This window comes from Hyla sarda, chromosome 1, assembly GCF_029499605.1.
Source record: "Hyla sarda isolate aHylSar1 chromosome 1, aHylSar1.hap1, whole genome shotgun sequence".
NCBI lineage: Eukaryota > Metazoa > Chordata > Amphibia > Anura > Hylidae > Hyla > Hyla sarda.
Genome location: NC_079189.1, coordinates 4,694,572 through 4,766,660, shown reverse-complemented (window position 1 = coordinate 4,766,660; position 72,089 = coordinate 4,694,572). Strand labels below are relative to the sequence as shown.

Below are 72,089 nucleotides of genomic sequence, written 5' to 3'. Positions count from 1 at the left end.
AGACAACTGGGTCAGCTGGAGGGGATAGTCCTGCCAGGCCTTTATGAGAAAAGGAGGGGCCCTAAATCTTACAGGGACCACATCATATATCACATACACATCCTCACTTATTATATACCGTATTTATCGGGGTATACCACGCACCGGCCTATAACACGCACCCTCATTTTACCAAGCATATTTGGGTAAAAAAAGTTTTTTACCCAAATATCCATGGTAAAATGAGGGTGCGTGTGTGCGCGTGTATACCCCGATACACCCCCAGGAAAGGCAGGGGGAGAGAGGCCGTCGCTGCCCGATTCTCTCCCACTGCCTTTCCTGGGGTCTAGAGCCCTGCTGCCGGCCCTTCTCTCCCCCTGGCTATCTGCGCCGCTGCCCGTTTTCTCCCCCTGACTATCGCTGCCGGCGCCCCATTGCCAGCGCCGATAGCCAGGGGGAGAGAAGCAGTGCCGACAGCCAGGGGGAGAGAAGGGGCAGCAGCACCCATTGCCGGCGCCACTGCCCCGTTGCCTCCCCCCATCCCCGGTTGCATAATTACCTGTTGCCAGGGTCGGGTCCGTTTGCTTCAGGCCTCCAGCGTGCGTCCCCTGCGTCGATGCTATGCACTGCACGGCGCGGCGCACTGACGTCATGCGCCGTGCAGTGCAGCGCATAGCAACGACGCAGGGGACGCGCGCCGGAGGCCTGAAGCAGCGCGGACCCGAACTCGGCAACAGGTAATTATGCAACCGGGGATGGGGGGAGGCAACGGGGCAGTGGCGCCGGCAATGGGTGCCGCTGCCCCTTCTCTCCCCCTGGCTGTCGGCGCCGCTGCCCCATTGCCGGCGCCACTTCTCTCCCCCTGGCTATCGGCGCCGGCAATGGGGCGCCGGCACCGATAGTCAGGGGGAGAGAACGGGCAGCGGCGCCGATAGCCAGGGGGAGAGAAGGGCCGGCAGCAGGGCTCTAGACCCAAGGAAAGGCAGGGGGAGAGAAGCCGGAAGCGCTGGCTGTCTCTGCACCTGCAAAGACGCTGCAGTTCATTGATTTAAAGCGCCCGCTTTAAATCATAGAACTGCAGCGGCTTATCGGCGTATAACACGCACATAGACTTTAGACCAAAAAGTGCGTGTTATACGCCGATTAATACGGTATATCATACAGGGACCACATCATATGTCACATACACATCCTCACTTATTATATATATTATACAGGAGCCACATCATATATCACATACACATCCTCACTTATTATATATATCATACAGGGACCACATCATATGTCACATACACATCCTCACTTATTATATATATCATACAGGGGTCACATCATATATCACATACACATCCTCACTTATTGTATTTATCATACAGGGACCACATCATATATCACATACACATCCTCACTTATTATATATATCATACAGGGATCACATCATATATCACATACACATCCTCACTTATTATATATATCATACAGGGATCACATCATATGTCACATACACATCCTCACTTATTATATATATCATACAGGGGTCACATCATATGTCACATACACATCCTCACTTATTATATATATCATACAAGGGCCACATCATATATCACATACACATCCTCACTTATTATATATCATACAGGGACCACATCATATATCACATACACATCCTCACTTATTATATATATCATACAGGGACCACATCATATGTCACATACACATCCTCACTTATTATATATATCATACAGGGGTCACATCATATATCACATACACATCCTCACTTATTGTATTTATCATACAGGGACCACATCATATATCACATACACATCCTCACTTATTATATATATATCATACAGGGGTCACATCATATGTCACATACACATCCTCACTTATTATATATATCATACAGGGACCACATCATATATCACATACACATCCTCACTTATTATATATATCATACAGGGACCACATCATATGTCACATACACATCCTCACTTATTATATATATATCATACAGGGACCACATCATATATCACATACACATCCTCACTTATTATATATATCATACAGGGACCACATCATATATCACATCCTCACTTATTATATATATCATACAGGGGTCACATCATATATCACATACACATCCTCACTTATTATATATATCATACAAGGGCCACATCATATATCACATACACATCCTCACTTATTATATATCATACAGGGGCCACATCATATGTCACACACACATCCTCACTTATTATATATATCATACAGGGGTCACATCATATATCACATACACATCCTCACTTATTATATATCATACAGGGGCCACATCATATATCACATACACATCCTCACTTATTATATATATCATACAGGGGTCACATCATATATCACATACACATCCTCACTTATTATATATATCATACAAGGGCCACATCATATATCACATACACATCCTCACTTATTATATATCATACAGGGACCACATCATATGTCACATACACATCCTCACTTATTATATATCATACAGGGATCACATCATATGTCACATACACATCCTCACTTATTATATATCATACAGGGATCACATCATATATCACATACACATCCTCACTTATTATATATATATCATACAGGGATCACATCATATATCACATACACATCCTCACTTATTATATATATCATACAGGGGTCACATCATATATCACATACACATCCTCACTTATTATATATATATCATACAGGGGTCACATCATATGTCACATACACATCCTCACTTATTATATATATCATACAGGGACCACATCATATATCACATACACATCCTCACTTATTATATATATCATACAGGGACCACATCATATGTCACATACACATCCTCACTTATTATATTTATCATACAGGAGCCACATCATATATCACATACACATCCTCACTTATTATATATATCATACAGGGATCACATCATATATCACATACACATCCTCACTTATTATATATATATCATACAGGGATCACATCATATATCACATACACATCCTCACTTATTATATATATCATACAGGGGTCACATCATATATCACATACACATCCTCACTTATTATATATATCATACAGGGACCACATCATATATCACATACACATCCTCACTTATTATATATATCATACAGGAGCCACATCATATATCACATCCTCACTTATTATATATATCATACAGGGACCACATCATATGTCACATACACATCCTCACTTATTATATATATCATACAGGAGCCACAACATATATCACATACACATCCTCACTTATTATATATATCATACAGGGACCACATCATATATCACATACACATCCTCACTTACTATATATATCATACAGGGACCACATAATATATCACATACACATCCTCACTTATTATATATATCATACAGGGACCACATCATATATCACATACACATCCTCACTTATTATATATATCATACAGGGGTCACATCATATGTCACACACACATCCTCACTTATTATATATATCATACAGGGGTCACATCATATATCACATACACATCCTCACTTATTATATATCATACAGGGGCCACATCATATATCACATACACATCCTCACTTATTATATATATCATACAGGGGTCACATCATATATCACATACACATCCTCACTTATTATATATATCATACAGGGGTCACATCATATGTCACATACACATCCTCACTTATTATATATATATCATACAGGGGTCACATCATATATCACATACACATCCTCACTTATATATATATCATACAGGGACCACATCATATGTCACATACACATCCTCACTTATATATCATACAGGGATCACATCATATATCACATACACATCCTCACTTATTATATATATCATACAGGGGCCACATCATATGTCACATACACATCCTCACTTATATATATATCATACAGGGGTCACATCATATATCACATACACATCCTCACTTATTATATATATCATACAGGGATCACATCATATATCACATACACATCCTCACTTATTATATATATCATACAGGGGTCACATGATATATCACATACACATCCTCACTTATTATATATATCATACAGGGGTCACATCATATGTCATATACACATCCTCACTTATATATATATACACACAGGGATCACATCATATATCACATACACATCCTCACTTATTATATATATCATACAGGGGCCACATCATATGTCACATACACATCCTCACTTATTATATATATCATACAGGGACCACATCATATATCACATACACATCCTCACTTATTATATATATCATACAGGAACCACATCATATATCACATACACATCCTCACTTATATATATCATACAGGGGTCACATCATATATCACATACATATCCTCACTTATTATATATATCATACAGGGGCCACATCATATATCACATACACATCCTCACTTATTATATATACCATACAGGGGCCACATCATATGTCATATACACATCCTCACTTATATATATATACACACAGGGATCACATCATATGTCACATACACATCCTCACTTATTATATATCATACAGGGGCCACATCATATATCACATATACATCCTCACTTATTATATATATATATATATACACACAGGGATCACATCATATGTCACATACACATCCTCACTTATTATATATCATACAGGGGCCACATCATATGTCACACACACATCCTCACTTATTATATATATCATACAGGGGTCACATCATATATCACATACACATCCTCACTTATTATATATCATACAGGGGCCACATCATATATCACATACACATCCTCACTTATTATATATATCATACAGGGGTCACATCATATATCACATACACATCCTCACTTATTATATATATCATACAGGGGTCACATCATATGTCACATACACATCCTCACTTATTATATATATCATACAGGGGTCACATCATATATCACATACACATCCTCACTTATATATATATCATACAGGGACCACATCATATGTCACATACACATCCTCACTTATATATCATACAGGGATCACATCATATATCACATACACATCCTCACTTATTATATATATCATACAGGGGCCACATCATATGTCACATACACATCCTCACTTATATATATATCATACAGGGGTCACATCATATATCACATACACATCCTCACTTATTATATATATCATACAGGGATCACATCATATATCACATACACATCCTCACTTATTATATATATCATACAGGGGTCACATGATATATCACATACACATCCTCACTTATTATATATATCATACAGGGGTCACATCATATGTCATATACACATCCTCACTTATATATATATACACACAGGGATCACATCATATATCACATACACATCCTCACTTATTATATATATCATACAGGGGCCACATCATATGTCACATACACATCCTCACTTATTATATATATCATACAGGGACCACATCATATATCACATACACATCCTCACTTATTATATATATCATACAGGAACCACATCATATATCACATACACATCCTCACTTATATATATCATACAGGGGTCACATCATATATCACATACATATCCTCACTTATTATATATATCATACAGGGGCCACATCATATATCACATACACATCCTCACTTATTATATATACCATACAGGGGCCACATCATATGTCATATACACATCCTCACTTATATATATATACACACAGGGATCACATCATATATCACATACACATCCTCACTTATTATATATATCATACAGGGGCCACATCATATGTCACATACACATCCTCACTTATTATATATATCATACAGGGACCACATCATATATCACATACACATCCTCACTTATTATATATATCATACAGGAACCACATCATATATCACATACACATCCTCACTTATATATATCATACAGGGGTCACATCATATATCACATACATATCCTCACTTATTATATATATCATACAGGGGCCACATCATATATCACATACACATCCTCACTTATTATATATACCATACAGGGGCCACATCATATGTCATATACACATCCTCACTTATTATATATACCATACAGGGATCACATCATATGTCACATACACATCCTCACTTATTATATATCATACAGGGGCCACATCATATATCACATATACATCCTCACTTATTATATATATATATATATACACACAGGGATCACATCATATGTCACATACACATCCTCACTTATTATATATCATACAGGGATCACATCATATATCACATACACATCCTCACTTATTATATATATCATACAGGGGTCACATCATATATCACATACACATCCTCACATATATATCATACAGGGACCACATCATATATCACATACACATCCTCACTTATTATATATATCATACAGGAACCACATCATATATCACATACACATCCTCACTTATTATATATATCATACAGGGGCCACATCATATGTCACATACACATCCTCACTTATATATTTATCATACAGGGGTCACATCATATGTCACATACACATCCTCACTTATTATATATATCATACAGGGGCCACATCATATGTCATATACACATCCTCACTTATTATATATATATCATACAGGGGCCACATCATATATCACATATACATCCTCACTTATATATATATATATCATACAGGGACCACATCATATATCACATACACATCCTCACTTATTATATATATCATACAGGGGCCACATCATATGTCACATACACATCCTTACTTATTATATATATCATACAGGGGCCACATCATATGTCACATACACATCCTCACTTATTATATATATCATACAGGGATCACATCATATGTCACATACACATCCTCACTTATTATATATCATACAGGGGCCACATCATATGTCACATACACATCCTCACTTATTATATATATCATACAGGGACCACATCATATATCACATACACATCCTCACTTATTATATATATCATACAGGGATCACATCATATATCACATACACATCCTCACTTATTATATATATCATACAGGGGTCACATCATATATCACATACACATCCTCACTTATTATATATATCATACAGGGGCCACTTCATATATCACATACACATCCTCACCTATTATATATATCATACAGGGATCACATCATATGTCACATACACATCCTCACATATATATCATACAGGGACCACATCATATATCACATACACATCCTCACTTATTATATATATCATACAGGAACCACATCATATATCACATACACATCCTCACTTATTATATAACATACAGGGGTCACATCATATATCACATACACATCCTCACTTATATATATCATACAGGGATCACATCATATATCACATACACATCCTCACTTATTATATATATCATACAGGGACCTCATCATATATCACATACACATCCTCACTTATTATATATATCATACAGGGGTCACATCATATATCACATACACATCCTCACTTATTATATATATCATACAGGGGTCACATCATATATCACATACACATCCTCACTTATTATATATATATCATACAGGGATCACATCATATATCACATACACATCCTCACTTATTATATATATCATACAGGAACCACATCATATATCACATACACATCCTCACTTATTATATAACATACAGGGGTCACATCATATATCACATACACATCCTCACTTATTATATATATCATACAGGGATCACATCATATATCACATACACATCCTCACTTATTATATATATCATACAGGGGTCACATCATATATCACATACACATCCTCACTTATTATATATATATATTATACAGGGGCCACATCATATATCACATACACATCCTCACTTATTATATATCATACAGGGATCACATCATATATCACATACACATCCTCACTTATTATATATATCATACAGGAACCACATCATATATCACATACACATCCTCACTTATTATATATCATACAGGGACCACATCATATATCACATACACATCCTCACTTATTATATATCATACAGGGATCACATCATATATCAAATTCACCTCCTCACTTATTATATATCATACAGGGGCCACATCATATGTCACATTTACCTCCTCATTTATTATATATATCAAACAGGGGTCACATCATATGTCACATACACATCCTCACTTATTATATATATATCATACAGGGATCACATCATATATCACATACACATCCTCACTTATTATATATATCATACAGGAACCACATCATATATCACATACACATCCTCACTTATCATATATATCATACAGGGGTCACATCATATATCACATACACATCCTCACTTATTATATATATCATACAGGGATCACATCATATATCACATACACATACTCACTTATTATATATATCATACAGGGGCCACATCATATATCACATACACATCCTCACTTATTATATATCATACAGGGATCACACAATATATCACATACACATCCTCACTTATTATATATATCATACAGGGACCACATCATATATCAAATACACATCCTCACTTATATATATCATACAGGGGTCACATCATATATCACATACACATCCTCACTTATTATATATTTATCATACAGGGGTCACATCATATGTCATATACACATCCTCACTTATTATATATCATACAGGGGCCACATCATATATCACATACACATCCTCACTTATTATATATATATCATACAGGGGCCACATCATATATCACATATACATCCTCACTTATTATATATATATATATATATATATATACACAGGGATCACATCATATGTCACATACACATCCTCACTTATTATATATCATACAGGGGCCACATCATATGTCACATACACATCCTCACTTATTATATATATATCATACAGGGGCCACATCATATGTCACATACACATCCTCACTTATTATATATATATCATACAGGGATCACATCATATATCACATACACATCCTCACTTATTATATATATCATACAGGGGTCACATCATATATCACATACACATCCTCACTTATTATATATATCATACAGGGATCACATCATATATCACATACACATCCTCACTTATTATATATATATCATACAGGGGCCACATCAGATATCACATACACATCCTCACATATATTTCATACAGGGACCACATCATATATCACATACACATCCTCACTTATATATATCATACAGGAGCCACATCATATATCACATACACATCCTCACTTATTATATATATCATACAGGGACCACATCATATATCACATACACATCCTCACTTATTATATATATCATACAGGGACCACATCATATATCACATACACATCCTCACTTATTATATATATCATACAGGGGTCACATCATATATCACATACACATCCTCACTTATTATATATCATACAGGGGCCACATCATATATCACATACACATCCTCACTTATATATATATCATACAGGGATCACATCATATATCACATACACATCCTCACTTATTATATATATCATACAGGGGCCACATCATATATCACATACACATCCTCACTTATTATATATATCATACAGGGATCACATTATATATCACATACACATCCTCACTTATTATATATATCATACAGGGATCACATTATATATCACATACACATCCTCACTTATTATATATATCATACAGGGATCACATTATATATCACATACACATCCTCACTTATTATATATATCATACAGGGGTCACATCATATATCACATACACATCCTCACTTATTATATATATCATACAGGGGTCACATCATATATCACATACACATCCTCACTTATTATATATATCATACAGGGGCCACATCATATATCACATACACATCCTCACTTATTATATATATCATACAGGGATCACATCATATATCACATACACATCCTCACTTATTATATATCATACAGGGATCACATCATATATCACATACACATCCTCACTTATTATATATATCATACAGGGACCACATCATATATCACATACACATCCTCACTTATTATATATATCATACAGGGATCACATCATATATCACATACACATCCTCACTTATTATATATATCATACAGGGACCACATCATATATCACATACACATCCTCACTTATATATATCATACAGGGGTCACATCATATGTCACATACACATCCTCACTTATTATATATATATATATCATACAGGGGTCACATCATATATCACATACACATCCTCACTTATTATGTATATCATACAGGGACCACATCATATATCACATACACATCCTCACTTATTATATATATATATCATACAGGGGTCACATCATATATCACATACACATCCTCACTTATTATATATCATACAGGGATCACATCATATATCACATACACATCCTCACTTATTATATATATCATACAGGGACCACATCATATCACATACACATCCTCACTTATTATATATATCATACAGGGGTCACATCATATATCACATACACATCCTCACATATATATCATACAGGGACCACATCATATATCACATACACATCCTCACTTATTATGTATATCATACAGGGACCACATCATATATCACATACACATCCTCACTTATTATATATATATATCATACAGGGGTCACATCATATATCACATACACATCCTCACTTATTATATATCATACAGGGATCACATCATATATCACATACACATCCTCACTTATTATATATATCATACAGGGACCACATCATATCACATACACATCCTCACATATATATCATACAGGGACCACATCATATATCACATACACATCCTCACTTATTATATATATATCATACAGGGACCTCATCATATGTCATATACACATCCTCACTTATTATATATCATACAGGGACCACATCATATATCACATACACATCCTCACTTATTATATATATCATACAGGAGCCACATCATATATCACATACACATCCTCACTTATTATATATATATCATACAGGAGCCACATCATATATCACATACACATCCTCACTTATTATATATATCATACAGGGGCCACATCATATATCACATACACATCCTCACTTATTATATATATCATACAGGGGTCACATCATATGTCACATACACATCCTCACTTATTATATATCATACAGGGGCCACATCATATATCACATACACATCCTCACTTATTATATATATCATACAGGGACCACATCATATATCACATACACATCCTCACTTATTATATATATCATACAGGGATCACATCATATATCACATACACATCCTCACTTATTATATATATCATACAGGGATCACATCATATATCACATACACATCCTCACTTATTATATATATATCATACAGGAGCCACATCATATATCACATACACATCCTCACTTATTATATATATCATACAGGGGCCATATCATATATCACATACACATCCTCACTTATTATATATATCATACAGGGATCACATCATATATCACATACACATCCTCACTTATTATATATATCATACAGGGGTCACATCATATATCACATACACATCCTCACTTATTATATATCATACAGGGATCACATCATATGTCATATACACATCCTCACTTATTATATATATCATACAGGGGTCACATCACATATCACATACACATCCTCACTTATTATATATCATACAGGGATCACATCATATATCACATACACATCCTCACTTATTATATATATCATACAGGGGCCACATCATATATCACATACACATCCTCACTTATTATATATATCATACAGGGGTCACATCATATATCACATACACATCCTCACTTATATATATCATACAGGGGTCACATCATATATCACATACACATCCTCACTTATTATATATATCATACAGGGGTCACATCATATATCACATACACATCCTCACTTATTATATATATCATACAGGGGTCACATTATATATCACATACACATCCTCACTTATTATATATATCATACAGGGATCACATCATATATCACATACACATCCTCACTTATTATATATATCATACAGGGGCCACATCATATATCACATACACATCCTCACTTATTATATATATCATACAGGGGCCACATCATATATCACATACACATCCTCACTTATTATATATATCATACAGGGACCACATCATATATCACATACACATCCTCACTTATTATATATATCATACAGGGGTCACATCATATATCACATACACATCCTCACTTATATATATCATACAGGGGTCACATCATATATCACATACACATCCTCACTTATTATATATATCATACAGGGACCACATCATATATCACATACACATCCTCACTTATTATATATATCATACAGGGGTCACATCATATATCACATACACATCCTCACTTATTATATATATATCATACAGGGACCACATCATATATCACATACACATCCTCACTTATTATATATATCATACAGGGGTCACATCATATATCACATACACATCCTCACTTATATATATCATACAGGGGTCACATCATATATCACATACACATCCTCACTTATTATATATATCATACAGGGGTCACATCATATATCACATACACATCCTCACTTATTATATATATCATACAGGGGTCACATTATATATCACATACACATCCTCACTTATTATATATATCATACAGGGATCACATCATATATCACATACACATCCTCACTTATTATATATATCATACAGGGGCCACATCATATATCACATACACATCCTCACTTATTATATATATCATACAGGGGCCACATCATATATCACATACACATCCTCACTTATTATATATATCATACAGGGACCACATCATATATCACATACACATCCTCACTTATTATATATATCATACAGGGGTCACATCATATATCACATACACATCCTCACTTATATATATCATACAGGGGTCACATCATATATCACATACACATCCTCACTTATTATATATATCATACAGGGACCACATCATATATCACATACACATCCTCACTTATTATATATATCATACAGGGGTCACATCATATATCACATACACATCCTCACTTATTATATATATCATACAGGGACCACATCATATATCACATACACATCCTCACTTATTATATATATCATACAGGGGTCACATCATATATCACATACACATCCTCACTTATTATATATATCATACAGGGGCCACATCACATGTAATCTCCTTACTACCGGGGTGACACACTGTAACAAATCCCTCCTGTAATCACCTTACTTTTGACTGCCCGACCAGGACCTGCTCTGTATCTCCTTGATGCTGGAGGTGTAGGACCTGTGATGATGTCACAATCATGTGACCAGTACATGTGGGGGCGGAGCTCAGCAGTAAGGGAGAAATTGCCTTGAAGGACCTGTGAGGATGGTCATGTGACAGGAGTGGGCGGAGCGTAGCAGTGAATCTCAGAGATTAGATTATATAAGGTTTGTTGTGGTTAATATATATATAAGGAATATACAAAGCAGCTCGTCACATGACCTTCACAGGTAACATTCCCGAAAATCAGATTTAGCTCCAATTATGGAGTCTCAGAAACTGATCCCAAAGAGGAGGATCCGCCAGACTGGATCGGTAACCAGTATCGACTGCACTAACCTTCTTATTATTTTGTTTTATCTCAACATCTTTATCATTAAAGGGTTCTCTGCTGCTTGGAGCAGGAATCGGGAGCTCATGACGTCATAGCCCCGCCCCCTCATGACATCACACCCCGCCTTCTCAATGCAAGTCTATGGGGTGGGTCACGCCCCCTCCCAATGACTCACATTGAGGGGCGGGGTGTGATGTCATGAGGGGGTGGGGCTATGATGTCACGAGCTCCCGGTGCTGGCTCCAGCAGTGTGATGTGTACAGTGGTCCCTCAAGTTACAATATTATTTGGTTCCAGGACGGCCATTTTATGTTGAAACCATTGTATGTTGAGACCATAACTCTATGGAAACCTGGTAATTGGTTCTGAAGCCCCAAAATGTCATCCAAAAATAGGAAAAAGTGAGAATTAAAGAAAAATAAGTAGTAACTAATATAGATAAAGCAAATCATTATATAGGAGCAGCTAACTGTGGCACAGGTAATGAGTACAGAACATGTAATACCTCCCTGTACTGTAGGGGGCGCTACCAGACACCAGTCAGTGCATACACTTCAGTAATACAGGTAACGAGTACAGAACATGTAATACCTCCCTGTACTGTAGGGGGCACTACCAGACACCAGTCAGTGCATACACTTCAGTAATACAGGTAATGAGTCCAGAACATGTAATACCTCCCTGTACTGTAGAGGGCGCTACCAGATACCAGTCAGTGCATACACTTCAGTAATACAGGTAATGAGTACAGAATATGTAATACCTCCCTGTACTGTAGGGGGTGCTACCAGACACCAGTCAGTGCATACACTTCAGTAATACAGGTAATGAGTCCAGAACATGTAATACCTCCCTGTACTGTAGGGGGCGCTACCAGACACCAGTCAGTGCATGCACTTCAGTAATACAGGTAATGAGTACAGAACATGTAATACCTCCCTGTACTGTAGGGGGCGCTACCAGACACCAGTCAGTGCATGCACTTCAGTAATACAGGTAATGAGTACAGAACATGTAATACCTCCCTGTACTGTAGGGGGCGCTACCAGACACCAGTCAGTGCATGCACTTCAGTAATACAGGTAAAGAGTACAGAACATGTAATACCTCCCTGTACTGTAGGGGGCGCTACCAGACACCAGTCAGTGCATACACTTCAGTAATACAGGTAATGAGTACAGAACATGTAATACCTCCCTGTACTGTAGGGGGGCGCTACCAGACACCAGTCAGTGCATGCACTTCAGTAATACAGGTAAAGAGTACAGAACATGTAATACCTCCCTGTACTGTAGGGGGTGCTACCAGACACCAGTCAGTGCATACACTTCAGTAATACAGATAAAGAGAACAGAACATGTAATACCTCCCTGTACTGTAGGGGGCGCTACCAGACACCAGTCAGTGCATACACTTCAGTAATACAGGTAAAGAGTACAGAACATGTAATACCTCCCTGTACTGTAGGGGGCGCTACCAGACACCAGTCAGTGCATACACTTCAGTAATACAGGTAAATAGTACAGAACATGTAATACCTCCCTGTACTGTAGGGGGCGCTACCAGACACCAGTCAGTGCATACACTTCAGTAATACAGGTAATGGAGTACTGAACATGTAATACCTCCCTGTACTGTAGGGGGCGCTACCAGACACCAGTCAGTGCATACACTTCAGTAATACAGGTAAAGAGTACAGAACATGTAATACCTCCCTGTACTGTAGGGGGCGCTACCAGACACCAGTCAGTGCACACACTTCAGTAATACAGGGGTTTTACCAGTGAATGCCCATTCTGATTGGTCGGTTCTTCTGGCCATTGACAGGTGTCACAGATCTGGACTGTCTGTACATTGTATGTTGAGTCTGGTTTCATGTTTCAATGGTCCAGAAAAGACCATTGTATATTGAATCTATTGTACATAGAGGCCATAGTAAGTTGAGGGATCACTGTATATGTTGCAGGAATGTGCTTTGCCCTCTTCTAGGTCCTACAACCATCTGGTCAGGCAGTGGTCCCACAGCCCCTCCTACTGGTCTGGTGGGGGTGACAGCAGGTCTGCAGGGGTGGTTATCCTTGTTAGGAGGGGTAATTGTTTCGATTTACTCCGTCCGGGAGCTCGTCTCTGGCAGACTTCTTGTTGCAGACGGCTCCTGGGTGGAGGAGCCCATAAGGCTCATCAATGTGTACGCCCCCCGACGGGGCTGGTTGTCTGGGAGTCTTCCGGACCCTGTGGGCCCAGCTCGCAACCACTAGGGCTGTGGTGATGACCAGGGATTTCAACTGCACCATTGAAGTGGATGGGCGCAGTTCCATCACATCTGCCAGACTGGACACTTCCAACAAGCAGCTAATCGAGATGGTGACAGAGGCCTCCTTGCAGGATGGTGTTGGGTCTATCGGGAACGGCTCCATAAACTATCCATGGAGCTTCCCCGATGGCTCACTCCATTCTCAGACTTCGTCTTCAGTTCAAGAGCAGTCAGGCAGATCAAGTACTCTGTGGTTCCCTGCTTCTTCTCTTACCACAGGGCCATTCAATTTTAGAGGGTTGTGGGCTAGAGCCTTGCATTGGGATTGGGATCCCGCAGGACACAAGCCAAAACGTGTGGGCAGTCAGGTGCTATGCCTGTGGGTCCTGCAAATCCAGCACCACCACGGCAGCCTCAGTGACTCCCAGTTAGCCTGTTAGCAGTGGGGCTGCTGCTCCTCCCAGTCCCCCCCCCCCCCCCGCTGCGCCACCATTTTGTGTAGCCCACGCTCAGCCTACCCTGGAGGATCCATCATCTTATGCCGCTGCCACCAATGTTAGTCATGAGTCACACACACAGTGCGCTGTGCTGCGGCCCCCGCCGGGTATGTAGGTGCACTGGCTGCATCACAGTGATCCTCCCAGCCAGGGCCTCTGTCTGCAGTCTGCTCTGCAATGCTATACACCTGGGGGTAAGTGTTCTGCAGAGCATTGCACCCTAGTGTCATCTACAGACACTGGGGTGCAATGCTTTTGTGATGCCCCAGTACAGAATATAGTCCCGTACAGTACTTAGGCCCTGTCAGGTTGAGTCCCTCTGTGTACTGGGGGCCCTCCTGCAGCGTCTTCCCCATAGTGTTATATATGTTATGTATAAAGGACCTTTGAGGACGTTTGAGTTAGTCACATGATACTGTTGTCACATGTTCTATTCACTTTTCTATTACCCAGAGAGCACCAGCTAACCAGGTGACCTGTAGCTTGACCTATGGGCATCTGGCTCAGCCCCCCTTTATAAGAGGGGAAGTCATTACAATCTCTCTCTTCCACCACATTCTCTGCTGAGGTCAAGTTCAGTCCAGACATCTCAGAACCAGTGTCCAGCACATCTGGAGGCCTCAAGCCTAAATTACAGACACAAGTCAGTAAGACAAGTCATCTCTGTCTGCTGTCACTATCTTAACTCGTTCAGGACGAAGGGCGTACCTGTACGCCCCTCGCCCGGTCCCGGTGTTTAAAACAGGGTCACACCATGACCCCGCATCACACCGGATCGGTCCCGGCTGCTAACGATAGCCGGGACCCTGGGCTAATAGCGTGCAGCACTGATGGTTGTGCTGCGCGCTATTAACCCTTTAGACGTGGCGATCAAAGTTGACCACACGTCTAAAAATTTAAGTAAACGCTTCCCGGCAGCTCAGTCGGGCTGATCGGGACATCGCGATAAAATCGCGATGTCCCGATCAGCTAGGACGCAAGCGGAGGTCCCCTTACCTGCCTCCATCGCGTCCGATCGGCGTTTGATTGTTCCAAGCCTGAGCTATAGGCTTGAGCAATCGAGCCCCTATCTCGCTCATCCATGCAAAGCTATGGCTTTGCAGTGATCAGGGTAAGAGATCAGTGTGTGCAGTGTTATAACCCCCTATGGGATAACAATGATCAATATAAGAGATCAGCGGGAGTGAAGCAAACACCCTGCAGGAGCGGGAGGGATTGGTCAAAAAATCATCGGGATCGGGCGGGAGCGGGATTGAAAAAAACAGTTCAGCGCAGGTCTCTATTTTGAGCCATGGTTTCCCATCTGGCCCTGGCTCCTGGAAGTTGAATTGTGCCCTGTTGCCACAGAGGGAGGTCCTGGAGGAACTTAGAGACGCTTACATTGTGTGGCGAAATGATAAATGTTTCATCAACTGCACTAGTGACTGGTGGGAATATGTTAAAGTCTAATTTTGCTGTCTCTTTCAGGTAAAAAGCAGACAACAGGCATGTGAGAAGAAGTGGGGCTTCAGGAGGCTGCAGTGAGAGTTGTGATCACTGCAAGACCTGCTCCGATGCAGCTGGGATGACGGGGAGGAGCTGGAGGAGACCAAAAAGAGCTTGAAAAGGTAATTAGAGGTGGAATCCAAAAGAATTGTCTTTCGTTCCAAGGTGGAGAATCTGGAAAAGGGGGAGAAATGTACAGAACTCAGATATGAGACTGGACACATGAAAGGGCAAGGATGAGGTGATGGGGGTTGACGCAGACTTCTACTTCAATCTCTACGTCCCAAAGACATCCGACCCTGAAGCCACCAAGAGGTTCCTGTCAGGAATCACTAACATTGATCCTACAGGTGCCGCGGCCATGAATGATCCCTTGACGGTGGATAAGTTGCTCTGTATCGCTAAATACTTTAAGCTCGGCAAGACCCCGGGCAGTGATGGTCTCCCGGCCAAGTTCTATGTAGCCCTGGGGCACCTAATCTGTGTGGACCTTTTGGAGCTCTATGAAGAGATGGTGGTGGAGGGCAGAGTGCCCCCGTTGTTGTATAAGCGTTATGCGGGAGAGATGTGACTTGAAAAATTGTCGTCCCATCTCTTCCTTGAACATGGAATACAAGATCCTCGCCAAGGTGCTAGCAAACAGGCAGTAGTCTGTCATCGGGCAGATCGTCCACCCAGACCAGACCTGCGGAATTCTGGTAGCAGGATCACCGATAGCCTTGCCCTTGTGAGAGACACGGTCCATTACATCCAGGACCATCGTACCTGTGCCGCCCTGGTCAGTCTGGATCAGAAGGCATTTGACCGTGTCTCTCACAAATTCATCTTCAGGGCTTTGCGCAAGCTGGGTCTGGGAAGATGTTTTGCTCGTATGTTAATGTGATGTATCTTGACATTTGCAGCATGGTGCTGGTGAACGGCTGGAAGACTGACCCCTTTCCTATCCTTTCTGGGGTCAGACAAGACTGCCCTCTTTCACCTCTTCTTTTTGCTTGTGTTATAGAGCTCTTCACTCAGTCTAAAAGGCAGAATGGAGAGATCAGAGGGATCACTACACCGGGACCAGATCGCTACAAGGTCAGGTGCTCACTCTACATGGACGACGTGGCTGTCGGTGCTGATCGGCGTTCGGTGACTGCACTCATCCAGACATGCGAGGACTTCAGCAGAGCTTCGGTGGTAAAGGTCAACTGTGGGAAGTCGAAAGCTATGCTCTTCGGGGAATGGCACCTGGCTCCTTCTGCCCCCTTTCCCTTCACAGTAAAACCAGACTTCATCCAAATCCTCCGAGTCTGGTTCAGGAAGGCGCGGCCCTCAAGTCCTGGCAAGACCAACTGGCTAAAGTGAACTCAAAGTTTGAACTTTGGAGTACCAGACAGCTCTCTGTTGAGGGCAAAACACTTGTCCTGCGGAGTAAAGTTTTGCCTGTGCAATGCACAGGCCTGGCTCCCCCATACCGACTTTTGCACTGCCATCACCCAGACTGTGTTTAGCTTTATCTGAGGCAAAATGGACAGAGTTAACCCGATAACGACCATGGACGTCTATACTCGTCCAATGGCCGTTACCGAGGTATGACACGGGCTCCCGACTCGAGCCCGCGTCATACCGGCCAGCCCCCAGCTGATTCCTGTAGCTGGGGGCCGGCGTTAATAGCCGACATGCGGCGATCGCCGCGGCCGGCTATTAACCCTTTAGATCGCCGCTGTCAAAGTTGACAGCGGCGTCTAAAGGTGCCTGTATCCAGTCCCTGGTGGTCCAGTGGGGGTGGATCGCTCCCCCGCAGCGCGATCGCGGGGGAGCGATCCACTACTGAGGCAGCCTGAGGGCTTACCTCTCCTCCTGTGTCGGCTCCGGCTCTCTGAATGATAAAGCCTGGCAGGGCCAGGCTTTATCAATCGAGCGCAGAGCACACAGATGAATGGGATTGTATGCAATCCCATTCATCTGTATGAGGAATCAAATGATTCCTCCTAAAAGTCCCCTAAGGGGACTAAAAGTGTAAAAAAAAAAAAGTTTAAAAAAATTTTAAAACCACACACATTAACCCCTTCTTTATTAAAAGTTTAAATCACCCCCCTTTTCCCAAATTCCATATTAAAAATATGTAACCATAATAAAAATAAACATATGTAGTATCGTCGCATGCGTAAATGTCTGAACTATAAAAATATATCATTAATTAAACCCCACGGTCAATGGCGTACACGCAAAAAAATTCCAAAGTCCAAAATAGCGTATTTTTGGTCACTTTTCATACCATAAAAAAAGGAATAAAAAGCGATCAAGAAGTCCAATCAAAATAAAAATGGTACCGATTAAAATTTCAGATCACGGCGCAAAAAATGAGCCCTCAAACCGCCCTGTACGTGGAAAAATAAAAAAGTTATAGGGGTCAGAAAAGGACAATTTTAAATGTATAAATTTTCCTGCATGTAGTTATGATTTTTTCCAGAAGTGCGACAAAATCACCTATATAAGTCGGGGATCATTATAACCGTATGGACCTACAGAATAAAGATAAAGTGTAATTTTTACCGAAAAATGTACTGCCTAGAAATAGAAGCCCCCAAAATTTACAAAATGGTGTTTTTTCTTCAATTTTGTCGCACAATGATTTTTTTTTCTGTTTCGCCATAAATGTTTGTGTAAAATGACTCATGTCATTCCAAAGTAGAATTGGTGGCGCAAAAAATAAGCCCTCATATGGATTTTTAGGTGCAAAATTGAAAGGGTTATGATTTTTAAAAGGTGATGAGGAAAAAACGAAAGTGTAAAAACAGAAAAATGCTTGGTCCTTAACCTCTTAAGGACCCAGGACATACGGGGACGTCCCCGCACCCTGGGCCTTAAGGACCCAGGACGTCCCCGTACGTCCTGGCGTTTTCAGGTCTCTGCCGCTCGCCGGGCAGAGATCGGAACTGGATGCCTGCTGAAATCCTTCAGCAGGCATCCAGGGCAAACGCCGAGGGGGGCCATGTAGGCCCCCCATGTCGGCGATCGCCGCAAATCGCAAGGGAAATCGCCCTTGCGATCTGCGGCGATACCGGGCTGATCGGGTCTCTGGGACCCGACCGCCCGGTAATTTCGCATGATCCCGGCTGTCACAGACAGCCAGGACCATGCTAACGTATAGGAGCGAGGTGGCAAGCCGGCCACCTCCTCCGATCCCCTGCGATCCGTCGGTTAACTAACCGACCAATCGCAGGAGGGGGGGGCGGTTACTTCCTCCCGTCCTGCCCGGCCCCTGAAAGTCCGGAGAGGACGGGAGGAAGACCGGAGGACGCGGCGGGGGACGGGGGAGTGCTGGGGCCCGGCCCCGGTACTTACCTCGTCCCTGAAGACCCGGATCCCGGCGGTGAAGATGGCGGCGGCGGCGACAGGTGAGTAGATCTTCAGCCGCGGTCGGGCCCTTTACAGCAATGCACGTCGCCGTAAAGCGACATGCATTGCTGTAATAGGACCCTGTAAACTACAACTCCCAGCATGCCCAGACAGCCCTTGGCGTCTGGGCATGCTGGGAGTTGCAGTTTTGCAACATCTGGAGGTCCACAGTTTTTGGACCACTGTGCCCTTCCAGATGTTGCAAAACTACACATCCTCAGCATGCCCTTACTGTCCAGGCATGCTGGGAGTTGTAGTTCTGTAACATCTGGCCCTTCAGATGTTGCAGAACTACAACTCCCAGCATGCCTGGACAGTTTTGGCATACTGGGAGTTGTAGTTTTGCAACATCTGGAAGGGCATAGATTGGGAACCACTGTATTAGTGGTCTGCAAACTAGTCCTCCAGATGTTGCAAAACTACAACTCCAAGCATGCTGGGAGTTGTAGTTCGGCAACATCTGGCTCTAAAGATGTTGCCGAACTACTACTCCCAGCATGCCTGAAAATGTTTGGGAGTTGTGGTTTTGCAACAGCTGGAGGCACAGTGGTTGGGAAACATTGTTTCCTAACTCAGTGTTTCCCAACCCGTGTGCCTCCAGCTGTTGCAAAACCACAACTCCCAAACATTCTCAGGCATGCTGGGAGTAGTAGTTTTGCAACAGCTGGAGGTCCCCCCCTGTGAATGTACAGGGTACACTCACATGGGCAGGCGGCTTACAGTGAGTATCGGGCTGCAAGTTTGCAATGCAGCAAATTTTGCGCGGCAGCTCAAACTCGCTGTAACCCCCCCGCCCATGTGACTGTACCCTAAAAACACTACACTACACTACCACAAAATAAAATAAAAAGTAAAAAACACTACATATACACATTCCCCTACACAGCCCCCCTCCCTCCCCAATAAAAATGAAAAACGCCTGGTACGCCACTCTTTCCAAAATGGAGCCTCCAGCTGTTGCAAAACAACAACTCCCAGTATTGCCGGACAGCCGTTGACTGTCCAGGCATGCTGGGAGTTTTGCAACAGCTGGAGGCACCCTGTTTTGGAATCACTGGCGTAGAATACCCCTATGCAAATCCCTAATTCAGGCCTCAAATGCGCATGGCGCTCTCACTTTGGAGCCCTGTCGTATTTCAAGGCAACAGTTTAGGGTCACATATGGGGTATCGCCGTACTCGGGAGAAATTGACTAACAAATCTTGGGGGGCTTTTTCTCCTTTCACCCCTTATGAAAAGGTGAAGTTGGGGTCTACACCAGCATGTTAGTGTAAAAAAAATAAACTTTTTACACCAACATGCTGGTGTTGCCCTATACTTTTCATTTTGACAAGAGGTAAAGGGGAAAAAAGCCCCCCAAAATTTGTAACGCAATTTCTCCCGAGTACGGAGATACCCCATATGTGGGCACAAACTGCTCTGGGGGCGCACAACAAGGCCCAGAAGGGAGAGTGCGCCTTGTACATTTGAGGTGATTTGACAGGGGTGGCTGATTGTTACAGCGGTTTTGACAAACGCAAAAAAAAAAAAAACCCACATGTGACCCCATTTCGGAAACTACACCCCTCACGGAATGTAATAAGGGGTGCAGTGAGAATTTACACCCCACAGGTGTCTGACAGATCTTTGGAACAGTGGGCTGTGCAAATTAAAAATGTTGTACAGCCCACTGTTCCAAAGATATGACAGACACCAGTGGGGGGTAAATGCTCACTTTACGCCTTCTTACGTTCCTCAAGGGGTCTAGTTTCCAAAATGGTATGCCATGTGGGGGTTATTTTGCTGTCCTGGCACCATAGGGGCTTCCTAAATGCGACATGCCCCCCGAGCAAAATTTGCTCTCAAAAAGCCAAATATGACTCCTTCTCTTCTGAGCATTGTAGTTCGCCCGTAGTGCATTTCAGGTCAACTTTTGGGGTACCTCCATACTCAGAAGAGATGTGGTTACAAATTTTGGGGGGTATTTTCTGCTATTAACCCTTGCAAAAATGTGAAATTTGGGGGGGAAACACACCTTTTAGTGATTTTTTTTATTTTTTTTTTACGTATGCAAAAGTCGTGAAACCCCTGTGGGGTATTAAGGCTCACTTTATTTCTTGTTACGTTCCCCGAGGGGTCTAGTTTCCAAAATGGTATGCCATGTGTTTTTTTTTTTGCTGTCCTGGCACCATAGGGGCTTCCTAAATGCGACATGCCCCCGAGCAAAATTTGCTCTCAAAAAGCCAAATATGACTCCTTCTCTTCTGAGCATTGTAGTTCACCCATAGTACACCTCAGGTCAACTTATGGGGTACCTTCATACTCAAAAGAGATGGGGTTACAATGTTTGGGGGGTATTTTCTGCTATTAACCCTTGCAAAAATGTGAAATTTGGGGGGAAACACACATTTTAGTGAAATTTTATTTTAATTTTTTTACATATGCAAAAGTCGTGAAACACCTGTGGGGTATTAAGGCTCACTTTATTCCTTGTTACGTACCTCAAGGGGTCTAGTTTCCAAAATGGTATGCCATGTGGGGGATTTTTGCTGTTCTGGCACCATAGGGGCTTCCTAAATGCAACATGCCCCCCAAAAACCATTTCAAAAAAACGTACTCTCCAAAATCCCCTTGTCGCTCCTTCCCTTCTGAGCCCTCTACTGCGCCCGCCGAACACTTTACATAGACATATGAGGTATGTGCTTACTCGAGAGAAATTGGGCTACAAATATAAGTATACATTTTCTCCTTTTTCCCCTTGTAAAAATTCAAAAATTGGGTCTACAAGAACATGCGAGTGTAAAAAATGGAGATTGTGAATTTTCTCCTTCACTTTGCTGTTATTCCTGTGAAACACCTAAAGGGTTAAAACGCGGACTGAATGTCATTTTCAATACTTTGGGGGGTGCAGTTTTTATAATGGGGTCATTTGTGGGGTATTTCTAAAATGAAGACCCTTCAAATCCACTTCAAACCTGAACTGGTCCATGAAAAATTGTGAGTTTGGAAATTTTGTGAAAAATTGGAAAATTGCTGCTGAACTTTGAAGCCCTCTGGTGTCTTCCAAAAGTAAAAACTCGTCAATTTTATGATGCAAATATAAAGGAGGCATATTGTATATGTGAATAAAAAAAAAAAATATTCGGAATATCCATTTTCCTTACAAGCAGAGAGCTTCAAAGTTAGAAAAATGCAAAATTTTCAAATTTTTCATAAAATTTGGGGATTTTTCACCAAGAAAGGATGCAAGTTACCACAAAATTTTACCACTATGTTAAAGTAGAATATGTCACGAAAAAACAATCTCGGAATCAGAATGATAACTAAAAGCATTCCAGAGTTATTAATGTTTAAAGTGACAGTGGTCAGATGTGCAAAAAAAGGCCGGGTCCTGAGGTGTAAAATGGCTGGGTCCTTAAGGGGTTAAGGGGTTAAGCAGATTGTGATGTAAAAGAAGCTCAGCAATGGGGGGAAGGGGTCCCCAATATCCCCTCTCTGCTGTGGGCTTCTTTTGCATATGTCAGCGTGCAGAGGACTCTAGTCGAAAAGGAAGGCTCCGCGGGCAGGTCAATGTCTTGCCTGTTTCTCCTGCCCCTTTGGAAGAGGCTTGGCTGGGAAAAGTTGGACAACTCCATCCCTTACAACTGGTACACTTCTTGTTTCTATGAGGATGAGTATGAGGGATCATCAACTGGAGGGACTCAAGCCCGACCTGGGGAAGCCTAAGACTATTTACAAGCTCATCAGAGCTAAGGACCTGCTGGAGCTCATTCCAGGCCTCCCTGGAATGGAATAGTCTTAGAGACTATTCCATAAGGCCACTAGAGACTATTCCCTAAGGCCTCTGCACAGACTGTTTGGGACAATGTGGCTTACCAATGGACACAAGGACTTGTCATGGATGGCCATTTAGGGAGGACTGTCTGTGAGGTACTTCATGCATGCCTGTGGCCTTAGCAGAACCAGGTACTACCCCAGGTGCCCCTGGGGAAAACATATGTGCACATCTTTTGGCAGTGCCCTTTTGCACACAGTCTATTGAATGCCCTGGAACTAAAACTTAGAGACTCGGTACCTGAGAATAACTTATCGTACCATTCGGTGCTTTATGGACTGTTTCCTGGGGTCCACGACGTGGAGGCCATCCAGAAGGCCTGGGGCCTTATGAACTGTTTTAAGGACACATATGGCTGGCCAGGAACCGACTCATCTTCAACAGGGAGGACATGTCCGGGACTGCAGCAGGCTTAGAGACTATTCCATCTTGGACAGTCTGGACATAGATGAAGAAGAGGACTATCGCCCCTCTACTTCCCCACCTCCCCATACATTTGCTGAGTAGTTTGGCCCTGTGATCTGCCCCTCCCTACCCCCGTAGACCCCACACCCCTCCCTGATCACAGATTGTAATGCATTGTTTTTTTACATAACAAGAAAATTTGGACAAGCTAGAAGCTACCATCATGGGCATTAAACATCTAAACTAATCCGTGACATACAAGATTATAAAATGGACAATGTATATATTTGGCCTCAAACAGATACAAAATCCAACACGCCTCATTCTATTCTGAGAAAATACAAATATCACCGTTATGGCAAAAATGTAACATTTTGGTTCCACTGAGATGGATTCCTCAGATTCTGCTCCAGAATTTATTGATGTACCCCGTCCGCACAACTCCACTCCTTCTTCTTCACATGTTCCAGCTGCACTTGTGAAATCTAAATTGTCAAAAAACGACGTGTCGGCAGAAAGCATCGCACCGCCAGGCAGACGGAGGAATCCTTATCGAAACCGCAAGAAGAATTAACGATTCCCATGTATAATTTATCGGCCAAGGTCCTGTCCACTCATCATATTTCTCTATTGTCTAAAGGATTGTCCTTTTCTCCCACTCGAACTTTTGATTTATTTTCTACTTTATTGGATGTCAATAGATTTGTGAGAGGTATTACAATCCGTAAACATTTTGCCCAGGTCGATAATCCATCTAATATATGTGGGGAGGATTATTTAGTGGATGTTTCAAATGATAATATATTGGAGGATGGTAATGCTACTTTGTTTAATACACAGATTGGGGGCAAAAAAGTGTTAAATTGTTCTTGAATTGTGCACTATATCTCAATTACATCATATGTATGAACCCTCTGATTCTACAGGCAGTGTCATTCCCACTTTCAGTATTAAAAATCCTTACTTCTTTCCGGTCATGTCTCGCACCCAGACACTGGACTTCTTCCAGGAGTCATTGGAGCGAGACCTGACCGAATTATTTCATTCGGTTAAAGGAATTCATTCTAATCTTACACATCAGGAACACATGGCCCTTAAAGACATTTCGAATATGTCTGACTTGATTGTACGTCAAGCAGATAAAGGTGGGGCTGTAGTGTTGCTCGATGCCGGCCTATATAAAAAACGTATTATCTGATACTGATACATATAAACCGCTATCCAGCAACCTTTGTTCCATATTTAAAGAACAGCTAAAACATCTTGTTGATATGGGGGAATATAATGGCTTCCTTTCTAAATCACAGGCCGATTATATTAAAATTGAACATCCTATTACAGCCATTTTTCATTCACTCCCTAAAATACACAAGAATTGTTTTCCCCCACCAGTTAGACCCATAGTTGCAGGTATAGGTTCTCTAAATGAGAACCTATCGGCTTGGTTGGATAATCTTCTCCAGCCACTCATCCCTACCATACCTGGCTTTATTCGAGACACTAGTTTATTAGACAATAATAATAACTTACAAATTCGGTCAGGTTCTAGAGAAGTGCTCGCTGTTTTCCAGTCCAGATTCCTATGAAACGGACAAGTGTTATACGTTTCAAAATTAAAAAGTTCCAACAGGTTATCAAAAAACGAAAGCAGATAATCCAGCGCAACAATCAAAGCGGCAATACTGGAGAATCTACGTTCCTAGCGTGCTCTACGAGGCCTAACTGAGCTTCTGGACGATTTCATGGATGCCCCGGGGTCCACACTTGGCAGCGGCTGTTAGTTCAAGTTTAAAAAGAATTGGAATGACTAATGACACGGCAACGGGTCGGTGGCGCACAGTGATTGGTTCATGGCGATTCCTCTGGCACCAAAATATATTCCATCAGTGTCCAACATCTGCATCCTCGAACTGTCCAGCCTCGGGGGGCACAGCCTCCACGTCCATGCCGTCTTCATAATCTGCAGCAGAGCCTTCGGTGCGGACCCCAGCCATGGTGTGCTGATTGGAGACAGAACTGGCCAGCATGCCTTCTAAACGCTCCGGAGTGGCCTGACCTTTAGAGGTGAGATGGGACAAGCCTTCCTCATATGTATAAAACGTGGAGATGTCTGCTAGGCCTTGTTCATGTGCCTCCACATCATACTCCTCTCCTTCAAAATCATCATCTAAATCCGCATCTTCTGGATCGGGGTGCAGAGCCTGGCAGTCACACATGGCGGAGAACATCTCACTCAAATCTGATTTATTCTCAGGAACAAACCGGATCTCTGTGATTGGCTCCTCATCGTCGTCGTCATCATAATCATCATCTTCCTCCTCCTCCTCTTGTTCATTGTCCTCTCCCTCATCTTTCATCTTAGCTTCCTTTGTATCATTGTTGGCCAGCATGGTGTTCACCATCATGTAGAGATGCTCCTCCGGGTTGGCGGTGGTGTCTCTGGAGATGGTGTGTAGACTGATGGTGGGATACTCCAAGGAGAAGCCCAGGCCGGAGCTGTTTAGCCATGACAGCCGACTCTTGGCGATGTACAGGGTGCCGGCCCCCAGTTTCTGGACGCTCATCACCGCCTCAGTTCCGGGCTGCAGTCGCCTCACCCCTCAGCGGGCGGCGGGAAACTGCTCAGCACTCCCAACATGAGTGACCGAGCGCCACCGGGGCCGAAACACGTGACCAGACCCTCAGACTCCTGCTACCCAGCAGCGCCCGCGCTGAGAGACAACTGCGACACTAAGCAACTTTTGTGCAGTAGTTTTTTCTACACACTATAGTGCACAATACTCCCAAATGTGTAATATCTTAAAAAAATATATACCTCTTATTACATCTGATCCTCAATTTCAATCTGCAATGCATACGGGTTTTCGGTGCATAGCCAAACGAGCTCCCACCCTTGGCCAAACTATTTCACCTTCCCTTTTTTCGTCCCATAATCCATCTTCATCTACATGGTTAAAAACAGTGGGCACTTACAGATGTGGACATACCCGATGTACATGTTGCAGCATTTTGTTTCCCACTTCAGTGATCACGTCGTACACGACAGGAGCCACTTATAATATTGAACAATACATCAATTGTAACACTAAATATGTGTTTTATCTCCTGTCGTGTACGACGTGCAAATTGCAGTACGTGGGATGCACCACCAATAGTCTCAAAACTCGTAATACAAAACATTTATCTGACATCCCCCATTTCAATTCCAGGAATGTAACTGCGGTATCTTTGCATTGTGCCCAATACCATGGTGTTGACTATTCTTCTATTAGCTTGTCCGCAATTGAAAAAGTCTTTTTGCCCAAACGTGGTGGAAATCACAAACAGAAATGACTCAACCGCGAAGTGCTCTGGATTATAAAACTTGCACCCAGGACGCAGGCCCGGCGCTTCCATAACGCAGACCAAACGGTAGCTTAAGGGCGCACAGACTAAGCCGTGTTGCGCCCTGCCACCCACTGGGCTGTGTTGTTTTTGCCGTGTGTCGCTCGCTCATAGAGCGGCGCCCACGGCAGCAGAACAGTTACTCTCCTGGGCATCATGAACCGGCTTCACTGCTACTTCACTTGCTCCTAGTGCAACCTCACACCTCCCCCCGGGACCGCAGATAAATCAAAGCTGCCCTGTGCAGCCGGTGCAGGGGCCCCTCACAAAACACATATGAGCAACGGTGCTGCACCGGCGCTGCTCACTCTTCTTAAGTGCCCACTGCGCTATTATGCGCCGCGGGAACTTTAGACCAATTGAATTTCCCTTCTGGCAGAAGCGTCAGCGTCATGTGCTCAACGCTTCCGCCAGTGAGGATCCTGCGCCCGAGCAGCAATGCCGCCGCACAGGTGAGGGTGGGGAGCGGGGATTTTTAATGCAAACGGGAGGGGGTTGAATAGAAGGGGTAATTAATAGAAGTGCGGGTGTTGATGGAAGCAAGGGCAGGAGGGATGAATATAAGAAGGAGCGGGGGGGGGGGTTTAATGGAAGCAGGGGGGATGGATAACGGAAGCAGAGCAGGGGGGATGGATGATGGAAGAAGGAGCAAGAGGGGGTTAATGGAGACAGGGGGTGGATAATGAAAGCAGGAGGGCATAATGGAAGACGGAGTGGGGGGGTTAATGGAAGCAGTGGGGGATGGATAATGGAAGCGGGGGGATAGATAATGGAAGCAGGGGGATGGATAATGGAAGCGGGGGAATGGATAATGGAAGCGGGGGGAAGGATAATGGAAGCAGGGGAATGGATAATGGAAGCGGGGGGATAATGGAAGCGGGGGATGGATAATGGAAGCAGGGGGATGGATAATGGAAGCGGGGGAATGGATAATGGAAGCGGGGGGATGGATAATGGAAGCAGGGGGATGGATAATGGAAGCGGGGGGATGGATAATGGAAGCGGGGGGAAGGATAATGGAAGCAGGGGGGTAATGGAAGCGGGGGATGGATAATGGAAGCAGGGGGGTAATGGAAGCGGGGGGGATGGATAATGGAAGCGGGGGGATGGATAATGGAAGCGGGGGGAAGGATAATGGAAGCAGGGGGGTAATGGAAGCGGGGGATGGATAATGGAAGCAGGGGGGGTAATGGAAGGGGGGGGATGGATAATGGAAGCGGGGGAATGGATAATGGAAGCGGGGGGATGGATAATGGAAGCGGGGGGATGGATAATGGAAGCGGGGGGGATGGATAATGGAAGCGGGGGAATGGATAATGGAAGCGGGGGGATGGATAATGGAAGCGGGGGGGATGGATAATGGAAGCAGGGGATGGATAATGGAAGCAGGGGGGGTAATGGAAGTGTGGGGGATGGATAATGGAAGCGGGGGGATGGATAAGTCGACTACCACACTCCACCATCGGCCACCAGAACTCCCACACGCAAGTACAGATAATGTAGTAGCTGTGACCTGCAGTCCTATGTAACACCACAGATAACACAGTGATAACTCTCTGAGTACAGATAATGTATAGATGTCACCTGCAGTCCTATGTAACACCACAGATTTGTACCATGTCCAGGTTTTCCGCATGGTGTTATACAGTTTGGGGACTTGATCCGAAAGATAAACTCCTCCCATATACTGAATGTATTTCACAATACAATTGGGCTTGAGGACCTTGAAATACTTCGCACAGGGGCAGGGATGACTGAGTAAAAATATCCTACAGGGCATTATTTATTTTTATTTGGGGGGGGGGGGGCATGTATAAGTGAATCAAACTTTCTTAGAAATATGTATATGTTGTGTGGTGCGGTGCTTTTAACTTTTTCCCTCACCCGTCCTAACTAAGAATATAAATAAATAGAGCTGAATAAAAGTGTTGACTAAAAAGACTTATAAATTAAAATAAAAAGCCCTTCGGCCATGTGCTGGAATGGCTGCCATTAGGTAACAGCCAATCACCGCACTGCAGGTACTAGATAGTAATCACCAATCATTATCATCCATAGAAATCATCCAATCATACTGTAGTGTAGAGCTACAAGTCACTACTAAATGATACACAATAGCATTACATATTACTTCTCATTACCGTTATTTACCTACAAAGGTCACATGACCCCAGGTGCTGATCACCAAGAGATGATGTTGGCTTTAGCTTCTGCTTAGGTTTCATTATAAAGTTTATTCGAGGGTTAATTCTCACAACAGAAGTTAGAAACATCACATTTTACTGTTACCTGAGATCTCAGATTTCCATTCTACATATTATTATATTTTTAAGATATCGCATTTGTCTCCTGTGTGACTTTTCTCATGTCCAGAAAGTTGTGATTTCTGTGTAAAACATTTTCCACATTCTGAACATGAATATGGCCTCTCTCCCGTGTGAATTCTCTCATGTGCAACAAGATTTGATTTACTTTTAAAACATTTCCCACATTCAGAGCATGAATATGGCCTTACTCCTGTGTGACTTGTCTTATGTCTAACAACATCTGATTTAGTTGTGAAACATTTCCCACATTCTGAACATGAATATGGCTTCTCTCCTGTGTGTGTCCTCCCATGTTTAACAAGATGTGATTTCAGTAGAAAACATTTACCACATTCTGAACATGAATATGGCTTCTCTCCTGTGTGTCTTCTCGCATGTAAAACCAGATCTGATCTACGTGTAAAGCATTTCCCACATTCTAAACATGAATATGGCTTCTCTCCTGTGTGAGTTCTTTCATGTAAAACAAGATCTGACCTACGTGTATAGCATTTTCCACATTCTGAACATGAATATGGCTTCTCTCCTTTGTGAATTCTCTCATGTATAATAAGATGGGAAAGTTTTATACAGTGATGCCCACATTCTGAACATACATACATCTTTTTAGTGTGACTTTTCCTGTGAGCAAGAAGAGCTGATATTTTGGTAAATTGTTTTCCACATTCCTCACAATATAAACCTTCAGCATTTTTTGGATCTGTCCTGGTGGTAAGAATGTGTTGTTGGTCAAGAGAAGGTTCCTCATCATAAGGTGGATTATTATAGGATAGATCTGGATGGACATTAGGGGTAAGGAGGTCTTCTCCTGAGGAGCGCTCCATCATATCTTCATCTTCTCCTTTATCATTCAGGGATAACATGAAGTTTCCCTCAGAATTCTTACTGGGATTTTCTGTTGGGATAAAAATGGATTATGGGAAATGTATAAAATATTATTAGGTTGGAAACACACATGAAGTTTTGCTGCAGTTTTTGATGGTCACCTGACCCCAGAAGAGAATACAGAGGAGAGGAGTCCCCCCACCCCGATCATAGGAAACAATAGACTGGAGGGGACCCTATTGCCTCCTTTTCTGGGCATGCTCTGTGACCTGTGCAGAGGTCATTGTACAGGAAGGAGGAGGTAATATTGGGCCCGAATTCTTAGTACTAGTCCAACATCTATATCTAAAACGAGTTAGGCTAGGTTCACATGGCCATCGTCTTCAGTTGGCTATTCTCCGCTATTGAGGGGAAATGGACCATACTTTTAATGGACGAACAAACTGAAGTAAACGGATGCAAACGGATGACACTAAAGGGGTATTCCGCTGCTCAGCGTTTGGAACGAAATGTTCCGAACACTTAGAGCCGGCACCGGGAGCTTGTCATGTCATAGCCCCGCCCCCTCAATGCAAGTCTATGGTTTGGCGTTGCTCATTCTTCAGGCGGATCTACTCACGGAAGACATTGCCCTCTATTGGGGACGGCAATGTCCACGCGGTCCTAGTGCCGACTAAGTCAGCGCTGACCGTACTCGGAATATCTAGAAGGAATTTTTCCGTCTAGAGATTCCGTAGTCTGAACCTATCCTAAAGGTTCATCTGTTTCCCATAGACTTCAATGTTAAATTTATTATAGCTGTTTTTTTATTATATATATATATATATATATATATATATATATATATTTTTTTTTTTTTTTTTTTTTGATGGCAGAAAAATATACTGCATGCAATGTCTTTGCTCCACTATAAAAGGAAAGGAAACCAAACGAGTGCAAATGGGTGACAAAGGACTGTAAAAAAAAAAAAATCCTAATGACATCAATGGGATCTATTTACAGCCGTCTGCAAAAGTCTGCAGCAGATTACAGAACGGACATTAAATAACAGGGACAGAAGTTTATGTGGACGAGATGTCATTTAGATGTCTCAACTCCCCAAAATGGTTATTTTTGGTTCTTTTCCCCCCTGGGGTCTGTAGCCCATCTGGGTTGTAGCCCATCTGTGCTGAGGAGCGGTGAGTTGTGGGTTGTCTGCTGTTGTAGCCCATCTGTGCTGAGGAGCGATGAGTTGTGGGTTGTCTGCTGTTGTAGCCCATCTGTGCTGAGGAGCGATGAGTTGTGGGTTGTCTGCTGTTGTAGCCCATCTGTGCTGAGGAGCGGTGAGTTGTGGGTTGTGACATGTTAGGTGGACACCAGCGTTGTTTGGTTGCACTTTCCTGACTATGCTCCGCCTCTTCCTTAGAACGATTCCTGACATCCTCCTCTGACCCTTTAGGTGACAAGTTCTTTCTGTCCACAGGATCCCCTTTCCCTGGATGTTTTCCCTCCATGGCCCCATTCATGGTCGACTCCACACAACTGCACAAGGTTGGCAGAGACATCCGGGCCCCAATGACCGGACCTCACTCCAAGTCCTCACATCACTGGATTGTCCCAGAAAATGTGGATTCACACTGAGACCGATCCCCAGAAAACTCATCCCTGGATTTTATGTTCCAGAGTCAGAAGTCTTATGTCCGTACGGGGGAGATCAGATCATGGGGGGGGAAGAAATAGAGAAACAGAACCACCCCCCTCCCCCGCACCTCCTCATGGTTTTACATATAACTTACTAGACACCAGGATGCGGTCATGTCAGGATGGGATATAGAGGGTGGTCAAACAAGCCAGGTCCAAACAGAGATGACAGCAAAAGGTACCAAATCATAGTATCACGGTTTGTAAGGTGGAAAAATCGAGAAGAGTTCATCAAGTTCAGCCTTAAACCCTACTGTGTTGATCCAGAAGAAGGCAAATCAGTAGGCAGAGAATAGTAATGTCACAAGCCGAGGTCAGAATACATGGGGTTAAACCAGTAAGGAGTATACAAGAGCTAGTGCAGCGGAAATGAACACAAGCAACTTGAGACAAAATGTAACATGCTTCATGTCCTAGCCCGCTGATAGGCCCAGGCATCCCCACAGCAACGCATAATGCTTAAAGGAGTACTCCGGAGCTAACCTTTTATGGGGGAACTGGAGCATGAGGCAAAGTTATATAACATTCTAATATACTCCCGTTTTCCATATGGTCTTCTTCCCGGTCTTCTCCTCGCTTTTCTCTCCGGCCGGAAGTTGGGTCTTTTGATGACGCTCGAACCTGTATTTCTTCTTGATCCGCCGCCATCTTCGCCCGGTGACTTATCGCTCCCATGAGGACCTGCGGGCTGCGCCGGCCTCCCCGCCCGGAGTCGGCTACTCCCCCAAAGTTAATTAATTCTGTGCATGCGCAGTACTACGCAAATAGCGTAGGGCTAATGCTAGGCTCCTATCGCTGTCTATGTTAGCCCTACGCTATTTGTGTAGTGCTGCGGCATTCTTGTGACACCGCTAGTGCAGTGTTTCGCAACCAGGGTGCCTCCAGCTGTTGCGAAACTACAACTCCCAGCATGCCCGGACAGCCTTCGGCTGTCCGGACATGCTGGGAGTTGTAGTTTTGCAACAGCTGGAGGCACCCTGGTTGCGAAACACTGCGCTAGTGGGCACATGGATCAGTGGGCTAGTGGGCACATGGATGGGTGGATCAGTGGGCTAGTGGGCACATGGATCAGTGGGCTAGTGGGCACATGGATGGGTGGATCAGTGGGCTAGCGGGCACATGGATGGGTGGATCAGTGGGCACATGGATCAGTGGGCTAGCGGGCACATGGATGGGTGGATCAGTGGGCACATGGATCAGTGGGCTAGTGGGCACATGGATGGGTGGATCAGTGGGCACATGGATCAGTGGGCTAGCGGGCACATGGATGGGTGGATCAGTGGGCACATGGATCAGTGGGCTAGTGGGCACATGGATGGGTGAGCTAGTGAGCACATGGATGGGTGGATCAGTGGGCTAGTGGGCACATGGATGGGTGGATCAGTGGGCTAGTGGGCACATGGATGGGTGGATCAGTGGGCACATGGATCAGTGGGCTAGTGGGCACATGGATGGGTGAGCTAGTGAGCACATGGATGGGTGGATCAGTGGGCTAGTGGGCACATGGATGGGTGGATCAGTGGGCTAGTGGGCACATGGATGGGTGGATCAGTGGGCTAGTGGGCACATGGATCAGTGGGCTAGTGGGCACATGGATCAGTGGGCTAGTGGGGACATTGATCAGTGGGCTAGTGGGCACATGGATGGGTGGGCTAGTGGGCACCTGGATGGGTGGATCAGTGGGCACATGGATCAGTGGGCTAGTGGGCACATGGATGGGTGGATCAGTGGGCTAGTGGGCACATGGATCAGTGGGCTAGTGGGGACATTGATCAGTGGGCTAGTGGGCACATGGATCAGTGGGCTAGTGGGGACATTGATCAGTGGGCACATGGATGGGTGGATCAGTGGGCTCCTGGATGGGTGGATCAGTGGGCACATGGATCAGTGGGCTAGTGGGCACATGGATGGGTGGATCAGTGGGCAAGTGGGCTCATGGAGAGGGCTGATGAGCTGGGAGGGGGATAATGGGAGGAGATAACCACAAGGGAAGAAGCTGTGGGCGTCACTTTATTATAATTTCCCGGGGGGGGGGGGGGGGGGAAGAGAGCAGCAGCTAACAGGAAGCTGGCGCAGGGAGTCATGGGAAATGTAGTCTTTATGACATGGCTGCTTACTGCTACAGGTGGCAATTACAAGAGAATGGCTGGGCCAAATTTGACAAATGAGGTATCGTTGGAAAGGTCTTTAAAAGAGCTTTTTTTTTTTTTTTTTTTTTTTTTTTTTTTTTAAAGTACCAGCGCTCCGGAGTACTCCTTTAAAGGCAAAGAAAATTAACCCCATACATGGAAGTCCTGTCCTGCCTCTCCCCGCCGCGTGAAGTGTGCTCAGCAGCTGAACGCTCTTCATACCTGGTGGGTCCCAGTTGCAATCAGAAATTCATATTTTTGATCTCTTTATATACTAGAAAAAAAACGAACTAAAATGCGATCAAAAACTCCCATAAAAAAATAAATAAATGGTACTGATAAAAACTACCGATCACAGCGCAAAACATTACCCTCATACATCCCTGTAAACGGAAAAATAAAAGTGTAAGAAAGGTCAGAAGAGGAGGATTTTAAACGTACTAATTTTTGTACAAAAAGTTGAGATTTTTTAAAACTAGTAAAATAGAACAAATATAAATTGGGCATCATTGTATAAATTTGGTATCATTGTAATCCTGTGGACCTACCGAATAAAGATAATGGCCCTCATTTACTAACAGGATCCCGACACTTTTTGTTGGGTTTTGCGCCAGAATTCTGCCAGAATCTGGCGCACAACCCGACAAAATCAAAATCATTCACAGAGTGAAAAAAAAAAAAACTACAAAAGGGAATTTTTTCCCGACAAAAAACCCTCCGAGTGTGAAGAAAACTCACAGGAAAACCTGTGAGTTTTGCTTCAAAGAAACCCGACAGAAACCCTCAGAGCTGTCGGGAAATTCCTCAAAACGGAGTGAATCCTGCTACGCCCAGCATGGAACAGGGTCTGTTCCATGTTGGGGGTAGTAGTAGAGGGGCTGAGGGATTGATCGCACCGGGTCTCACTTCTGAGACCCAATCCGATCAGATGTTATTAAGCAGGGGAGCGGGCGGCATGTTCCGATCCCCTGCAATGTACAGTAAACTTTCATTTTTAAATTCCCCACCAGGAGCCATGAATGGCCGGGACCGAGGAGCCAATCAGGGCTCCTGGCAGGGTTTTAATATAGAAGCGCTGTGGTGGGCAAGGATGTATAGAATCGCTGGGGGGGTATATTTCTGGCCCCTCCAGCATTTCTATATATATTTCCCCCTGCTGCGCTATATTATACTTAGTGGCCGCTGCGCTTGAATAAATGTACTGCCCCCCCAGCGCTGTTATATATCTATACTGATCCCCGCTGCGCATATACTGACCCCCGCTGCGCATATTTATATATATACTGCCCCCCCAAGATGTGCATATTAATCTTCATCTTCTCCCTCCCCTGGCTGCCAATGAATGAAAACTCTATTAGCTGGGGAGCGGAGGGCTGCTGCCCGCTCTTGCTGCTAAGAGTTTGTCATTCATAGCGGGCAGCAGCTGCATATCATGCTGTGGGGGTCAGACATATGGATATATGTCTGACCCCAACATCATAGATATACAAATGCCGGCTCACCGCTATGAATGACAAGTAAAGCAGTGCAGGGAGGCTTGCGCTGCTGCTCCTAATAGCTTACTTGTCATTCATAGCGGTGAGCCGGCATTTGTATATGTATTATGTGAGGGTCAGACATATATATATCGATATGTCTGACCCCCACAGCATGATATGCAGCTGCTGCCCGCTATGAATGACAAACTCTTAGCAGCAAGAGCGGGCAGCAGCCCTCCGCTCCCCCGCTAATAGAGTTTTCATTCATTGGCAGCCAGGGAAGGGAGAAGATGAAGATTAATATGCGCAGCTGGGGGGGGGGGGGGGCAGTATATAAATATGCGCAGCGGGGGTCAGTATAGATATATAACAGCGCGGGGGGGGGCAGTACATTTATTCAAGCGCAGCGGCCACTAAGTCTGATATAGCACAGCAGGGGGAAATATATATAGAAACGCTAGAGGGGCCAGCTATATATCCCCCCCCCCCCCCCCCCCCCCAGCGATTCTATACATTTTTGCCCACCACAGCGCTTCTATATTAAAACCCTGCCAGGAGCCCTGATTGGCTCCTCGGTCCCGGCCATTCAGGGCTCCTGGTGGGGAATTTAAAAATGAAAGTTTACAGTACATTGCAGGGGATCGGAACATGCCGCCCGCTCCCCTGCTTAATAACATCTGATCGGATCGTTCGATCAATCCCTCAGCCCCTCTACTACTACCCCCAACATGGAACAGACCCTGTTCCATGATGGGGATAGTTGTACAAGCACTAATGTAGTCAGAATTTGCAGAGACTTTTTTCTGTCGCACAGAATACATTTTGATTGTCATGTCTAAATGCGGTAAATCCCATTCCCGGCTAGCTCAGTGGCTGGTCGTGACTGCAGCGGCAAAACTGCGGCATCCCGATCAGCTGAGAGGACTACGGGAGGTATTTTACCTGCCTTCCTACCGTACGATAGGTGCTCCAAACTTGCAGTCAGCCATGCCAGGCTGAAGCAATGGAGCACCGATGACACTGATCAATGCTTCTCCTATGGATAGCATAAAAAAAAAAAAAGGATTAAAAAACATTTTTAAAAAAAGTAATCAATTTGATTTATCCCCTTCCCTTATAAAAGTTGAATAACCACCCTTTTCCCAAATAAAATGTAAAAAAAGAAACAAACATATTGAGGTATCGCCACATGCGTAAATGTCTGAACTAATAAAATATAACGTTAATTAGACAGTGAAAGGCGAAGGCATAAGAAAAAAAATGCTAATTTTTAGTCACTTTACTAGAAAAAAAATTAATAAAACGCAATTAAAAAGGTGCTATAAAAAAAAATGGTCCCGATAAAAACTACACATCACTGTGCAAAAAAATTAGCCTCATACATCCCTGTATGCGGAAAAATAAAAAAACATTATAGGGGTCAGAAGAGAACACCTTTAAGCATACTAATTTTCATACAAAAAGTTGGAATTTTTAAAAAGTAGTAAAAAAAAAAAAAATAATTATAAAAAAAAAAAATTTATATTATATTTTATATATATATATATATATATATATATATATATATATATATATATATGTTATCATCTTAAATCATATGGGCCTACAGAATAAGGCTAAAGTGTCATTATTACCGAAAAGTGCACTGCTAAGAAACGGAATCCCCCAAAAGTTGCAAAATGGAGGGTTTCCTTTTTAATTTTACCCTACAAATAATTTTTTTTTGTTTTACTGTACATTTGGAGGTAAAATCAGTGATGTAATTACAAAATACAATTGGTAACGCAAAAAACAAACCTACATATGGGTCTTTAGATGAAAAAATAAAAGATATGCCTAATAAAAAGGTGAGGAGGAAAAGATGAAACCTCAAATAAGAGGGAAAAAAAAAATTTCAGTCCTGAAAGGGTTAATAGAGAGCCCTAAGACAGCTCATCGGGAAAGCAAGAAGGAACCCTAAATATAAAGCACAAACCTAAGAAACAAAGTAAAAACACAGGACAAGGAAGCACAAAGGGTCAACAAGGGAACAGGAAAAAGGGAGGGGGTCAGGAAAAGAGGAGGATGGAAAACAAGAGGAAAGGGAGGGGGGAAGGGAAACGGGATCAGGGGGCCGTAGGGTTCCCAGGGTCCAGCAGGGCCCGTTACTCAGGTGTCTACTGGAAAGCCAACCAACGCTCCAAGCACTGCCTACAAGATAAGAACAGATGAAACAAGGCAAAAAGAACTCAAGATGATAACATAATGGTCGGGGAAGGGGAAAAAAAACAGAAAGTGAGAGAGAAAATAGAGGGAAAGTGTGAAGGAAACAGAGAAGATGTTACCGGAGCAGTACTCCCGTAAACAATCGAGCATAACGGAGAACGTGCAATCAAGTGGACTCCAGGGGAAGGAAGTCACATAGCAGAGAATCCAGCCCCACGAGAGCCACCCACAGCAGGGGGTGACCCCACAGGACGAGTCTCAGAGGTAGCATGATACCCCGAAGACGGGAGCCTCTGGGAGGGAGACCGGGGCGGGAAGCCTTAGCAGGTGAAGAAGCTGATGGCTGTGAGGGCCTCTTTGTAGGGAGTGACAGCAGCATTGGCCAGTCCGGGAGTGTGACAGCAGGTAGAGCCATGTTCTGGAGGAAGAACAGGAAGGTCATCAGGTGAACACAAGGAGTATACACGCACCTGTCGTCAAACCGTGAGGGAGAAGGGGAAACACCAATGTATGGAATCTCTCTTTCCCGGAGGACTGCCAGGAATGGTTAAAGGGCAGCGAGCTGAGCCAGAGTATGGCAAGAAAGGTTCTGATAAAGTTGAATAGGAACGTCCTTGTTGGCGTTTTGTCAGCGGCGTCTCACATTCTGCAGGTAGTCCTCCTTAAGTGCACAAAAGTGTATGCGGCAAATGACATCTCTGGGATTCTGGTCATTAGCACTAGGTGGGCATAGTGCCCTATCAGCTCTGTCTATCTTAATATGGGCATCAGGAGGACTGTCCAGGAGGTCATTGAAGATAGAAGTCAGGGCACCCCACAGCTCCCCCGGGGACACCGCCTCCGGAAGACCACGTATCCTTAAGTTATTCCTGCAACTACGGTTTTCAATATCGTCCAGGTGTTGTAAAGAGACAATAGACTGCAAGGCTTGAACAGAAGCAAACGTAGAATCTTGAGTTGCGTCCAATGCATTGACTCGGGCAGAGATGGTAGACAGTTCCGTCCGGCTTTGCGCAAATTCCTGCTTCCATTTCTCCACCACTTGTTTAGTGAGATTAGAGATATCAACTTCGGTGGGAAGAGACTAAGGACTAAGGGCTGCACGTCAGCCAAGGTCATAAGCATGGAGGCTGTTGGGGCCCTGGAAAAAGCCAGATCACATCTCACAGAATGCTGACATAGGTCCGCAGAGTGAGGCGGCATCCCCGAGGACTGCGACTGGAATATCGGAGGTGTATCATCCAAGCTGCACACAGGAGCCAGGGACTCTGGGTAGAGTAGCTGGCGAGGGGGAGAGGGCGATGGCAGCCCCGGATAAGGGGACCTTGAGGCTGGAGGAGAGGCAGCGAGGGCAGTCAAAGCAGGAGACATGTCGGCATGGGCCGATACAGCATCCCAGGAGGATTCAGTGTACCAATGAGGGGAAGGTGGTCATCAGCCAAGGGGGCCATCAATGGGGAGGGTGTAGGCAAGAATGCTGGTAGCACGGCTGGGGAGGTAGATAGGGATGGACCCATGGGGGGTTAATAAACAGTCCCTGTTAACAAGTCTGCGGTAGAGAAGCCACACAGGGAAGGACTCTCAACAGCTGGAGCCACAGGAGGGGTCCGGGCAGGGTCCGCACTAGGTCTCTGAGCGCTTCTGGCCCAGAGGCAGTCGCTGGCATAGCAGGAGCGGCAGAAACAGGAGAGAGGTGCATGCTGTCAATTTGCAGCAGAGGAAACAGAGAGGAGACTCAGCTGGCCGGGAGCAAGATCCAGGAGGAGCTGCGCAGCTGAAGTGGTGACCGGAGGGCCGCATGTCAGTTCTGGAGACTGGGGGAGCTGGAGACAGGCAGGGTTACCGGGTGCAGGCAGACCAGAGCACTGCAGAGGGGAGAGGAGCACATGTGGCTGCTGCTCCAAGATGGCACGGTCCCCTGAAGCATGCAGCACGGTCACAGTCTGGGAGTGCTGGGAACGAGTGAAGAAGGTCTCCAAGTCCAGTAAAGGAGGCGGGGGGGACCACAGGAGGTTTCCACTTCTTATTTTTGGATGCTTTTCCCATAGTTTCAACATCAAAGGCTAGATAAAGCTGGGGTCAGACAGGAGCTCTGTAAGTGCGCGTCTTCACACCACCATGGCCAGACACATGCCCCTCTAGAATAGTTTTTTTTTTAACCCATCAGGAGCTTGTATGTCTCAGCAATGGTAGATCTCAACCATCTGCCTACTAAACTTTTTGAAGATTTTTCTCTCATGGCTGGTGAAAAAAGTATTTAACACGTCACCATTTTTGTCACTATATATATATTTACTTGAAATGTTCTCTAGATGTTGGTAACAACCCAAGTTCTCCATCCATACAAAGAAACATATACAAATAAGTTCAGAATTTAAGTTCTGTGTAATAATGTAAAAGTATTGAACACATGAAGAAAAAGAGGTAGGTGCAAAAGGCCAGGAAAGCCAAGACAACAGCTGAAATCTATTAGAAATTAAAAAGAAATCCAGCCCCTTGTGCAAATTACTATCAGCCGCTTCAGTCCCAACTGAGGGCTACAAAAATGTCTCATTGCCAAGGTGTAACACAAGACACATCAAATGATGGGTAAAAGCAAAGAGCTGTCACCATACCTTCACAACCTAATTGTTGTAAAACATACCAATGGAGTTGGTTACTGGCATATGAAGAGTATTCAAAAGATCTGGAATTGGCAGGTACTATTGTCTCCAAGAAACAGTATTGAGAAAAATGGTGACATGTTCAATACTTATTTCACCCGCTGTATTACGTCCTTGGATGTTGCATGTTGTAATCTTTCCTCCACAGGCTCGACGTTAAGATATCTCGGAAGGAATCTTCTTACATCCAGGGTACCGAAATGTTTTTCTTGCTCAGTTTTTTAATTATTCCAGAATACTAGAAGTACAATCTCTTGTGAAAGTCTACGACTACTTTCGGTATAAAAGAAGGGCCCAGTTTTAGGGTTACCAGACATCGGAGATGATGGTTTTGAGTGTCAGATGTTTAAAAGCCGACTGTTCAATCGGCTCAAAAGGATGACCTGTAAGCCCAGAGAGGACCCAGTTTAGGGTTCCAAGATGGACAACAGGAGGTATGGGTTTAAAGGGGTTCTCCACAGCCCTGCCTTCCGGAGCTCCGCTCGCAACGTCCGGAAGTTTATTACTCCAAACGCTGTGTGCAGGCTATCGTGTTCGAGGCCGCCCCCTCGTGACGTCACGCCTGCCCCCTCAACAAAAGTCTATGGGAAGGGGGTGCAACCGCTGTCACGCCCCCTTCCCATAGACTTTCGTTGAGGGGGCGGGCATGACGTCACGAGGGAGTGGGCGTGACGTCACGAGGGGGCGGGCGTGATGTCACGAGGGGGCGGCCTCGAATACAGAAGCCCGCACACAGTGTTCGGAGTAATAAACTTCCGGACGTTGCGAGCGGAGCTCCGGAAGGCCGGGCAGTGGAGAACCCCTTTAAAGGAGTACTCCGGGATGGGAAGATTGCCCGTCATACTGCTGGCAGTAAAAAAAAATAAAGAGGTACATACCTTCCGTCGCTCCCCCGATGCCTCCGGTAACCCGCTCCGGCCTCTGCCGGAGCGGGTTATTGGAGGCACCAAGGGAGCGACGGAAGGTATGTACCTCTCTCTTTTTTTTTACTGCCGGCAGTATGACGGGCAATCTTCCCATCCCGGAGTACTCCTTTAAAGGGGTTCTCCACTGCCCTGGTTACTGGAGGCACCGGGGGAGTGACGGAAGGTATGGACCTCTCTATTTTTTTTTTTTTACTGTCGGTAGTATGACAGCCAATTTTCCCATCCTGGAGTACTCCTTTAACTCTGGACTCGGCTCTAAAGAAACAGTGATCTACAATTTGTTGATCAGAAATTGCTCCTGGAACTTTTAGGGTACTAGGTGATAAGAGCTTTTCGAATCTTACTTGGAGAAAATCAAGGATGTACAGAATATCCAGACTGAAAGGGTCCGATATTTTAACCACACATCAGTCCGTAAATGTATGCCACGTTTTCCTCTTAAAAAGGACTCTTCAGCATCAAGGCTGTGAGCTTAGAGTTTTTGAGGCCCTGAAAGATAACTGGACCATGGAGCCGCAGAATGTCCACTTGAAGGAGCAGGAATGGCTCGTCTACCGCCAGGCTTTTTAAATGGGTGAAACCACCCTCTTTTCGTCCAGTAGGGCGCTATGAATATTAAAGGGGAACCCCAGTACAGAACACCTATCTTCTATCCACAGGATAGGGGATAAGTGTCTGATCACAAAGGTTCTGACCGCTGGGACCCCCTGGTGATCTTCTGCCCAGCTCTCTCCATGCGCAAAGCGATCTCCGCTCCGTGCACAGAATACTGCTGACCATGGAACAAAGCGGTGGCCAACGCGCCCCTATATGTATCTCTATGGAAGAGCCGGAGATACAGCATTCGTGTGGAATAGGTGGAAACATATACGCTACTGGGAAGTTCCAGTTCTGTACTAGGGCGTCCACTTCCTCCAGTAGATCTCAGATGTAAGGAGAAAAACTTTTAATGAAAACACGAGACCCCATTAATTTTTTGATGATTTAGTGTTAAACTCTTCTGGGTCTAAGATGATTTGAGCCTTTGAGATGTACTGCAGTGAGGGAGGGCACATTTTGCTCAGACTAGACAAGAATTCTTACAGAGAGAGCTCGAATAGCTTTGAGCCTTCCCCCCCCCTGCTGCTTGAGAAAGGCTTCCGCTGTTGTTTTATATCCCTGTTAGACAAAAAGTTACATCACTCTTAACTCTTTGTAGTTTGAAGAGAAGGTTTTCCGGTGAGGAGACCAGTCTCCTTAAAAATAAGACCCCTGAACCTGAGCACGTCAGCCCTAGGCACTGGCATCTGTAGTTACAATGACTGGGTCAGGATTAGGGATCGAGCGATTATCGGTTTGGCCGATATTCACAATTTTGGAAATTATCGACATCGGCAATTACCTTGCCGATATAGCGATAATGCGCAGCCCCCCCCCATGCCACCTCCCCGGCCAGAGACCACCGCCGAGACCACTGCTCCCCCATTACCTCCCCCCCCAATGTCGAGTGACGTCCTCAATGCGACATCACCGTCAGTGCGCAAAGTGACAGCTCAGGACACCGCCGGAGCCAGAAGTAGTGTGGACCCCAGGAACAGGTAATTATAAAACCGGGGATGGGGGAGGCAATGGGGCAGCGGTGGTGGTTGGACTAGGGAGGACCCCCAGGACAGGCAGGGGGAGAGAAGCGGGCGGCGGTGGTCTCGGGCCCCGCAAAAGCCGCTGCAGTTCAACTGCTGTTTTGATCTTAACAGGGGAAGCACAAAGTTTGTATTGAAATTTACTGTTCATAATATTTATTAATTAATGTATGACTTGTTTACTCAAATAAAAGGAAAAAAAAAAAAAACATAACATGGGAGACCACTGCAATGTCTCCTTCAGAGAAAGCTAAGTTAGGCTGGGTCCACACTACGTTTTGTCCCATACGGGAGCGCATACGGCAGGAGGGAGCTAAAACCTCGCGCTCCCGTATGTAACCGTATGCGCTCCCGTATGCCATTCACTTCAATGAGCCGACCGGAGTGAAACGTTCGGTCCGGTCGGCTCATTTTTGCGCCGTATGCGCTTTTACAACCGGACCTAAAACTGTGGTCAACCACGGTTTTAGGTCCGGTTGTAAAAGCGCATACGGCGCAAAAATGAGCCGACCGGACCGAACGTTTCACTCCGGTCGGCTCATTGAAATGAATGACATACGGGAGCGCATACGGTCACATACGGGAGCGCGAGGTTTTAGCTCCCCCCTGCCGTATGCGCTCCCGTATGGGACAAAACGTAGTGTGGACCCAGCCTTAGAGCGTGAAGCTTTCTTGAGTGGAACTTAGTCCACTGAACGGCTGTGATTGTAGATGCCATTGTCCCCAATGTTCTGCCGGAAGAAAGGGGGTTTTCCTCACTGAATCATTCCTAGAAAAATCTTCCCGTGACTGGACCGGAGCTCTTATTTTTCAAAGTTGATCACCCAGCCAAGATTTTGATGTAACATAAGATCTAGGGAGCCTGGAGTGGAGCTTAAGTGTTTGTGTAAATCAACAGATGATCCAGATGAGGGATAATTGATATATTCTGAAGGCTATGACTTCCACCATGATCTTTGTGAAAAGCCTTGGCGCAAAAAATAAAAAAAATGCTGAAAAGAAGAGCTGGGTACATTAGGCATTAGACCAGTGCCGAACAAAAAAGGAGAAACCATTGATCCAGCTCTACTTAAAACCTGTAGTTAATTTGAAATCTTTAAAACGACATCTTGGCACAGACAACAAACCACCATGCCACACAGTATTCCGCTCAGTTGGACGCATTTCGAAACGCATCCAACTGGGCCGAATATTGCGTTGCACAAAGAATTAGAATATTAGAGCTGGGCAGTATGACCAAAAATGTGTATCACGGTATTTTTGTAAGTTTTGGCGGTTCCACGATATTTAACAGTATTTTCCACCCCACCCCTCCCCAATCATGTGACCTGTGGGCGCTGCTTCTCTTCCACCACCCCCCGGTATATCAGCCCAGCACTGCTCATCCTCCTGTGAATTGCGGGCCGCCGGCGCTGGAAGTCTGTACTGTACTACATATTCCTTGTACCCGGGCTGCAAAAATAAACAAAAAAAATAAACTTTAACTCACCTTCCCACGTTGCTCCGGTAACGGCTTCACGCTCGGCATGGGAACGTCACAGATGCGTCAGCCTATCACCGACTGAGGCGGGACATTGCTGCGGCCGGTGATAGGCTGAGCGCACTATCATGTAAGAAGCAGGCCGGCTCCTTACATGACAGTGTGCTCAGCCTATCACCGACTGAGGCGGGACATCGCTGCGGCCAGTGATAGGCTGAGCGCAGTGTCATGTAAGAAGCCGGCCGGCCCCTTACATGACAGTGCGCTCAGCCTATCACTGACCGAGGCGGGACATTGCTGCGGCTGGTGATCGGCTGACGCCGCTGTGACGTTCCCATCCCCAGCGTGAGGCTGTTACAGGAGTGACGACGGGGGAACGTAGAAAAGTGAGTTAAAGTTTATTTTGTTTCTTTTTGCAGCCCGGGCACAAGGAATACATAGTACAGTACAGATTTCCAGTGCCGGTGGCCCGCAACTCACAGAAGGACAAGGTGACATATGATTAGTTCCCCGATGTGGGGGACCGCGCAGCGCTGGGCTGATAAACCAGGGGAGGGGGGGGGGTGGGAAGAGGAGCAGAACAGTGCCCGCGGGTCACAAATGACTGGTTGCCCGATGTGGGGACAGCCGCTCCGGCAGATAATGAAGTCATTCGAGGGGGGAGGGGCCCAACTGGTATTGCAGTATCAGAAAAATTCATATCGTGAGGGGGAAAAAAAAAATCGCTATTCGGTATGAACCGGTATACCACCCAGCACTAGGCGATAGACTCTTGATTTCGGAATGAAGCGCTTGGTTTCGGGAACTGGAAAAAGGTAAGAATAACGGCCTCGGTACAACTCAGTATGGAACTTGAACAATGGCCCCCTAATTGAAAAAGATTGTTTATTCCTATCATCCTTTCCTGGAGAAAAGGTGATGGTTGATTTGAAATGAGAAATCCTGAAGGAGGCATAAAGGAGAACTCTATTGTATCCAGATCTTACGAAGCTCAGAATCCATGGATTAGAGGTAATTTCTTCCTCCTATGAGCCTCACATCACTGTCTTTTAGGTCGCTGGTCGGGATTAAGCAGGAAACCTGTTCCTCTTCCTCCTTTGGGTTTACTCCATCTTGCGCACATTCCTTTACCTCTGTACTTTCCAGCTCTATCCCCTTGGGGGCAAACACACATTTTTTCTTCTGGAAGCCCATTCTTTCTGCCATCCGCCATTCTAACGGATTATATAGAAGCATCAGAGAGGAAGCCTATTGCCAGTATTAGTGAGTATAGAGGACATCTCTCCTGGAATTATTTATTTTTTGAATCAGTTTTTATTGAGGTTTCGCAGTTTAAACATAAGAACAAATAACAAAACACCCTCCCCCACCACACACACAAACCAAACCACCCCCATGTCCACCATAGTACCGGATCTAATACCGAACACCATCACGGGAGTAAAGGTAATGTATGCAATGGTAGGAATCACACATACAGACAAGTGAACGCTCATGTACAATGGTCGGACCCGACAGAGAGAGACGACACAGACAACATAACATACGGGAAAGGAAACCAATACTGGAAACATAAAAGTAATGCCGGCATCCACCAAGAAAGAAACGTATCCCCTCAAGTATCACCAGATCCCAGATGAGGAGCACTCACCAAGGGTCCCCAAATCACCTGAAACTTTCTCCTGGAATGATTACATACCTGTGGTAACATCTCCTGGAAATCCCTCCTCCACTTCCCTCATCCAGTCTTCTTCATCCTCCACTTTAATAATGATCAGATCTCCCCCCTGATGTGACATATAGAACAATTCACTACAATACAGCAGACAGGAGGAGCAACAGAGACCCCCAAAATCTATCCCCACATCTATGACTGCAGGACCCCCCCCCCCTATAGAGATATAGGATCAGCCTCATCTACCTGATGCTTCTCTGGGACATTTCCCTCTGGACAGTCCTGGGAATACAGAGGGCGGGGACACCTTTCAGGTGGATTTCTATCAATGACTTCATCTGTAGGGAACACACAGGGAATGAATACATCAATGCTGGATAGATTTCTATGTTACTAGGTAGTGAGAGTGATATCTATATATATGTCTCTTCTTACCTTGTGATGTGAGGGGCCGGTGATCCTCCATCATGACTATGTCCTGGTACAGATCCTTGTGTCCTTCTACATACTCCCACTCCTCCATGGAGAAATAGACCGCCACATCCTGACACCTTATAGGAACCTGACACACAATGATACCGTCATCACCAGACCCCTCCATTACTGTATAATGTCCCAGCAGTGTCACCTCTCCAGTCATCACCAGACCCCTCCATTACTGTATAATGTCCCAGCAGTGTCACCTATCTAATCATCACCAGACCCCTCCATTACTGTATAATGTCCCAGCAGTGTCACCTCTCTAATCATCACCAGACTACTCCATTACCGTATAATGTCCCAGCAGTGTCACCTCTCTAATCATCACCAGACCCCTCCATTACTGTATAATGTCCCAGCAGTGTCACCTCTCCAGTCATCACCAGACCCCTCCATTACTGTATAATGTCCCAGCAGTGTCACCTCTCCAGTCATCACCAGACCCCTCCATTACTGTATAATGTCCCAGCAGTGTCACCTCTCCAGTCATCACCAGACCCCTCCATTACTGTATAATGTCCCAGCAGTGTCACATCTCCAGTCATCACCAGACCCCTCCATTACTGTATAATGTCCCAGCAGTGTCACCTCTCCAGTCATCGCCAGACCCCTCCATTACTGTATAATGTCCCAGCAGTGTCACCTCTCCAGTCATCGCCAGACCCCTCCATTACTGTATAATGTCCCAGCAGTGTCACCTCTCCAGTCATCACCATACCCCTCCATTACTGTATAATGTCCCAGCAGTGTCACCTCTCCAGTCATCACCAGACCCCTCCATTACTGTATAATGTCCCAGCAGTGTCACCTCTCCAGTCATCACCAGACCCCTCCATTACTGTATAATGTCCCAGCAGTGTCACCTCTCCAGTCATCGCCAGACCCCTCCATTACTGTATAATGTCCCAGCAGTGTCACCTCTCCAGTCATCGCCAGACCCCTCCATTACTGTATAATGTCCCAGCAGTGTCACCTCTCCAGTCATCGCCAGACCCCTCCATTACTGTATAATGTCCCAGCAGTGTCACCTCTCCAGTCATCGCCACACCCCTCCATTACTGTATAATGTCCCAGCAGTGTCACCTCTCCAGTCATCACCAGACCCCTCCATTACTGTATAATGTCCCAGCAGTGTCACCTCTCTAATCATCACCAGACCCCTCCATTACTGTATAATGTCCCAGCAGTGTCACCTCTCCAGTCATCACCAGACCCCTCCATTACTGTATAATATCCCAGCAGTGTCACCTCTCTAGTCATCACCAGACCCCTCCATTACTGTATAATGTCCCAGCAGTGTCACCTCTCCAGTCATCACCAGACCCCTGCATTACTGTATAATGTCCCAGCAGTGTCACCTCTCCAGTCATCACCAGACCCCTCCATTACTGTATAATGTCCCAGCAGGGTCACCTCTCCAGTCATCACCAGACCCCTCCGTTACTGTATAATGTCCCAGCAGTGTCACCTCTCCAGTCATCACCAGACCCCTCCATTACTGTATAATGTCCCAGCAGTGTCACCTATCCAGTCATCACCAGACCCCTCCATTACTGTATAATGTCCCAGCAGTGTCACCTCTCCAGTCATCACCAGACTCCTCCATTACTGTATAATGTCCCAGCAGTGTCACCTCTCCAGTCATCATCAGACCCCTCCATTACTGTATAATGTCCCAGCAGTGTCACCTCTCTAATAATCACCAGACCCCTCCATTACTGTATAATGTCCCAGCAGTGTCACCTCTCTAATCATCACCAGACTCCTCCATTACTGTATAATGTCCCAGCAGTGTCACCTCTCCAGTCATCACCAGATCCCTCCATTACTGTATAATGTCCCAGCAGGGTCACCTCTCCAGTCATCACCAGACCCCTCCATTACTGTATAATGTCCCAGCAGTGTCACCTCTCCATTCAGCAGTTCAGTGATCATGTGGGTGAGTTCTAGGATCTTCTCCTCATGTATCAGTGAGAGAGGTGGAGGCTCCATGATGGGGCCTTGGGCCCTGCTCTGTCCTCCTGACTCATGGAGATGGCTTCTGGGGGCCACACACTCCCCCCATGTCTTCTTCACTATGGTGTAATCCTGTGTATAGAGAGAGACAATGAGGGGACTGACCCCAGTATTCCTCCCTCACTACAAAGAGGAGATTGTGCCCCCTGTATACAGCTCTAGTGAGCCCATCTGGAATACTGGGGTCAGTTCTGGAGACCTCACCTACAAAGAGACATCCTGAACATAGAGCGGGTACAAAGATGGGGGAAAACAATGGTGGAAAGGTAGACGGGGACAACAACGGCGGAAATGTAGACGGGGGACAACAATGGCGGAAATGTAGACGGGGGACAACAATGGCGGAAATGTAGATGGGGACAACAATAGGGGAAATGTAGATGTGGGGGGGGGACAACAATGGTGGAAATGTAGATGGGGGGACAACAATGGTGGAAATGTAGATGGGGGGACAACAATGGTGGAAATGTAGATGGGGGGACAACAATGGTGGAAATGTAGATGGGGGGACGACAATGGTGGAAATGTAGATGGGGGACAACAATGGTGGAAATGTAGATGGGGACAACAATGGTGGAAATGTAGATGGGGACAACAATGGTGGAAATGTAGATGGGGACAACAATGGTGGAAATGTAGATGGGGACAACAATGGTGGAAATGTAGATGGGGACAACAATGGTGGAAATGTAGATGGGGACAACAATGGTGGAAATGTAGATGGGGACAACAATGGTGGAAATGTAGATAGGGACAACAATGGTGGAAATGTAGATGGGGGAACAACAATGGTGGAAATGTAGATGGGGACAACAATGGTGGAAATGTAGATGGGGACAACAATGGTGGAAATGTAGATGGGGACAACAATGGTGGAAATGTAGATGGGGACAAAAATGGTGGAAATGTAGATGGGGGGACAACAATGGTGGAAATGTAGATGGGGGGACAACAATGGTGGAAATGTAGATGGGGGGACAACAATGGTGGAAATGTAGATGGGGACAACAATGGTGGAAATGTAGATGGGGACAACAATGGTGGAAATGTAGATAGGGACAACAATGGTGGAAATGTAGATGGGGACAACAATGGTGGAAATGTAGATGGGGACAACAATGGTGGAAATGTAGATGGGGACAACAATGGTGGAAATGTAGATGGGGACAACAATGGTGGAAATGTAGATGGGGACAACAATGGTGGAAATGTAGATGGGGACAAAAATGGTGGAAATGTAGATGGGGGGACAACAATGGTGGAAATGTAGATGGGGACACAACAATGGTGAAAATGTAGATGGGGACACAACAATGGTGGAAATGTAGATGGGGGCCAACAATGGTGGAAATGTAGATGGGGACCAACAATGGTGGAAATGTAGATGGAGGACAATAATGGTGGAAATGTAGATGGGGACAACAATGGTGGAAATGTAGATGGAGGACAATAATGGTGGAAATGTAGATGGGGACAACAATGGTGGAAATGTAGATGGAGGACAATAATGGTGGAAATGTAGATGGAGGACAATAATGGTGGAAATGTAGATGGGGGGACAACAATGGTGGAAATGTAGATGGGGGGACAACAATGGTGGAAATGTAGATGGGGGGACAACAATGGTGGAAATGTAGATGGGGACAACAATGGTGGAAATGTAGATGGGGGACAACAATGGTGGAAATGTAGATGGGGGGACAACAATGGTGGAAATGTAGATGGGGGGACAACAATGGTGGAAATGTAGATGGGGAACAACAATGGTGGAAATGTAGATGGATACAACAATGGTGGAAATGTAGATGGGGGGGACAACAATGGTGGAAATGTAGATGGGGGGGACAACAATGGTGGAAATGTAGATGGGGGGGACAACAATGGTGGAAATGTAGATGGGGACAACAATGGTGGAAATGTAGATGGGGGGACAACAATGGTGGAAATGTAGATGGGGACAACAATGGTGGAAATGTAGATGGGACAACAATGGTGGAAATGTAGATGGGGACAACAATGGTGGAAATGTAGATGGGGACAACAATGGTGGAAATGTAGATGGGGACAACAATGGTGGAAATGTAGATGGGGACAACAATGGTGGAAATGTAGATGGGGACAACAATGGTGGAAATGTAGATAGGGACAACAATGGTGGAAATGTAGATGGGGACAACAATGGTGGAAATGTAGATGGGGACAACAATGGTGGAAATGTAGATGGGGACAACAATGGTGGAAATGTAGATGGGGACAACAATGGTGGAAATGTAGATGGGGACAAAAATGGTGGAAATGTAGATGGGGGGACAACAATGGTGGAAATGTAGATGGGGGAACAACAATGGTGGAAATGTAGATGGGGGGACAACAATGGTGGAAATGTAGATGGGGACAACAATGGTGGAAATGTAGATGGGGACAACAATGGTGGAAATGTAGATAGGGACAACAATGGTGGAAATGTAGATGGGGACAACAATGGTGGAAATGTAGATGGGGACAACAATGGTGGAAATGTAGATGGGGACAACAATGGTGGAAATGTAGATGGGGACAACAATGGTGGAAATGTAGATGGGGACAACAATGGTGGAAATGTAGATGGGGACAACAATGGTGGAAATGTAGATGGGGACAACAATGGTGGAAATGTAGATGGGGACAACAATGGTGGAAATGTAGATGGGGACAACAATGGTGGAAATGTAGATGGGGACAACAATGGTGGAAATGTAGATGGGGACAACAATGGTGGAAATGTAGATGGGGACAACAATGGTGGAAATGTAGATGGGGACAACAATGGTGGAAATGTAGATGGGGACAAAAATGGTGGAAATGTAGATGGGGGGACAACAATGGTGGAAATGTAGATGGGGACACAACAATGGTGGAAATGTAGATGGGGACACAACAATGGTGGAAATGTAGATGGGGACACAACAATGGTGGAAATGTAGATGGGGGCCAACAATGGTGGAAATGTAGATGGGGGACAACAATGGTGGAAATGTAGATGGGGACAACAATGGTGGAAATGTAGATGGAGGACAATAATGGTGGAAATGTAGATGGGGACAACAATGGTGGAAATGTAGATGGAGAACAATAATGGTGGAAATGTAGATGGGGACAACAATGGTGGAAATGTAGATGGAGGACAATAATGGTGGAAATGTAGATGGAGGACAATAATGGTGGAAATGTAGATGGGGGGACAACAATGGTGGAAATGTAGATGGGGGGACAACAATGGTGGAAATGTAGATGGGGGGACAACAATGGTGGAAATGTAGATGGGGACAACAATGGTGGAAATGTAGATGGGGGACAACAATGGTGGAAATGTAGATGGAGACAACAATGGTGGAAATGTAGATGGGGGGACAACAATGGTGGAAATGTAGATGGGGAACAACAATGGTGGAAATGTAGATGGATACAACAATGGTGGAAATGTAGATGGGGACAACAATGGTGGAAATGTAGATGGGGGGGACAACAATGGTGGAAATGTAGATGGGGGGGGACAACAATGGTGGAAATGTAGATGGGGACAACAATGGTGGAAATGTAGATGGGGGGACAACAATGGTGGAAATGTAGATGGGGACAACAATGGTGGAAATGTAGATGGGGACAACAATGGTGGAAATGTAGATGGGTCACCTCACCTCTCCGGTCAGCAGGTGGAGGATCTCCAAAGTGAAGTGTAATATTCTCTTAGTCATCTCATTCCTGTCCTTGTCCATCCTTGAGGGATCATTCAGGGGAAGAGGAGACAACTGGGTCAGCTGGAGGGGATAGTCCTGAATCACAGCACCAGCGATACACTGTAACAAACCCCCTCCTCATGTAATCTCCTTACTACTGGGGTGACACACTGTAACCAGGGATGTGGAATTCCAATCGCCCGACGCCCAGGACATGTAGTTCCGGGCAGGTGAATTATTTCCGGCCCTTAATCCGGCTTTGGGCAAGCAGGGCCGGACCTGACAAGCGCAGCAGTCTGTATTGAGAAGGCTCCCGATTCCTGCCCGCTCCATACTTGGCTGTTTTCAGTAGCCGGGGCCGTCGTTAATAGCCAGTATACAGTGATTGCCGCGGCTGGCCATTAACCCTTTAGATCGCCGCTGTCAAAGCTGACAGCGATGTCTAAAGGAACATGTGAATGCTCCCTGGTGGGCTAGTGGGGTGGATCGCCCCCCCCCCCCCCCCCGCAGCACGATAGCGAGGGGGGCGAACCACTACAGAGGTATCCGGAGGGCTTACCTTTTGTTCCCTGCTGTCCGTAGCTCTGTCATTGATAGATCCTGGCTGGACCAGGCTCTATCAATGGAGCGCAGAGCACACAGATCAATGGAGTTCAATAGAACTCCTAAAAGTCTAATAAAGTGATAAAAAAAAAGTTTTAATAAAAGTTTAAAAGACACATTAACCCCTTCCATGTTAAAAGTTCAAATCACCCCCTTTTCCTGTATAAAACATTTTATGGTAAAGTGAGTGATGTCATTACAACGGACAACTGGTCGCACAAAAAACAAGCCCTCATACTAGTCTGTGGATGAAAATAGAAAAGAGTCGAGGAGGAAAAAAAACCTTAAGGGGTTAAAAAGTTAGATCAATACCAAAATTGTACCGATACAAAAAAACTGATTATGGCACAAAAAAATTAGCCCTCGTCCAGCCTGGTATGCGAAAATTATTATTATTATTTTTTTTTTTAAAGCTACAGGGGTCAAAAAATGGCTATTAAAAAAATTCAAAAAAGTTCTGATTTTTTTTTAAATTTGTAAAATATGACGGAAACTATACAAATCTGGTATTACTGTAATCAGACGACCTAAAGCATCAAAACAACAAGTTATCTGAACACAAGGTAAATGGTGCAGAAAAGAAAAAACCAAATCTGCTAAATTATCTTCTACTATTTCAGCTTCACTTCACCGATTATATATTTTTGATTCGGAGAAAATGTTATTGAAAAATCAAAAGGTCTCATTATAGTAGGTGGTTATGGCTGTTATAGGGGGAGGAGGGAAGAATGAGAGCGTAAAAGCGAAAATTGGCCGGGACAAGTAGATTGTGCTCTGTTTTAGTCCCGTGGACAAGTAGTTTTTATTAACTTTCCACACCCGAGTAACAAACCTCCTCCTCATGTAATCTCCTTACTACTGGGGTGACACACTGTAACAAACCTCCCCCTCATGTAATCTCCTTACTACTGGGGTGATACACTGTAACAAACCTCCTCATGTAATCTCCTTACTACTGGGGTGACACACTGTAACAAACCTCCTCCTCATGTAATCTCCTTACTACTGGGGTGACACACTGTAACAAACCTCCCCCTCATGTAATCTCCTTACTACTGGGGTGATACACTGTAACAAACCTCCTCATGTAATCTCCTTACTACTGGGGTGACACACTGTAACAAACCTCCTCCTCATGTAATCTCCTTACTACTGGGGTGACACACTGTAACAAACCTCCCCCTCATGTAATCTCCTTACTACTGGGGTGATACACTGTAACAAACCTCCTCATGTAATCTCCTTACTACTGGGGTGACACACTGTAACAAACCTCCTCCTCATGTAATCTCCTTACTACTGGGGTGACACACTGTAACAAACCTTCTCCTCATGTAATCTCCTTACTACTGGGGTGACACACTGTAACAAACCTCCTCCCCATGCAATCTCCTTACTACTGGGGTAACACACTGTAACAAACCTCCCCATGTAATCTCCATACTACTGGGGTGATACACTGTAACAAACCCCCTCCTCATGTAATCTCCTTACTACTGGGGTGACACACTGTAACAAACCTCCTCATGTAATCTCCTTACTACTGGGGTGACACACTGTAACAAACCTCCTCCTCATGTAATCTCCTTACTACTGGGGTGACACACTGTAACAAACCTCCCCCTCATGTAATCTCCTTACTACTGGGGTGATACACTGTAACAAACCTCCTCATGTAATCTCCTTACTACTGGGGTGACACACTGTAACAAACCTCCTCCTCATGTAATCTCCTTACTACTGGGGTGACACACTGTAACAAACCTCCTCCCCATGCAATCTCCTTACTACTGGGGTGACACACTGTAACAAACCTCCTCCCCATGCAATCTCCTTACTACTGGGGTGACACATTGTAACAAACCTCCCCATGTAATCTCCATACTACTGGGGTGATACACTGTAACAAACCCCCTCCTCATGTAATCTCCTTACTACTGGGGTGACACACTGTAACAAACCTCCCCCTCATGTAATCTCCTTACTACTGGGGTGATACACTGTAACAAACCTCCTCATGTAATCTCCTTACTACTGGGGTGATACACTGTAACAAACCTCCTCATGTAATCTCCTTACTACTGGGGTGACACACTGTAACAAACCTCCTCCTCATGTAATCTCCTTACTACTGGGGTGACACACTGTAACAAACCTCCCCCTCATGTAATCTCCTTACTACTGGGGTGATACACTGTAACAAACCTCCTCATGTAATCTCCTTACTACTGGGGTGACACACTGTAACAAACCTCCTCCTCATGTAATCTCCTTACTACTGGGGTGACACACTGTAACAAACCTCCTCCTCATGTAATCTCCTTACTACTGGGGTGACACACTGTAACAAACCTCCTCCCCATGCAATCTCCTTACTACTGGGGTAACACACTGTAACAAACCTCCCCATGTAATCTCCATACTACTGGGGTGATACACTGTAACAAACCCCCTCCTCATGTAATCTCCTTACTACTGGGGTGACACACTGTAACAAACCTCCCCCTCATGTAATCTCCTTACTACTGGGGTGACACACTGTAACAAACCTCCTCCTCATGTAATCTCCTTACTACTGGGGTGACACACTGTAACAAACCTCCCCCTCATGTAATCTCCTTACTACTGGGGTGATACACTGTAACAAACCTCCTCATGTAATCTCCTTACTACTGGGGTGACACACTGTAACAAACCTCCTCCTCATGTAATCTCCTTACTACTGGGGTGACACACTGTAACAAACCTCCTCCTCATGTAATCTCCTTACTACTGGGGTGACACACTGTAACAAACCTCCTCCCCGTGCAATCTCCTTACTACTGGGGTAACACACTGTAACAAACCTCCCCATGTAATCTCCATACTACTGGGGTGATACACTGTAACAAACCCCCTCCTCATGTAATCTCCTTACTACTGGGGTGACACACTGTAACAAACCTCCCCCTCATGTAATCTCCTTACTACTGGGGTGATACACTGTAACAAACCTCCTCATGTAATCTCCTTACTACTGGGGTGACACACTGTAACAAACCTCCTCATGTAATCTCCTTACTACTGGGGTGACACACTGTAACAAACCTCCTCCTCATGTAATCTCCTTACTACTGGAGTGACACACTGTAACAAACCTCCTCCTCATATAATCTCCTTACTACTGGGGTGATACACTGTAACAAGCCTCCTCCTCATGTAATCTCCTTACTACTGGAGTGATACACTGTAACAAACCCCCTCCTCATGTGATCTCCTTACTACTGGGGTGACACACTGTAACAAACCCCCTCCTCATATAATCTCCTTACTACTGGGGTGACACACTGTAACAAACCTCCTCCTCATGTAATCTCCTTACTACTGGGGTGACACACTGTAACAAACCTCCTCCTCATGTAATCTCCTTACTACTGGGGTGACACACTGTAACAAACCTCCTCCTCCTGTAATGTCCTTACTACTGGGGTGACACACTGTAACAAACCTCCTCCTCATGTAATCTCCTTACTACTGGGGTGACACACTGTAACAAACCCGCTCATCACGTAATTACCTTACTACAAAGTGCCCGACAAGGACCTGCTCTGTATCTGCTGGATGCTGGAGGAGTAGGACCTGTGATGATGTCACAATCATGTGACCAGTACATGTGGGGGCGGAGCTCAGCAGGATAGAGGAGATTGTGGCTGAAGGACCTGTGAGGATGGTCATGTGACAGGAGTGGGCGGGGCTCAGCATTATAGGATAGGAATATAGGGTAAGGTAAGATTACAGGAGGTTTGTTACATTGTGTCAGCTTTATAGGTGAAACCATCATCTCCTTCTCCTGAATGATCCCCCAAGGATGGACAAGGACAGGAATGAGATGACTAAGAGAATATTACACTTCACCTTGGAGATCCTCCACCTGCTGACCGGAGAGGTGAGGTGACCCATCTACATTTCCACCATTGTTGTCCCCCATCTACATTTCCACCATTGTTGTCCCCCCATCTACGTTTCCACCATTGTTGTACCCCCATCTACATTTCCACCATTGTTGTCCTCCCATCTACATTTCCACCATTGTTGTCCCCATCTACATTTCCACCATTGTTGTCCCCATCTACATTTCCACCATTGTTGTCTCCATCTACATTTCCACCATTGTTGTCCCCATCTACATTTCCACCATTGTTGTCTCCATCTACATTTCCACCATTGTTGTCCCCCATCTACATTTCCTCCATTGTTGTCCCCCATCTACATTTCCACCATTGTTGTCCCCCATCTATATTTCCTCCATTGTTGTCCCCCATCTACATTTCCACCATTGTTGTCCCCCATCTACATTTCCACCATTGTTGTCCCCATCTACATTTCCACCATTGTTGTCCCCATGTACATTTCCACCATTGTTGTCCCCATCTACATTTCCACCATTGTTGTCCCCATCTATATTTCCTCCATTGTTGTCCCCCATCTACATTTCCACCATTGTTGTCCCCCATCTACATTTCCACCATTGTTGTCCCCATCTACATTTCCACCATTGTTGTCCCCATCTACATTTCCACCATTGTTGTCCCCCATCTACATTTCCACCATTGTTGTCCCCCATCTACATTTCCACCATTGTTGTCCCCATCTACATTTCCACCATTGTTGTCCCCATCTACATTTCCACCATTGTTGTCCCCCATCTACATTTCCACCATTGTTGTCCCCCCATCTACGTTTCCACCATTGTTGTCCCCATCTACATTTCCACCATTGTTGTCCCCCATCTACGTTTCCACCATTGTTGTCCCCCATCTACGTTTCCACCATTGTTGTCCCCCCATCAACGTTTCCACCATTGTTGTCCCCCCATCTACATTTCCACCATTGTTGTCCCCCATCTACATTTCCACCATTGTTGTCCCCATCTACATTTCCACCATTGTTGTCCCCCATCTACATTTCCACCATTATTGTCCCCCATCTACATTTCCACCATTGTTGTCCCCATCTACATTTCCACCATTGTTGTCCCCATCTACATTTCCACCATTGTTGTCCCCATCTACATTTCCACCATTGTTGTCCCCATCTACATTTCCACCATTGTTGTCCCCCCATCTACGTTTCCACCATTGTTGTCCCCATCTACATTTCCACCATTGTTGTCCCCCATCTACGTTTCCACCATTGTTGTCCCCCCATCAACATTTCCACCATTGTTGTCCCCCCATCTACATTTCCACCATTGTTGTCCCCATCTACGTTTCCACCATTGTTGTCCCCCCATCTACGTTTCCACCATTGTTGTCTCCATCTACATTTCCACCATTGTTGTCCCCCCATCTACATTTCCACCATTGTTGGCCCCCATCTACATTTCCACCATTGTTGTCCCCCCATCTACATTTCCACCATTGTTGTCCCCATCTACATTTCCACCATTGTTGTCCCCCCATCTACATTTCCACCATTGTTGTCCCCCCATCTACATTTCCACCATTGTTGTCTCCATCTACATTTCCACCATTGTTGTCCCCATCTACATTTCCACCATTGTTGTCCCCATCTACATTTCCACCATTGTTGTCCCCATCTACATTTCCACCATTGTTGTCCCCCATCTACATTTCCACCATTGTTGTCCCCATCTACATTTCCACCATTGTTGTCCCCATCTACATTTCCACCATTGTTGTCTCCATATCTACATTTCCACCATTGTTGTCCCCATCTACATTTCCACCATTGTTGTCCCACATTTACATTTCCACCATTGTTGTCTCCCATCTACATTTCCACCATTGTTGTCCCCCATCTACATTTCCACCATTGTTGTCCCCCATCTACATTTCCACCATTGTTGTCCCCCATCTACATTTCCACCATTGTTGTCCCCATCTACATTTCCACCATTGTTGTCCCCATCTTTGGAGCCGCTCTATGTTCTGGATGTCTCTTTGTAGGTGAGGTCTCCAGAACTGACCCCAGTATTCCAGATGTGCTCACTAGAGCTCTATACAGGGGGCACAATCTCCTCTTTGTAGTGAGGGAGAAATACTGGGGTCAGTCCCCTCATTGTCTCCATACACAGGATTACACCATAGTGAAGAAGATATGGGGGGAGTGTGTGGCCCCCAGCAGCCATCTCCATGAGTCAGGAGGACGGAGCAGGGCCCGGGACCCCAACACGGAGCCTCCACCTCACTCACTGATACATGAGGAGAAGATCCTAGAGCTCATCCACAGGATCACTGAGCTGCTGACTGGAGAGGTGACCCTGCTGGGACATTATACAGTAATGGAGGGGTCTGGTGATGACTGGAGAGGTGACACTGCTTGGACATTATACAGTAATGGAGGGGTCTGGTGATGACTGGAGAGGTGACACTGCTGGGACATTATACAGTAATGGAGGGGTCTGGTGATGATTAGAGAGGTGACACTGCTGGGACATTATACAGTAATGGAGGGGTCTGGTGATGACTGGAGAGGTGACACTGCTGGGACATTATACAGTAATGGAGGGGTCTGGTGATGACTGGAGAGGTGACACTGCTGGGACATTATACAGTAATGGAGGGATCTGGTGATGACTGGAGAGGTGACACTGCTGGGACATTATACAGTAATGGAGGGGTCTGGTGATGACTGGAGAGGTGACACTGCTGGGACATTATACAGTAATGGAGGGGTCTGTTGATGACTGGAGAGGTGACACTGCTGGGACATTATACAGTAATGGAGGGGTCTGGTGATGACTGGAAAGGTGACACTGCTGGGACATTATACAGTAATGGAGGGGTATGGTGATGACTGGAGAGGTGACCCTGCTGGGACATTATACAGTAATGGACCGGTCTGGTGATGACTGGAGAAGTGACACTGCTGGGACATTATACAGTAATGGAGGGGTCTGGTGATGACTGGAGAGGTGACACTGCTGGAACATTATACAGTAATGGAGGGGTCTGGTGATGATTAGAGATGTGACACTGCTGGGACATTATACAGTAATGGAGGGGTCTGGTGATGACTGGAGAGGTGACACTGCTGGGACATTATACAGTAATGGAGGGGTCTGGTGATGACTGGAGAGGTGACACTGCTGGGGCTTTATACAGTAATGGAGGGGACTGGTGATGATTAGAGAGGTGACACTGCTGGGACATTATACCGTAATAGAGGGGTCTGGTGATGATTAGAGAGGTGACACTGCTGGGACATTATACAGTAATGGAGGGGTCTGGTGATGACTGGAGAGGTGACACTGCTGGGACATTATACAGTAATGGAGGGGTCTTGTGATGATTAGAAAGGTGACACTGCTGGGACATTATACAGTAATGGAGGGGTCTGGTGATGACTGGAGAGGTGACACTGCTGGGGCATTATACAGTAATGGAGGGGTCTGGTGATGACTGGAGAGGTGACACTGCTGGGACATTATACAGTAATGGAGGGGTCTGGTGATGATTAGAGAGGTGACACTGCTGGGACATTATACAGTAATGGAGGGGTCTGGTGATGACTGGAGAGGTGACACTGCTGGGACATTATACAGTAATGGAGGGGTCTGGTGATGACTGGAGAGGTGACACTGCTGGGACATTATACAGTAATGGAGGGGACTGGTGATGATTAGAGAGGTGACACTGCTGGGACATTATACAGTAATAGAGGGGTCTGGTGATGATTAGAGAGGTGACACTGCTGGGACATTATACAGTAATGGAGGGGTCTGGTGATGACTGGAGAGGTGACACTGCTGGGACATTATACAGTAATGGAGGGGTCTGGTGATGACTGGAGAGGTGACACTGCTGGGACATTATACAGTAATGGAGGGGTCTGGTGATGACTGGAGAGGTGACACTGCTGGGACATTATACAGTAATGGAGGGGTCTGGTGATGATTAGAGAGGTGACACTGCTGGAACATTATACAGTAATGGAGGGGTCTGGTGATGATTAGAGATGTGACACTGCTGGGACATTATACAGTAATGGAGGGGTCTGGTGATGACTGGAGAGGTGACACTGCTGGGACATTATACAGTAATGGAGGGGTCTGGTGATGACTGGAGAGGTGACACTGCTGGGGCTTTATACAGTAATGGAGGGGACTGGTGATGATTAGAGAGGTGACACTGCTGGGACATTATACAGTAATAGAGGGGTCTGGTGATGATTAGAGAGGTGACACTGCTGGGACATTATACAGTAATGGAGGGGTCTGGTGATGACTGGAGAGGTGACACTGCTGGGACATTATACAGTAATGGAGGGGTCTTGTGATGATTAGAAAGGTGACACTGCTGGGACATTATACAGTAATGGAGGGGTCTGGTGATGACTGGAGAGGTGACACTGCTGGGGCATTATACAGTAATGGAGGGGTCTGGTGATGACTGGAGAGGTGACACTGCTGGGACATTATACAGTAATGGAGGGGTCTGGTGATGACTGGAGAGGTGACACTGCTGGGACATTATACAGTAATGGAGGGGTCTGGTGATGACTGGAGAGGTGACACTGCTGGGACATTATACAGTAATGGAGGGGTCTGGTGATGACTGTAGAGGTGACACTGCTGGGACATTATACAGTAATGGAGGAGACTGGTGATGATTAGAGAGGTGACACTGCTGGGACATTATACAGTAATAGAGGGGTCTGGTGATGATTAGAGAGGTGACACTGCTGGGACATTATACAGTAATGGAGGGGTCTGGTGATGACTGGAGAGGTGACACTGCTGGAGCTTTATACAGTAATGGAGGGGACTGGTGATGATTAGAGAGGTGACACTGCTGGGACATTATACAGTAATAGAGGGGTCTGGTGATGATTAGAGAGGTGACACTGCTGGGACATTATACAGTAATGGAGGGGTCTGGTGATGACTGGAGAGGTGACACTGCTGGGACATTATACAGTAATGGAGGGGTCTTGTGATGATTAGAAAGGTGACACTGCTGGGACATTATACAGTAATGGAGGGGTCTGGTGATGACTGGAGAGGTGACACTGCTGGGGCATTATACAGTAATGGAGGGGTCTGGTGATGACTGGAGAGGTGACACTGCTGGGACATTATACAGTAATGGAGGGGTCTGGTGATGATTAGAGAGGTGACACTGCTGGGACATTATACAGTAATGGAGGGGTCTGGTGATGACTGGAGAGGTGACACTGCTGGGACATTATACAGTAATAGAGGGGTCTGGTGATGACTGGAGAGGTGACACTGCTGGGACATTATACAGTAATGGAGGGGTCTGGTGATGACTAGAGAGGTGACACTGCTGGGACATTATACAGTAATGGAGGGGTCTGGTGATGACTGGAGAGGTGACACTGCTGGGACATTATACAGTAATGGAGGGGTCTGGTGATGACTGGAGAGGTGACACTGCTGGGACATTATACAGTAATGGAGGGGTCTGGTGATGATTAGAGAGGTGACACTGCTGGGACATTATACAGTAATGGAGGGGTCTGGTGATGACTGGAGAAGTGACACAGCTGGGACATTATACAGTAATGGAGGGGTCTGGTGATGATTAGAAAGGTGACCCTGCTGGGACATTATACAGTAATGAAGGGGTCTGGTGATGACTGGAGAGGTGACCCTGCTGGGACATTATACAGTAATGGAGGGGTCTGGTGATGACTGGAGAGGTGACACTGCTGGGACATTATACAGTAATGGAGGGGTCTGGTGATGACTGGAGAGGTGACCCTGCTGGGACATTATACAGTAATGGAGGGGTCTGGTGATGACTGGAGAGGTGACACTGCTGGGACATTATACAGTAATGGAGGGGTCTGGTGATGACTGGAGAGGTGACACTGCTGGGACATTATACAGTAATGGAGGGGTCTGGTGATGACTGGAGAGGTGACACTGCTGGGACATTATACAGTAATGGAGGGGTCTGGTGATGACTGGAGAGGTGACCCTGCTGGGACATTATACAGTAATGGAGGGGTCTGGTGATGACTGGAGAGGTGACACTGCTGGGACATTATACAGTAATGGAGGGGTCGGGTTGTGACTGGAGAGGTGACACTGCTGGGACATTATACAGTAATGGAGGGGTCTGGTGATGATTAGAGAGGTGACACTGCTGGGACATTTTACAGTAATGGAGGGGTCTGGTGATGACAGGAGAGGTGACACTGCTGGGACATTATACAGTAATGGAGGGGTCTGGTGATGATTAGAGAAGTGACACTGCTGGGACATTATACAGTAATGGAGGGGTCTGGTGATGATTAGAGAGGTGACACTGCTGGGACATTATACAGTAATGGAGGGGTCTGGTGATGACTGGAGAGGTGACACTGCTGGGACATTATACAGTAATGGAGGGGTCTGGGCATGACTGGAGAGGTGACACTGCTGGGACATTATACAGTAATGGAGGGGTCTGGTGATGATTAGAGAGATGACACTGCTGGGACATTATACAGTAATGGAGGGGTCTGGTGCTGACTGGAGAGGTGACACCGCTGGGACATTATACAGTAATGGAGGGATCTGGTGATGATTAGAGAGGTGACACTGCTGGGACATTATACAGTAATGGAGGGGTCTGGTGATGGCTGGAGAGGTGACACTGCTGGGACATTATACAGTAATGGAGGGGTCTGGTGATGACTGTATCATTGTGTGTCAGGTTCCTATAAGGTGTCAGGATGTGGCGGTCTATTTCTCCATGGAGGAGTGGGAGTATGTAGAAGGACACAAGGATCTGTACCAGGACATGATGGAGGATCACCGGCCCCTCACATCACAAGGTAAGAAGAGACAACTATAGCATTGATTACAGATGAGAAAATGGTTTCTTACGTTTTTTCTTTTTTTTTTCTACTTCTCGAAATATTCAGATTTTTACAAATCTAAATTTTTTTGAGAGTTTTTTTTGAATCATATGAGAATGAATCACATGACCGTGTTAAAACATTTAAATAACTCCCCAGTATTGTAATGGCTGGAAATGTTTCTCTATGGTGAGGCATGTGATTTTACCTCGTATTAACGATCTTGGCTTTTCATGATGTTTGCATCGGTAAGTCTTGCAGGTAGTTTACCCCCCTATATAGTTTGACCATGAAGGTAGGTCCTCCCCTTAAGGTAGCTTGGCCCCTGTATTTAGGACGCCTCTGTATGTAGTTTTTTTCTCCTGTATGTAGTATGCTTTTTGTTCATAGACCCCCCCCCCTCGTAGGCAGTTCGCCCCCACTGTATATAGAACCTACCTGTAGTTACCTGACGCCTGTGGTGGTGTTAAGCGAAAGGCGCCCTAACGTGCGCCATTTCCGTGGTTTGACAATAAAAAAATAACTCATCCCATTTTTATCCCAACAGAAAATCCCAGTAAGAATTCTGAGGGAAACTTCATGTTATCCCTGAATGATAAAGGAGAAGATGAAGATATGATGGAGCGCTCCTCAGGAGAAGACCTCCTTACCCCTAATGTCCATCCAGATCTATCCTATAATAATCCACCTGATCATGAGGAACCTTCTCCTGACCAACCACACATTGTTACCTCAAGGACAAATCAAAAAGGGGAGAAAAGGATTCAGTGTAATGAATGTGGAAAACGGTTTACAAAAAGATCAGGTCTTTTTATACATAGAAGAATTCACACAGGGCTGAAGCCTTATCCATGTGTTGAATGTGGGAAATGTTTTACACGTAAATCCCATCTTGATAAACATAAGTTAAGTCACACAGGAGAGAAGCCGTATTCATGTTTAGAATGTGAGAAATGTTTTGTAAGTAAATCTGATCTGGCCAAACATGAGAAAGTTCATAGAGGAGAAAAGGCGTATACATGTTCAGATTGCGGGAAATGTTTTACAGATAAATCAAATCTTGCTAGGCACGAGAGAATTCACACCGGAGAGAAGCCGTATTCATGTTCACAATGTGGAAAATGTTTTACCCAGAAATCCCATCTTGTTATCCATGAGAGAAATCACAAAGGAGAGAAGCCGTATTCGTGTTCGGAATGCGGGAAATGTTTTTCAGATAAATCAAATCTTGTTACACACGAGAGAAGTCACACAGGAGAGAGGCCCTATTCATGTTCTGAATGTGGGAAATGTTTTATTATTAAAATCAGCCTCAAGAATCATATGAAAAGTCACACGAGAAAGAAGCTATGTTGATGTACAGAATGTTGGAAATATTATAGGAGGAAACATCTGGTTATTCAGAAGTTTAAAAGTGGAATGAGTCTTGATCGGCCAAATATTTTTAATTATTTTAGAGATGACCTGTGAGTGGGGTTCATGGAGAAAAATTGATCTTTGTCAAAGCTGTGAAACTGAAATAAATAACTATTCTAATAAGGTTCACGGCGACATTTCATTCATTTATATAGGTGCGATATATTCCATAGTCGAAATAAAAAAAACGTTGTGTCTGGCCGCACATATTCCATAAAACCTCGAAACTTTAAAGGGGTATTCCAGGAAAAAACTTTTTTTTTATATGTATATCAACTGGCTCCAGAAATGTAAACAGATTTGTAAATTAGTTCTATTAAAAAATCTTAATCCTTTCAGTACTTATGAGCTTCTGAAGTTAAGGTTGTTCTTTTCTGTCTAAATCTTCTCTGATGACACCTGTCTTGGGAACCGCCCAGTCTAGAAGCAAATCCCCATAGCAAACCTCTTCTAAACTGGGCGGTTCCCGAGACAGGTGTCATCAGAGAGCACTTAGACAGAAAAGAACAACCTTAACTTCAGAAGCTCATAAGTACTGGAAGGATTACGATTTTTTAATAGAAGTAATTTACAAATCTGTTTAACTTTCTGGAGCCAGTTGATATATATAAAAAAGTTTTTTTCCTGGAATACCCCTTTAATTCTTCAAAGTAAAACCATCATGTAGGTACAAACACAAAAATGCACAAAAATGATTTATTTTATGATTCTTGGTGCCTTCATGAGCTGATCACTTGTACACTTTTGAGTATTCTTAGCTTTAGTTTTACTCCTTAACATTGAAACTCTTAGCACCGAAGAGAGAGGTCACGAAATTATGGAAATCACAGGATCGATAGACATGTTTAATAGTGAATAGAAATGATAACAAAACAGAAACAAAATACTCAAATCATCTTATTCAGTATGGAGTATGGGTGCTGAGAGCAGAATCGGCGCACTTACTCGCCCCAGCGTGCTGTCAGTGAGGTAATTAATGGTTGAGGGATGTTCTGTCGCGGTGAAGGCACTTGGGCGCGTAAATCATCAAGATCCGCTGCTGGAAGCTTCCTTTGCAATTGCCAAACACTGTTTTCCCAGATGTGCTCAATCGGAGACAAGTCTGGAGACATTGCAGGTCATGGTAGCACATTTAGGCCCTAAAGACATCGTATCCCCTATTGAAAGGGTATTGAATATGATGTCTGGACCCCCACAATCTCTCCTGCAGCACCCACCTGTCTCAGCAGCACGAAACAATGATCGCTCCATGTCTGAAGCCTCACGACCACGGGGCCGGAGTATCGTGACGTCACGTCCCAGTGTGACGTTACGTCCCGCCCCCCTCAATGCAAGTCCCTGGGAGGGGGCGTGATGGCCGTCACGCCCCCTCCCATAGACTTGCATTGAGGGGGAGGGGCGTAACGTCACAATACTCCGGCCCTGTGGTCGTGAGACTTCAGACACTGAACGATCATCTCTTCGTGCTACTGAGACAGGTGGGTGCTGCAGTAGAGATTGCAGGGGTCCCCAGCGGCAGGACCCCCCGCGATCAGACATCTTGATGTCTTAGGGCCGGAGTATCCCTTTAACCCCTTAAGGACCCAGCCATTTTTTGCACATCTGACCACTGTCACTTTGAACATTAATAACTCTGATGCTTTTAGTTATCATTCTGATTCCGAGATTGTTTTTTCGTGACATATTCTACTTTAACATAGTGGTAAATTTTTGTGGTAACTTGCATCCTTTCTTGGTGAAAAATCCCAAAATTTGATGAAAAATTTTAAAATATAGCATTTTTCTAACTTTGAAGCTTTCTGCTTGTAAGGAAAATGGATATTCCAAATAATTTTTTTTTATTCACATTTCCAATATGTCTACTTTATGTTTGCATCATAAAATTGACTAGTTTTTACTTTTGGAAGACACCAGAGGGCATCAAAGTTCAGCAGCAATTTTCCAATTTTTCACAAAATTTTCAAACTCACTATTTTTCAGTGACCAGTTCAGGTTTGAAGTGGATTTGAAGGGTCTTTATATTAGAAATATCCCATAAATGACCCCATTATAAAAATTACACCCCCCAAAGTATTCAAAATGACATTCAGTCAGCATTTTAACCCTTTAGGTGTTTCACAGGAATAGCAGCAAAGTGAAGGAGAAAATTCACAATCTTCATTTTTTACACTCGCATGTTCTTGTAGACCCAATTTTTGAATTTTTACAAGGGGTAAATGGAGAAAATGTATACTTATATTTGTAGCCCAATTTCTCTCGAGTAAGGACATACCTCAGTAGTATTGATATATTAGCTTGATGCCACAGATTTAGGTCTCCCAATTCATTAGTATCACAGCGGTATAAGGGAACCTTGTACTCAGATATGTTATTAAAACTTCACTTTTAATATAGCTATTAAAAACAACAAAATAACCAATTTTATATCAGACAGGAGGCTCGTATCAAAATGCATAATCCTTCTTTATTACGCCCAATAGCAGAAAGAACATGCCCATAACTTCAACAGTGAAAGAAAAAATAATAATAGGATGCAGGTTACCTAGCAACTAACCGCACCCTCTATCCATTCCCACCAATCCCATCCAACTAACTCCATATAAAACCAGCTGTAACTCCATCCTCCTCCTCTTTCTTTCTGCTCAATAGCTGGAGCATTACAGATAAGTACTTCAGTGTTTCTCTTGTGATTGTGTGGAAATTATCTTTTTCCTAGCCCTGTTCTTTATACACAGGGCTAGTTAGTCTATGTGGTATATCTATTGTGAATTCTCATGGTTTAGGCAGCAGGAGTAGATACTTCATACTCCGGCTCAGTTTTTCCCCTTGTTCAGGTAGGGCTCTCCTGGTCATTGCGCCGGGTTAGCACTGCATTTATTTGTAGTAATAGTTTACCCCCTTCCCGGTCTACATCACCTGTACGTGCAACGTTGTTCGGTGGTGGCGCTTTCCCCGTATCCTCTCGGGGCGCCCGCCATCTCGAGTGACGTCAGCAGGGCTTGTTGTTTCGGCCCCGGCCTTCTTGGTGCCGTGCGTACCTGCGTTCCTTACTCAGGGCACGTTCACGGCTCTCGCGAGACTTCGGCCAGGACGTGAACACGCCCCCGTCGGCTCTCACATTGGACTCACTAGTATCCTGCGCTGCGCTCGGGCTGTAGACAACTTCTGCAGCGGGCGCAGCGGAGATTGCGATTATTGGCCGGAAGGTGCTATTACCTAATTGGTTTCTACGTTTGCTACTGCAATACTCTGCAACGCATTATAAGCCAATAGAGTTTAGTTACAACCCTATGTTATAACTATATATATTTTACATCTATTTCAGAGGTTTTCTGTTGTACTCAGGGTATTTATTTCTACTTGTTTTTCTCTTCACAGTGTTGTGTGGAAATTCTTATTCAACGTCTGTTCTGTAATATGGCTGAGGACAAGTCAATCATGACCTTGGGGGATGGCCCCTCTCATACTACTGATACTGAGTTTTTGTCGGCCGACCAGATACAGCAGTTGGTGTGCAGGTCGGTGCAATCTGCCCTATCCTCTGCTATGATATCGGTAAACGAGACCATATCTAAATCTGTATCTTTAGCTATGCACAATGCTCGCCCTGAGGAGGTTTCTCCTCCGTCAGTTGCTGGGGGCAGTTCGGTTGTGCAAGAAAGAGCTTCAGGCTCGGGTGTACCTGGCAAGTCTGTCCGGAAGAAGAATACTAATTCAGACACTTTGACCTCTCCTGTCTCACGTGACCTTGCAGGAGATAGCCTAAACATCATGACTAGACCACTTAAAGTGGGTAACGCCCCGTCTGCGGGCAAACGACCCTCTGTCCGAGAGGAAGTTTCTCAACATCGGACTACTCGTTCTGCTAAACGGAACAAGCCTAATTCATTTGTAGACAAATCCGAGTTGGACTCTGAGTCTGATGATGACTCGACCTCTGTCACTTCCAGTAGTGAGGAAGAGGTAGGTGGAGAGGACGAGGGTGTGTCCGATCCTGGTCCTTCCACGGAGGGCAACCCTTCCCCGGATGCTTTATTGGACTCATTTGGAGTACCATATTTTGACCCGGAGGCTATAAAACACCCACGTTCGGGTGAGTGGGAGCCTGTTCCAGAAGTAGCTAAATACATTGCAGCATGGATCCGTAAGCCTCTAGACAGAGGCAATCGAAATAAACTTCGGGCGGAATGCCCACGGCCCTCGTTAGCCAATAAGGTGGCGGTTACACCAGATTTAGATCCTATTCTCCTGAAATATATGAATAAATCGGGTAAAAACCCGAAGAAAGGAATTGATCGTTCCTTTAAATCAGTACAAGATAAATTCTTGGATTTCTTGGGACCTGTCACAAAAATTCTCAATATGGCCGAGCAGGCTGTGGCTTCAGGTGAACCCGTGAATGCAGAGGTCTTAAGAGGCTGGGCCCTGAGGGCTACATGCTTATTGGGAAACGCCAACTCCGCTATCTCTACCGAGCGGCGTAGGGCCATCCTCATGAGGTTGGACCCTCAATTGACCCACTTGGCCACGGAGGAGCCAGGCCCTTTGGCTGATGGGCTTCTGTTCGGTGACTCGTTAATAAAGAATATTAATCGGTTTGTGGGTCTTTTCTCGAGTCTCGATAAGGCTCAGACCTCATTGAGGAAAAGTGCCGCTAGCAAGGTTTTCGATAGGGCTGGAAGGGGCAAGGGTCGCCCTTCCAGCCGAGGAGCCTATTCCAGACCCTTCAATAGACGGCCAGTACAGTACGTTCAAGACAGGATGCAACCTCCTATGGTCGCTGCACCCTTGGCGTCTACACCTTTCTTCCCCCCTAGAGGACGGCCCTGAAGGGCTCGAGGTTCCAGAGGTTTCCCAAGAGGAAGAGCCTCAGGTGGGTCCCTATCATATGATGATGTCTCATATTCCTGTCGGGGGCAGGCTGAAATTTTTTACCCATGCCTGGTCCCGGATTACGGCGGATCCGTGGATATTACACGTGGTTTCAGGATATGTGATAGAGTTTGTAAGTCCTCCTATCCAAGAGACCTATCCGAGGACTATCCATTTTTCGAGACGCGACAGGGATCTTGTGCAAGCGGAAGTCGAGGACCTGTATACAAAGCAGGCCATACGACCCGTGGACATGAACAAACCGGGGTTTGTCAGCA

The 72,089-nt window shown here is 44.7% G+C and overlaps 3 protein-coding genes and 1 pseudogene across 4 annotated transcripts in view; 1 reads left to right on the top strand and 3 right to left on the bottom strand.

Annotated features, from left to right (window-relative positions):
- LOC130308375 (zinc finger protein 420-like) overlaps positions 1-13,683 on the bottom strand; it is a 201,175-nt gene extending 187,492 nt beyond the window's left edge. The window contains exons 1-2 of the mRNA XM_056552244.1: positions 13,289-13,683; positions 1-39 (exon numbers count right to left, since the gene is read on the bottom strand). The exon at positions 1-39 is cut by the window's left edge and continues 105 nt beyond it. Coding sequence (XP_056408219.1) covers positions 1-39; positions 13,289-13,384 — 135 coding nt within the window. The 5' untranslated portion in view covers positions 13,385-13,683. The remainder of the gene's footprint in view (positions 40-13,288) is intronic.
- Positions 13,684-27,055: 13,372 nt separating this feature from the next.
- LOC130289074 (methylosome subunit pICln-like) lies at positions 27,056-28,143 on the bottom strand (annotated as a pseudogene).
- Positions 28,144-30,926: 2,783 nt separating this feature from the next.
- Positions 30,927-58,328, bottom strand: LOC130285537 (oocyte zinc finger protein XlCOF7.1-like). Its single transcript, XM_056537095.1, has 7 exons — positions 58,268-58,328; positions 54,070-54,204; positions 50,285-50,464; positions 48,332-48,458; positions 48,143-48,234; positions 47,921-48,008; positions 30,927-32,111 (listed from the first exon to the last, which is right to left on the bottom strand). The coding sequence occupies exons 2-7, from the start codon at positions 54,145-54,147 to the stop codon at positions 31,210-31,212; spliced, it is 1,467 nt and encodes a 488-aa protein (XP_056393070.1). The 5' UTR covers positions 54,148-54,204; positions 58,268-58,328; the 3' UTR covers positions 30,927-31,209.
- Positions 58,329-58,421: 93 nt separating this feature from the next.
- On the top strand, positions 58,422-67,058 carry LOC130287161 (oocyte zinc finger protein XlCOF6.1-like). Of its 2 annotated transcripts, none has more exons than XM_056537331.1 (4): positions 58,422-58,636; positions 60,764-60,967; positions 65,379-65,499; positions 66,071-67,058. In XM_056537331.1, exons 1-4 carry the CDS (start codon positions 58,559-58,561, stop codon positions 66,877-66,879), a joined length of 1,212 nt encoding a protein of 403 aa, XP_056393306.1. In that variant the 5' UTR covers positions 58,422-58,558; the 3' UTR covers positions 66,880-67,058. The 2 variants fall into 2 exon arrangements, with proteins under 2 accessions (XP_056393306.1, XP_056393316.1); XM_056537341.1 differs by having other exon boundaries at positions 58,423-58,636; positions 60,788-60,967.
- Positions 67,059-72,089: the final 5,031 nt, after the last annotated feature.

What these genes read in the sequence shown, in the direction of transcription:
- LOC130285537 (XM_056537095.1), bottom strand. Translation starts at nt 54,147, where the DNA reads ATGGACAAGGACAGGAATGAGATGACTAAGAGAATATTACACTTCACT. An exon ending in TCCACCTGCTGACCGGAGAG is followed by an intron (nt 50,465 to 54,069) that starts GTGAGGTGACCC and finishes CTCTATACACAG; the next exon opens with GATTACACCATAGTGAAGAA. An exon ending in ATGTCCCAGAGAAGCATCAG is followed by an intron (nt 48,009 to 48,142) that starts GTAGATGAGGCT and finishes ATGTCACATCAG; the next exon opens with GGGGGAGATCTGATCATTAT.
- LOC130287161 (XM_056537331.1), top strand. Translation starts at nt 58,559, where the DNA reads ATGGACAAGGACAGGAATGAGATGACTAAGAGAATATTACACTTCACC. An exon ending in TCCACCTGCTGACCGGAGAG is followed by an intron (nt 58,637 to 60,763) that starts GTGAGGTGACCC and finishes TACTGGGGTCAG; the next exon opens with TCCCCTCATTGTCTCCATAC. An exon ending in CCGGCCCCTCACATCACAAG is followed by an intron (nt 65,500 to 66,070) that starts GTAAGAAGAGAC and finishes TTATCCCAACAG; the next exon opens with AAAATCCCAGTAAGAATTCT.